The sequence below is a fragment of the Nipponia nippon genome, unplaced genomic scaffold, assembly GCF_047370975.1.
Source record: "Nipponia nippon isolate SJK-2023a ecotype South Korea unplaced genomic scaffold, ASM4737097v1 scaffold_1, whole genome shotgun sequence".
NCBI classification, from domain to species: Eukaryota; Metazoa; Chordata; class Aves; order Pelecaniformes; family Threskiornithidae; genus Nipponia; species Nipponia nippon.
Window position 1 is genome coordinate 74528985 of NW_028262290.1, and position 72089 is coordinate 74601073.

Genomic DNA, 72089 nt, shown 5'->3' on the forward strand with positions numbered 1-72089 from the left:
GTTAAAAAGAAGACTCTGGTAAGACAAGCGGAAGATTATAATTGCCTGCAATTCAGCAGAGCTTCCACATGGTCACTACTTCGTAATGCAGTCATAGCTAGGCTCATAAACTGGCTGAGCTAATGCCAGCATATGCAGTCAATATTATAAAAATCCAGAGTGTCTGCAAAATCGAAATTATAAAATCAAATTAGGAGAGACTTTGCGCATAGTGATGATGTCAGCTGAGCACCTAGGTGTTGAAATTTTGCAACTTCACAAAAAGATACAGATAATAGAAGCAAATCAGGGTTGGAATTTGGGTCTTGAAGATGACAGTCTCACTCGAAACTCTAAATGATTAAGAGAGAATGAGACCCTGAGGTTGTAATTTGCTGTTTTTCAACTAGATATAGAGTTACTCCTGCTTATAGCTGAGGACTAGGCTTGGGACTCACAGATCATAATATCAGTTCCGCAAACTGCTCTCGGTTAAACCACAGGAAAAAAAATGTAAAATACTATAGACATATTCTAGAGTAACATGTAGTATAATTTCACAGGTAAAAATAATTCCAGCCATTGCTGTCACGTGTAGAAGTTGCTGACAAGTTATAAGAAATTGACTTTGCTTTGAATGAGCACAGTTTAACTCATTACAATTAAAAATGGAGACTTGGCAGAGCATACTTCGACTATTTGTGTAAACCTGAGTTCTTTAAATATAATTATATATTTAATATGTAACTTCCATACACATCAGAAGAGCCATATTGGTCTATGAATGTTAGCCAAGGTGAAATAGCCCAGTCTTATCATTAATTAATCTTGTTATTTAATAAATAACACTAGTGATGGAGTTACAGAGATCATAACAAAAAAATCACAACATGGAAACAGCAAGGGAATGATGATCCTTCTCTCTTTCTCATAGTGTACTGTCTATGAAAGGCTAATGTAATTTCAGTCCATAGTTTATGGAATTGCAACAGTGGTGGGAATATACATAAGACAGAAAAGAAAGATTTGAAGAGAATAACAATTCTCCCCTGCCTTCAAAGCTATTTCTCTTGGGAACGATCTCTGAATATGATTTGGCTTCTCAAAGAGAATTCTCTGCATATTATTTTCACCTGTTTCATTTTCTGTAAAGCGATATCCAGTAGCAAAACCAGGAAAAGTTAGTGCTGGAAAATAAAATAAATATTCTGATAGCATTTGAAATTAAATGTTACCAGGATTGCTCATAGTCAGTAAAGGTCAGTGAATAATTCATTTAGAGAGTAAGAAATAATGGCATGCCTCTTAAAAATGTTTTTATTAAAGAGAATGTAAAAGCTCTGGAAAATTTTGCTGACGTATGCTGTCAGGGATTAACTTTATTGTATTTAACTGTGGTCTTGGCAGACGGAAGAAAATTCTTAAGTCTGTCAAGCCAAATGACCTATGTGCCTGCTTGATTCTCCTCTCTTACCAACCTCTTCTGTTGTTCCACTTTTCTCTAAAAGCATGTCCTGATGATTATAAAATGTTCCATGAAAAGTTGGGATTTATGGCCCACAGTGTTCAAAGATGAGGTGTAACAGACAGATACACAGTGTCACCCGACACTGCAGGTACAGACAGGTTCTTTTGGGGATCCTTGGCAGAATATTAGCAGGGGTCAGGAGCAGCCAGTACTGGTAACACACAGAGAAATGTTGCTGGCTTAAAAGTACAAGTTCATTTTACTCGGGGAAAGACAGGAGAGGAAAGCATACCTTTACCACGAGGCTGTCTTAAGTAGACATCTGCAGAAGCTCTTTTCCTTCATGTGCTGAATAGCAGAGCAAATGTGGAATGTAAGAGTTGGATTATCGGATTTTGATGGAATTCCCAAAGTCAACCCTGCTATTTTACTTTCAGAGCTGAAAGTGAATGACGTGGCATTTCAAATGTCATTAAGTTTGTAAGCTAATGAAGATCAACTTCTTTAAATAAGAGAAAGAAACGCAAGGTTAGAAAGTGTTGAATCAATGAAAAAAACTCCTGTATTTGCACATGGAAAAGTTGCAGTGTTTAATTGAGCAGCCCAGTAGAAAATGATGTAATTGGCTCAACAGGCCTTGTACTTCAGGATTCAGTAATATGCTATAAATTGGAAGGGACTTGTGAAAGTCAAAGGGGTAAGTGACTGATTAGGTGAAGCTGCATCAATACTACGGGTAAAAATAGGAAAATATACTCTTTATACCGCTGGTGATTATGAATTTGTTGACTTTTTTCCTGTGGATGAGTCCAGGAGGCAGACATACACTGAAATGAGGAGATAATAATTTTCTGAGGTCTCTGAAAGAGTCAGAAAGGTCAAGACTTCCTTTAATTTTTGCCCTGACATTATTGAAAGTTTTCACAGAAACTTATGTATGTTTTCAAGAGTTGTGTGACCTTTCTTGAATCAATGCCAGATAAGTAGCAATAAAATAGATCATTAGTGTCACCTGCCTTAGTCTCTTAAGATTTTATTTTTCTCAAAGCACCTTTTTGTTGTCACTGGGGGTGACAACAAGCGCTTAATAACATTGGAATAATCATTACACAAGATCTTTGCAAAACAGATACCTCTAAAAATTCTGTTCCATCCTCTTATTATTATGGGAAGCAGTCCCTCAATCCTGTCTAACATCCCTCCCAAAAACATGTCTTCATCTTGTCTACTCATGTCTGTGAGCCACCTGCATGTACATCTATGTAGAAAATATTGGTCATAATGGTCATCATTACCAATTGTTCTTCTGTTTTCCATTTCCAAAGACTTCATTTTGAACTGTCTTCTCTTTCTGTTTACATTGCATGCAAAAATTTTGCTTGGTAATACTAAAGTGAACAGTGAATACAGGTGTCATATGATTAGAGTTGTTCCACATGGTGGCTGGAATCTATTCAGTTTAGTGACCTTAAATGGTTTTTTGAGTGGGTTTTTTTTGTCAGGCTACCTAATTAGAGTTCTGGATTAGCATAAGAAACGCCCTTCAGGGTGAGAGCTGAGGGCCTTTTAGTCCTGTATTTTGTCTATGACTTTGGCCACTATCAATGTATCTACATTTTGAACTACTGTGCCTGAAGCTGGGTAGGTTACAGAGGTGATGATTGCTAGATTCTGGGCAGTTTTAAGCAGTATTACACTCTATTGAGTTGCATTACCTCATATTGTTCTGTACCGTGGACAGATTTGGCATTGTCTGTAGACATTTAGGCAGCTGGTGGGTCTAAGTTTGACAGCTGCTTAGGTTCTCAGAATACATATAGATAAAATGGCCTTTACTTTCTTTAAATTAAAGAGAAGGAAGTGATTAAATGGCTGTGAAAATGCTGTTAGAAACCTATCTTCAAGAAGTTTTGATGCTTCTGCAGCCTTTCTAGTTTTGAAGCTGTAGGTTTTGAAAGTCTTTTATGGTGTCCTAACACTTTTTTAACCATATGTTTAAGGAATATGGACTTGGAAGGAAAAATTCGTATTGTTACCCAAGTATTCTACCTTTTACAGTGAATTCAGATCTTTCTGTATTTTGTCTCACGGTCCTTTGCATATGAAGCAATGGCGGGGGGAACCAAAATTAAACAATATGCTGAAACTTGAAATAACCTTGTTGAAATTATAGAATGAGTTGCACACTGCATCTGAAAAGACATGATCACAGAAAAACAGACAGGTCAACGTGTTGCTTGCTGCAGGAAATTGAGAGGCAAAGGAAAAATGTATATGCATGTAAGAGAAATAAAGGGAGGTAGATTAAGAAGCTGGCAGAGTCAGCAGAGAAAGAAGCCAAGAAAAACAGATGCCAGATCTAAATACCAATTCTGTAAGGACTGAATCACTTATTCAGCAGCCATACATTGACTGCCTATAATAATTGACATGGGTACAATGCTGTTGTCTGCTTGGGGAAGAGTTTTTGCATAGTCAGATTGAAATCATTCAGAGAGGTCAAAAATGGCTGTGAAATCAACTGTCTATTTTTTGTTCATACAGATACTATAATGATCCAGATGTCTGCCCTTCAACAAATCACTGAGCAGCTCTCAGGGCTATAAACACAGCTTTCAAAACACATTTGACAACTTAGATTACACATTGCTGTCTGATAGTCTGTAATGTATGTATGTGTCCAAATATATTTTTAAATGTATTTGCAATGTCTATTATCATCATCTCTTTGAAAACTTATGCTATAATGATAAAAGATATAAAAGACTGTAAAAATATGGGTTAGAATAATCACTGTTGTGTCACTTAATCCTATACAGTTTGCACTTAATTGAAAAAGGTATCATTGTATGACATGGCATTGGTTCAAGTTATCTCTAACATTTGACTTTGTTAACTTTTGTAAAAGCCTAGCATGTAGGATGAAGGGACCTCGAGAGTCACCGAGTTCATTCCTCTGCTCCAACACAGGATGAATTGTACAAAAAGCTTTCTGGTAACTGTTTGTCTAATCTGCTTTTAAAAGCCTCTAATGAAAGAGATTCTCTAGTCACATTCAGTAAATCAGTGCTCAAAGAAAAAGAACACTCTGTAGAAAAAGGGCTTTGAGCTATCAATCAAAGTTGTGCAGGTAAATAATGACTTAGAAGAGCCTTCAGCATATAGTGCACACTCTGTTCATTGAACCATTTCTAGTCTAGCTGTACATGTAGATAGATATAGAAATAAAAGATAAATTTAGAGCAGTCAATGGATAGATGCTATTAAGCTATAGTATTGCACAAAGTAGAAAGTAGAAAAAAATTGTGTTGATTATAATTTTCCTGGATGATGTTTTTTGAAGCAAGATTTTTTTCTCTTTTGAGTTTGACATACTGAGTAATTTTAAGAAATGTTCCAATATTTTAGGATTATTTTATGTAAAATCTTGTGTGTTTTTTAAGATAGAAGAGCAAATTATTATGGCTTCTTTTTCAGGTGGTGAACTTCATTGATTTTTATTGATATGATTTTATTGTATGTTGGTATTACAACTGATTTGGGTTCTTCGCCAGTTAGAAGTAAGCAAGCTAGTAAGCAACTCTGAGTTTCCATAATATATACAGTTGGGTGCTGTCAGTGAAGATGATGTAGCTTTATACAGGTACACACGTAGGCAATGTATGATGCAGGGCTATAGGTATTAATTTCGTATTAAACAAAAATATACACTCATTCTGATCTTAGAATTAGGATGGATTCCACACTGATGGAAACAAGCCATGCCTGCCACTCCAACACTGAATTTTGAAAGCTGGGTTTATTCTGGAACCGGTGCTTTACTGTTGTTGCCAGAATGAGTCAGTACTTTCAAAGTTATCATAAAACAGTATCTTAATGCCATAATAATTTTCTAACCTTAAAGCAGGAAATAAGTATGATATCTTATAAATGAGTGGTAAATGTTTGCTCTTAAACAATGGTCTGTTTAATAAATGGTAAGCCATAAAGTAAAATGTCAAATAAAATGGAAGCTTCTGCCTATTATTGATTAATAAATTTTCCTTGGTGCTCTCCGTAAGAGTAAAGGTAAGGTACTGACCATTATTCTAATTTAGCTACTTTGGTTGTGTATATGAGAAAACTTATTCTTGCATTTTTATGTTAATGTGTTGATCTCTTCTGTTTTATACCATTGTGAAGGTGTTGCAGAATGTTACTAGATAGTTAAGTTTCAGCTGAGATGTGGATTAAATTCAGTGCAGGATTAAGTGATTCTAATGCATAGTTTCTAAAGTACATTAGGAATGCATAAGAGAAAGGACTATATTAATGTAAATCACCATTATTATTAATAGAAAACAATCTTTATAAAGAAATAAAAATAAAGAAGTGATATACAGCCAATGATAAACTGCAAGATAGCCAAACTGGATACTAAAGTCAAATTTACCACCCTGGAAAACAACCAAAGACAGTTCATGATCTTATTCAACGGAAAGCTTTGTGTTACTTCATCTCATAAAGGTATAGGAAAAATATACAGAGGAAAACTTTCTATGTGAGCAATTAAATTGAGAGATTGGTAGATTTGCACAGTTATACAAAGTGAGTTTTAAAATGAAGGAATTAGTATCGCTTCTCTGTACATAAAAATGGAAGATTATGACTGTGTCTACATGAACAGTTTAACTGGATTTCCATTGCTCAGCAAAGTCTCAGTCCATCTTGTATGCACATAAAAAATTTTCTAGAATCTATTCCAGACCAAAGTCTTGTCAGAATAGCCAGCTTGATGTATATGACTAGCAAGAGATTAAGTGTTGGCCAAGGATATATCCTCTAAACAAGTCAAGTGCAGCAGAATGGTCGCTGTTGGGAGATAAAAATATGGAGATAAAACTTTTATCTTAAAATGGAGATTTTTTTTTAATTTTATTTTTAAAACTTTACCTGTAGAATTTTTCAGGGGTCAGCAAATCTTTAAAATATGTCTCTACTTTTTGGTATCTTTGTAGACATTGGAAAGTTTATCCTCTCAGTTCCCTGTCTAAAACTGATTCTAAATAATGCAGGGAACAGGATTAAAAAGAGAATTTGAATCCAAGAAAAACTGTTCACAAATGAAAGCTGATACCTGACTGGAAAAATATTGCAAATTTTCAGTTTACAGGTAGAAGAAAAAAAGCAGAACAGAAACTGATTTCAGCACAACTGTAAAACCCAATGCATATAGGACAGAATCTGTGAGAAGCTGAGAGTGGTAGGAATAACAGAGGTGGAAAGCTTTGTCAGAAGAGACAGACAGAAGGAAATATGGTCGTTATAGAGCTTTTGGGTAATACATCAAAAATGCAATAGATAAATAAATAAATCTCCCTTATGAAACCAATAGGAATAGAAAGAAAGGTTGCAGGTTATTAAAAGTCTTAAGGATTCCTGGAGTAGTTATATAGACTATATGAAGTTAATAGAGTCAAACAGCTTTGAAGATTCATTTACAGTTTCACTTGGAGACATCAGCAGGTGACAGCAGTTAGAGAACTTAGTGCAGTTTTAACACCTGTAGTGGCTCAAGCCAAAGGCTGAGCTGTGTACTGTATCCAACAGCATCCAGAAGCGAATGGCTTGGTAAAAGGAAGAGCAGGACAAGGTTATAATATGATACTTCTACCTAATGCCAATTTCAACCTCCAGCTATTTTTACTTTAGAAATCTCCTGACTCTACATGGTTCTATACATTTTTAGCCCACAAAAAATTCCTCTTCTATAAACCTTTTCAGTCTCCCATTCAACCTATATGAACTCCTAAGATCCACATCAGTTTTGGCAAGGTCTTTTGCACCTACTCTTCTTTGTCTCGAAATGTGTTCATACTGGCTTAATTAGACACCTCTTGTTTCCTGCACTAGAAAAGAGAGTGAACAATTTCCGTCCAGCTTACTTTATGCCACTTGTAGTTTTATTTTCCTCTGTCATACCTCCTCTCAGTTTTCTCTTTTCCACAAGGAAAAGCGATAAGTGACTTTATAGTTCAGTATACAGAAATCATACAAAGTTATATATTTTAACGAGATAAAAATATATTTAGAAAGTGTTAAAGTTTTCTAGTATGTGGGCAAACGTTAAGTACAATTAATTGCATGGTGTGATTATCAATTTAGCACACACCAAAATAACTGGAGAGACATGGAATATCTTCATAGACATTTAACTAGATCAATATATATATGTTGATTTTATTGGTAGTTTGTAGAGTTTTATGTCATAATTTTTGTTCCTTTTATCATGCAGAACTGAGCAAGTGATGACGAGTGCTTTCTTTTTATCTCTGTCTTCCTTTGTGTGTTATACAGTTTAACTAGTGCTGCAGAACTGGGTTAAATACAGAGGCAGTTGACTGTTGAGCTAATCAACTTTCTCATCAGATAAACTAGAATATTTTGGGTTTCGTTTTTCTTCTGTTCCAAACCATTGGTAATAAGTTTATTGTTATCAGCATTTTCCTTATCTTCTGTTTTTTTCCCTTCACTGCAGAACTGCCAAACCTTTTTTTTTTTTTTCCTATTTTATACAGTTTGAACTCCTTCCTTTTATACATTTTCACCCTTGTCTGTATAAGGCCGCTTTAGTGATTTCCCCCATGCTATTTAACACCGTCATTATCACTTCTCAGATTGACTCTGAAGAAAAGTTGAACCTCATGTTATAGCAATATGGGAAGCAGTTCACGATGCTTGCCATTTGTAACTACAAAATCAGCTTCAGAACAGATTCTAAGAGGAGACTTTGGCACTGAAAAGCCTCCTACCAGCTAAAAAAATCTGTCCTATAATTGTTGAAGTCCGTTGCCTAACTGAGGAAAAACTGTGGCTCAAGTATATAACCATTCGAAGCCCTGAGAATTTTTGTTTTCAAGACTAAATTCTAAGTGTAACCAGTTCCCTGTTTCTTCTAAATGCCTTTTCTTGGCTAGTGATATTTTGGGGGTTTAGCAACTTTGTCACTGTATTATTTGAAAGACTTGAAATATCATTCTTCTTTCTCATATCTTTCCTTTTCTCATAATGGCTAATGAAGGGATTGTATTACATTGACAAGATTCCCTCATTGATAAAAAGCTCCAGCCTCTGAATGGCTTTGGATCTCCCTGCTCTCCAAATCTTAGTTCCTGAGAGGCTTCTAGGCAGCTTTAATATTGCTACTCTCTCATTTTTAAAAGGCAGCGTTCTAAGGAAAAATAGTCTTAATTTCTCTCTCTGACCTAACACTGTCTGTCTGTCTTCTCACCCCAGCTCCCCATGCTAAACAGCCTTAGTCATTTCCATCTGGGGACAAATATTTCTAGTCAAGAGACACATCAAAACTTCTTATTCCCTGTTCCTTTTCTTCCTTCCCACAAGAGACATAAAGAACTGCAATGAAAAATAAATGCATGAATAAATAAACATTCAGAGGACAGAACAACAGATCACCCTAAAGGAAAGGAATGCAGAGAAGGAAATTGAAAAGAACCATCATCCTTATCAGCAGTCAGTGACAGTCAGAGATCAGGGAAACACAAGCTCCTTTGAGGTAGTCAACCCAGTATGTGGCAAGGATTTCTGGATAAACATTGTTAGTTTGCTTCTGTGATTGTTGCTTACCAAGGCTGAGTTTCATAGATGACCAGTTTGTTGACCAGCCTTTATTATATACCTTCTGCCATTTAACCTTCTACATTTTAACACCAGCAACTCTTTTGAGAAGTTTTATAGAGACATTGTAGCAGGATGAAGAGGAATGCTTTTTTTCAAAAGTTGTTGTAACTGAATGTAAGGAAACAAGAAGGCAGAATCTGAGAGACCTTCTATTTGTGTGGCTTAGAGCCGAGTGGTCCAAAACTCTTACATTGACAAAGGAATAGGTTGCATGTTTTGTTGCTGACAGGATAGGGATTAGATTAATCTGAGATTGCACTTGAATGCAAATTCCTGGACTGCTTAAACAATGCCTACATTTTGGGTTTCGCTCTAACCTAGAATGAACCAGGCAGGAAGACATAGTTTAGGAATTATCTCACATATGACTTTGAGTCACTTGCTTCTGAGATCCAACCCTGCACTTAGGAACATTTACCGAAAACCTTAGATACAATCAGAAAGGCTTTGTTGAAATTAAAGAAAAGTCAGTCACACGTTATCCCATGCATTCTGCAATTGAGAATATGTGAGAAGACTGTCAATGTGCAGGGTTTTTTATAATTACTTTTTCCCTCCTCTTTTCCAGAACAACAAGGAGAGCTGTGATGCATTTGTCCCAGCTGGCAACCAAACTCCCACTCAGCCACTCTCTGGGTCCCCCTCCTTAGTGGGAAGAAGAGGAAGAACAGGAATGAGAAACCTTTTGGATCAAGATGGAGACAGGGAGATCACTTACCAATTACCATTGTGGGCAAAACAGACTTGATTTGGCAGAAATTAATTCACTGGCAATCAAAATAAATAAGTAATTACTGATTTGGGTATTGGAAAGAAAAGAGCAATAAACCAAACATTTACACACTTAAGGAAAACACCTTTCCTTCCCTTTTTCCCATGCTCAACTTCACTCCAAATTCCTCTCCTTCCTCCTTGTTATCACTGTAGGTTACATTCAGTCCCTTCAACAAGGCAACGCACCATGCAAGGTTGTTAGTACATAGTGGTTTCCCTCTGCCGCTCCTTACTTCTCACTTTTTTCCTCTGCTCAGGTGTGGGCTCTCCACGAGCTGCAGTCCCTTCAGGGATATACCTGTTCTTCCATGGAGCACCTCGTCCTCCTCTGACCTTGATGTTCCCTTCATTGTTTCTTACTCTTTTGTTCCCTCTTCCTTTTTCTCCCCAGCATTGTCTGACCTTTCTTAAATATGTTTTTCCAGAGGCACCATACACAGGCTGATGGGTTCAGCTTTGGCCAGCAGTGGATCTGTTGCAGAGCTGGCTGGAACTGGCTGTGTCCAACACAGGGCAGTCCCCAACCACTTTCTACAGAGGCCACGGCTGCAGCCCCAAACTAACAAAACCTTGTCATGTACACCCACTCTGAGAGCAAAGGAAGCAATGTCTCCTTATGTAATAAGAAGATGCTCTTTATAGAAGAGAGATAAGGAAAAAAGTATACCCTGGGAGTGTACTGTCCTACTTTGTCCTTACTATAAGCAGCAGCAATTCCAGTTCTCCCACTTCTCCTTTCCTCCCTCTCTCAGAATTGACCTGTATTTTTAAAAGTAAATGGAGCTTGTTTGTTCTTAGTTTTAGTGAGTACTATGTTGGTGACACTTTAAATAATCTGATCTTTTACAATGCAGAAAGAGTGTTTTAGTAAATTCTAATAAGGCCTCTTCAAGCTGGCCATCCAAAAGTAGACTATGATTTAAAGCTTTGCTTTTTTTTCTTTTTAATGTCAGTCCTCTGTAATCTAGGCAAACAAATGCTATTACTGCATGACTTTACATGCAATTTCAACAGACAGTAGGTCCTTTGTACCAGTGCAGCAAAGTACCTGAGTTTGTGTCGAGCTAGCTTAACTCATTCAGTTATTTTCTTTTAAAAGTGAGTATGACTTACAGTTTGTGAATACTTAGAATTCCAACCTGGTACTTCAGTGATAAAAGTCAACAGGATGTAGCTGATACAGGAACCAGCTATTTTTAGGCAAAACTCCTGAAGTGGGATTTAATTCTAAGTCTTCTCTGCATTTTTATTTCTGAAGCTGCTTGCCAGGCTTGAATGATACATGATTAATAATTGAGCACATCATATTTATACATTTCTTTACAATAGATGCATGAAGAGAAAACAGAAAATGAAGGGGGCAGGGGAGGAAAAGGATTAGCGGCCTGGGATACAAAAAGACAAAAATGTGCTTCCATGGAAGTTCCTGCAAGAAAAACAAGAGCTGATAGTGATGATAACTTATCTGCCAATCTACCAGTATTTAATCTTTATGTATTAATTTCTACATTCCTCTATTTTCACACATGGCCCATTCTCTCTTGCTCAAGTGAATCAGTGGCAAGATTGTTGTAACTGCATTAGGACTAAAGCTAGACTGCTTATGTCTGCTAAAATATGTGCTGTGTAGTGAGGACAGAAATCAGTTTAAAAGTCAATATAATGTATGTTTTTCCTAGATAGGGTACTGTGTTGTTAGCAGTATGGCCCAATGTCTTTGGCTGAGTTGACACTTCTGTTTTCTTGGCACATGGTAATTATTTGCTTGTATTTCCAATCAGAGCAAAATAATACTATCAATCAACTTCATTAAAGCATCTTACGAATTTAAAAATCAAAAGTCTCAATTACAGTACCTTAAAATGCTAGTGTTAATGCTCTACTTGTGATATATTGAAGTAACAACCACATCTATCTTTCTTCCCACTAAGAATTGCTGGCAGTAAATTGTTTTTAATTATTTTAAGTTCACAAACCACCAAAGTCTTCCTTTTGAAGCTTGAAAAGTACTGCAGAGAAGACTACGAAAAAAGTCTTGGTTTTCACAGTTCTCTTCAAAAGACACCTCTTGGATTTTAGGAGTTATAGTGTAAAAAACTTGAAAATCTTGAAATGAGACTTTATTGTTGGGGAAATTTAAAAGGGCATACTACAGCTTTACAGTCTTAGCCATGGTCATGGTCCTATCCATGTTCTCAGTCAGAAAAATCTCTGAAATCTCTGCACTGTTCATTTCTGCAGCATGTAATGGGGTCCACATAGTTCAGTATTTAGTGTTCAGTGGTAGCCCCATCTATATGCTTCTCAGAGACAGGCAAAAGAAATCTCATGGAATAATGTGTTCATGGAATAATATGCCTAAAGGTAATTTTATTCCTCACTGCCAGTAGATGTTTGTTACCCTCAGTCCTGAAACATGAAGGTTTATATTCAGACAATCATAGAATCTTAGAATCATAGAATTGTTTAGGTTGGAAAAGAGCTTTAAGATTGAGTCCAACCATTAACCTAGCACTGCCAAGTCCACCACTAAGACATGTCCCTAAGTACCACATCTACACGTCTCTTAAATACCTTCAGGGATGGTCACTTCCCTGGGCAGCCTGTTCCAATGTTTGATAACACTTGCAGTGAAGAAATTTTTCCTAATATCCAATCTAAACCTCCCCTGGTGCAACTTGAGGCCATTTCCTCTTGTCCTGTCACTTGTTACTTGGGAAAAGAGACTGATCCCCACCTTGCTACAACCTCCTTTCGGGTAGCTGTAGAGAGCAATAAGGTCTTCCCTCAGCTTCCTCTTCTCCAAACTAAACAACCCCAGCTCCCTCGCCCACTCCTCATAAGACTTGTGCTCTAGACCCTTCACCAGCTTCGTTGCTCTTCTTTGGACACACTCAAGTACCTCAATGTCCTTCTTGTAGTGAGGGGCCCAAAACTGAACACAGGATTCGAGGTGCAGCCTCACCAGTGCTGAGTTCAGGGGGACAATCGCTTCCCTAGTCCTGCTGGCCACACAACCACACAAGCCTTTTAAAAACCTCTTCTACTAGATCTGTAGATGTTATTATTATCTTTACAAGTGTCCAGTTTCACTTGGAATTTTGCTATCTGTCTTATTCATATTCATATAGTATTCATATAGTTACTTCTTAGGATACAGTGGCTTCAGCCACCACAGCTCCATTTTGAGGTAGGGCTCTATCTCACTGCCACATTCTGGTACTGGTGCTGTCAGTGATAACGAGTCCAAACCTGCATGTAATATTCCTCAGCAGCATACAGCAGAAACACGTGTCATGTCATTTTATTATTTTCAGAGTTTGTTATGTATTTTGTGTCATATATGGCATAATATATTTTCTGCTTGTTTATCCATTAACCATTACAATGGTGATTTCATTGAAAAAAACCATTCCTATGTTAGGTTCAGATTTGTTAAGACCTTGCCTATGTAATGAACCTTTGAAACCTATACCCATGCTAAGTGCCACTGGAAGAGCTCTCTACAGTAGCTGGAACCTGGACAGAGCAAAGGAGTTGCTGACATATTCATCTTGCCTCTCCAGTGTTGTGTTCTTCCATCAGCATAGCTTATAGCTTCACCTACACTAGGTGCTTTGTATGCTGGTTCATCAGCAGATCTTGTGCCAGCTTCCTGAATGACATGACTTTGAAATCCCACCAGACGGTTGTTTTTTTTGTTTGTTTTGTTTTGTTTTTTGGATGGCCAGAGGTAGCCGTGACTGTTTTAAAACATTTCTGCCACTCTACCTGTTTGTTACCACTCTACAGCTAGGAAGTCAAAGACCTCAAAGCTGACCTGGTGAAACAGATTGTGCAAGTGCTCCTCATCCACTTCAGCAATGTTATATGGCTTAATAGCTTAAATTGCTGAAACAGAATACAGAATACAATACAGAAATCTATGATAAAATGAGGACAAATAAGATATTTTAGAATTTAACAATGGGAATGTTTCAAGTAGAGCCTCCATTTTGGCACATGTGATGCCAAATCTTTCTGAACACTGTCTCAAATGTGACTTGTATAGAACAAATGTATCTTACAGAATAACGTGATGTCTTTCTTCTCCGAAGGAAATGTTTAGCCTAATTTTATTTGTCCAGTGAAAATACTTGAAGGTCCACATACTTCTATACAACTGCTTGTGTTTTTTTGTGTGCTACATATTTCTGAGGACTACCAAAAGCCTAGTCTGATGAAGCAGGAAAAGTGGCTAATGAAAAAAAAAAATAAAAAATCACTGCATGTATATATTTCCAGGGTAGATGTTGATATTACTGCTGGCAGCTACTGATCAGTAGGAAAAGTGTGAAGAAAACACAAGTCATCCATCTGCTTCAACCATCTGCTGAGAAAAAGAACTGTGTTACCACTAGCAGGTCTCTATAATTCTGTGTGTTCTGGGTACATCTTCATGACAAATGTCCTAGATACTTATATTGTTTAATTTATAGTTAACCATACTAAATAGCATTTAATTTACTACATTACAAGCAGCTCTAAAGTTGTTATTTTTTGAAACAAATTAATAATAGAGTGTAAATTCCCAGATGTCTCCTTAAAGTTCATGACTTTAAAAGTAACTTTTGAAGTTCAGTGACTCTTTAATGCATCCAATGTTTGTTTTAGTATTAGATATACTTGATAATTTATCTTTATTGTTTTGAGTGAGAATTTTAGCACAGTGCTACTTTTTCCTTCTCTTTATTTGCTTATATTCTATTTACATGTTAACATACCTTTCAAAAGTGAAAGCAATAAAGTTGGGCTGTAAACTCCAGGTGAAACAGTATTCTCCAAGTCCATCTGTGGAGGTTATTGCTGAGGAGAGCAGTTTTCTTGAACTTCCACATTAGAAGTGTCAATCACAAACACAGAAAGTGAGGGAGACTCCTGAGGAATTCTGTTCAATATTCTTTATTTTTCAGTATTCTGTATTTTAATTGTCCTATGGGTTAGGAGCCTTAGAAAGGGAACAACTTTTCTAGTTAGACAAATCCCATCCAGAGGCAGGAGCAGCCTATATCTAGCAGCTCCTTCTGTGACGTGTGATGAGATCTCCAGTACATACCAGGCATTCAGCATTTGTAGAATCCAAACAATGCCAAATACCCTGCCCATGTGCACAGTGCCACTGTGTAAACTCAGTAGGTCCTGTGCTTTGCACAGGATTGTCAGCATTATTACATACATTATTTCTGCTGCTGCATGTGCATAATAAGGTCTTTCAGAATTTATTCCCTTGCTGGGTCCAAGAAGTATACCAGAAAGGTTAAAGACAAAGATCAGATCACCATCACCAGAATCACTCCAACAGCTTTCTCCTGACCGCCTCCTTTCCCCAGTATTTCACATACCTGATTAGAATGAATTCCAGGCCAGGAGGTTTTTGCTTGTTTTTTTTTCCATTAATGCAAGTAGCTCTTGACACATACACAGCTTTAGAATGCTATTGGGTCACTTTTTAAGCATTTTCTGTTATCTTGAGTGCTAGAAACTATTTTTTTTAAAAAGAACAATCTACAATACTTATGAAATTATGTAAACATTCCCTTACTTATTAAAATAAAATTAGCTAAGCCATGTAATAAGATTTTTCTTCTCTAAAACTAAAAATAGTAAAAAAAAAATCCTTTTTTAAGTATAGAAAATTATTGTTGTGTAATATATTTTTCATCTTCTGAGTGCCCTCACTGATAATCAAGTGTAGGGCAGTGATGGTGGAGGGGAGGGAGCTGACAGCCTCTTTGGGGTTGCCATTGTGAAGCTGCAAAACATAGACAAAACCCTTCCCTGTTCAAAGCCCTAATTACAAAACCTTCTTTCAGATCAGTTGAAAGAGTCGCAGTTTTGGAAGAAAAACCTTTGCATTTTGCTAGAGAAATTGCATTTAATTTCATTGAGTGTTTCACCTTATTGCAGAGTTGAACTATCAACGTCATTTTTTAGAGCAGTGATTTGGTTTGGTAGTCCCTGTAAAGATCATTTATTGTTGGCTGTTGTAGGGAAACAGAAAGAATCATGCCTTCTGTTTTCTGTCTCTTACACAGGAATCCAATTACTAGGTGAAACAACTAGGATTCCCCATCTTTTTTGTCAGTGCTTAGCCCCATTAAGGCGATGCCACATATGGACGAAAGTAATATATCTCATGCCTGATTCACCAAAGAAAAAGACATTGAGGTGGCTTAGTAAATATGTTGACATTTATTTTTCATAAAGTGTGAATTCCCCCTTTTCTGTTATGGTGACTAAGCAACATTTTTTAATCCTGAACCAGTGTTTGTTAACATTCAAAAACTGAAGTGTAGTGCAGGAGATAAGAAAATTTGGCACCTATTTTTTTAAGAAGTGTAGATTTGAAGGGTCTGTTAAATCATTTGACATTGGAAACAATCAGCAGCAATTAACATAATCTTCTATCAGAAGTAACAAAAGAAGTCATCATTGCTTTCCTTCTCAATTTTATATACAAGGATTTCATATATAATATGTATAACTTTGTTTAAAAATCTAAATCCCGTATACTTTAAAAGGTCATAGTTATACAAGTCTTTTTAATAAGGAATGTTTGAGACTTTGCTTCTTCAAAGATTTAAATGAAATAGTTTATTTTAAGCAGCTAGTTGTTAAACCCAATCTTCTCTCTTGTTTTTCAAGTTCATGGTATATAAAAACAGAAAAAGAATTAATAGTCTATTATGTACATTTTGGCTTCCTTATGAGCTGTCACTGTAAATAGTCTCATATGCACATAAGACCTCTTTCTGTGCTGTAATGTTAATGTAAAGGAGCATTTCAATAAGTGAAAATTTCATTTGCTCCCATCTGAAGGCCCTCTGTACTGTCAGCACAACATAGGTGGAATTTTAATCCAGAGTATTTATAGCTGTACAGATAAGAGCGGGTTACAATAAAACTTTAAAAGAAAATCCCACCAAAAGCCTTTTTTTTGATTAAAGTGTTTGTAATATTTTGAAACTTTTGAGAGATTACTAGTTTGTCGTATTCTTCCAGACTTGTTTACGGCTTTAATAGTTGCCATTCCTCATAACATTTATAACTGTATGGAAAAATATTCTGAATTGCAAGTATTTATCATTTCAAAACTCAAACCAATCTGTCACTGGTAGTTACAGGGAAAATTACTCTATTTGTGAAACTTTCAGAAGAGTCCTGTCCTTAGCTGTAGGATGACAATTAACTGAGAACACTCAGAGCTGGGAAGTCAAGCTGAAACAAACACTTTCTCTGTTGCTCCTTCCCTGTAAACCTACAAGTTGGGATATTTTGAGGTGATAGGACACTGTAAACATTTAGATTGTTGTTAAATGAAAAGATTCTTTTTTTTCCCCCAGCTTCTTTCATAACAAAGATGACACTATTTTGTCCTCTGTCACCTTGTAAGAAGTGAGTAGTAAGAAATACAGTATTGTCTTGCTTTTTAGATTGAAGCTTTGGCAAAAAAAGAATAGCACAAAAAGGAGAAAATGAAATAAGACTGCAATTACACTTGACTCTCAAGAAAGCACACTTCTCTTTCTTTGCAAGTAACTCTACCAATTGATTGTGATTCATTATTACAGACAAATTTAACTTTCTTCTTTGCTATTGTCTTCCTGTATTGTTTAGATGAAGAGCACTAGGAAAACTATGTATAAACTTTCAACTATGTGAATGTATGTGCAAACTTTATGACTGTGAAGTCAAATAAATCAATATCTAGGAAGCTCAGAACAAAAGACTGAAGCCATTTATGGTGACTTGCATTAAGCAATTTATTTTGTGCTTAGCATTGTTCAGTTAAGCTAATCATGGAAGATTAACCTTTAAAAATTTATATTGCAAAGTACGTTGATCCCATTCTTGGTTCTTAATGCTTTTAGCTCTGTAAACAACATTTGACATTTACCAATAGTAATGTCATGGACAAATGTTCCCCCATCCTGCAAATAAGAAAGCTTTAAATTGTTTTCCTTTTTTTGAGGAAGGAGTTGAAGATTGGCAGCAGTGCAGTCTTTTTTTTTTTTTTTTTTAATGCTGAATTAAATGATGACATCACTGTAGAGATCATTAGAATTCAAATGTTTAACACTGTAGAATATTAGGCAAGCATTCAGATTTTTTCGCAGTGGCCACTGTTTCCTCATTTTATTTGAATGAAGCAAAAATACTTTAAAGAATGACTGTGAGAAAAACTGGTTCTAGAGTGTGTTCTGATCCTAAATCAGAGTGGCACTGAATTACATGTATAGGTATGAAACTCCAAGCAGTCCTATTGCTTTTGCTGTGGTGCCTCATATGTTTATAACTACTTCTGATGTTTGCCTTTGGGTAGTGCTGTGATATAAATATTCAATATTGAGAATGAAAAAGAAATAACAATAATGCATGATAGATTCAGTGTCTACCATTCAAATTTTCTAGCACCTTTCTTAACAGGAGTTCTGAGGAACAAACAGTCAATCTTAAATTAGTCTGTCAAGCTTTTTTGAATCTATGGTCTGAGCACCCTTCCTGCTCCATAAATTCGTTTGAAGAATCTACAAAAAGCAATTAAGAAAGGAAAGTTCAAACATGTTATGCAGGAACTTGCATGCATGAAGTTCCAGAGATTAGAAGAATATTGGTAACCATTGAAAAGAAGGAGAATTTATGGGACAGGCTCTGTAGCAGTACTAATCCTTGACAGTAGTACAAAAGTGCTACAGATCTTTTTTTCATATAATACAAAAGCTGTCACTGTCATTTAATGGAGTTGGAATATGTTTCTTTTAGCTTCACAAGACATAACATCTCAAAGTGTGTGAGCTGTGTTTAGATGGCATATACCTTGAAATACAAAAGTGCTTCATACTCACCCATGTTTACTCTTCTATTAAAAAACAAAAACTATTGGAACAATCTGAAGAAAGTCACATATGCAATGAGGCCTTGGGGACACCAAGTGAGAAGCACAAGTCATGTAAATGACCACCTCCAAACTAGACTATTTATGTAGAAAGGTTAAGGGTTATTGGGTTTGAGAGATTTTGCCACTGCTAGATGTAAGTTGCCTTTTTAGATACTTAACTCAATGGAGTTTTTAAGGATATAATTAAGCCAGTTTTTTTCTCTATTAGCGTTAAATCCGAACTAGAACCGGGCCAGTGCAGGAAATGGCAGTAGTTCCATTCCTACACCAAATATTATTTCATAAATAAATTCTTAGGAAAAAGGGGCGCTACTGCAGCTTAACTTCCATTTCGAGGATTTCTTGGAGCTTCAGGCAGATTCCTGATTTGAAGAACGGCTGTTAAGACACAGCGTAGAATTTAGAAATGCAATGCTTGCTCCTGTTAGGTGACATTGCTTCTGCATCCACACAGCTGGGCAGAAACTGTGAAGCTAGGCTCTGGATCTACAACCAGAAGGGCTGGAACAGCCTCATCTGAAGCATTTGGGTTTATTATCTTGGCAAGGGGGAAAGGAGAACATCTACTGTATCTCCTTAGTATCTCATGCAAGACTTAAAGGCTTTTGAAAAGTTCTGTAGATTTCTTTTGTCCATTTTTTGCTAACACTGTTGAAGAACAATAGCAGATAACAACATGGCACTTTCCTTGGTAATGTCTTCTGAGTTGTTGTATCACACTAGTCCGTGTGGTCTAGAATTCTGATTTTAATTTCAGCTGGTTCTTTAATCTTACTTGCTAGTACATGGTGATTTACATCTAAGCAGCTAACAGCATAAAGCAAAACACAGTATCAGTTTAACATAGTAATCAGAGGCTAACTTTAACAATGTGAGGTTAAACTGCTTCTGAAAAATGCCATATGTCACTGCAGGTTGTCTATACGACTATGTGCATACACAGAATATTCATACAAGATATATGTATACAGTGAACATATGAAACACATGTGACGTTAAACATTTGGTTCCTGTTAAGACCAATGGAAACTGAGGTTTCCAAACTCCACACGGGAGATTATTACAGCATCCAGTCATAGATATCTTTTTCATGGGGAAAATGTAGCCTTTCCTCCAGAGCTCTGAAAGTTTGGTTCCATAGGTGTGTTCAGAAAAACAGACTTCAAAAATATCTGGCTCTTTTTTCATTTACTTCCTCTTCAATCCACAATATTGGTTTTGATTCAGAACACTTTAACGAGACTGTTTCTATTTTCTTTGTCAGTAGGCTGATAAACTCTTATTACTAGGCAGCAAAACCTTTTCAATACGCAATATACCTAGTGGGTCATTAATTTTATGTTGAAATAAAAGAACTTTTTCCCTTTTTCTCCTGACAGTTATTCCTGATTTGTCTGTATTAGACCAAACTTATACTCTCTTTATTACTGCTAAGACTTTTCTAAAACCAAAGAAAGACTGACGACTATTCCCAGTCAAGCTTATAGTACAAAATGTATGGTTAAGGGAAATAAGATTTGCAGAAATATGTTATCCTCTTCCAAAGCATTAGTGTCTTACCCTTTGATTCTATGCTACTATTTGTTCTTTCTCCTTTGAAATTAATGAGGGAAGACTTCAGACTTATGGGCATTTTGAAATAAAATGTTAGACCTGTAGGCCACGGATTGGTGAGATATTAAACATACTTTTTTACTTCCTTCTACATTACTTACAAAATGAGGAGAAATCACACAGCTGACCACACTGCAGCCACTTAATGCTGCTGTAAATAGATCATAATAAGCATGTGGTATACATGATTGTTTGTGCGGGTAAATGAAAGGGTGTGGATTGTTCAGTATCAATGGAAGGAGGGGAAAAGAAAAAAACTTCCTGATTGCAGCTGCAAATGGTAGCAATTTTTCCTTCCCGCATTAGCAAATATAATTCATGTAATGCATATTACTTCATTCAACAGCAAAATTCTCACGTTCAGTTCACAGACATAAAGTATTTTAATTAAGAATATCAATGAGTAATGACAATCCACTTCCAGAAAAAGCAAATAAAGATGCTTCTTTGGCCATGTAGGAGTTGTGATGCGAATATTGTTTATCAATCAGTGTAATAAATTCACTTTCCTAAAACACTTTACCAAAAGAATATCCTTTAAGCCATGTTCTGTTTTATTTGTCTGTTTTCCCCTTCTAACCTTCCTTTACATGCAGTATTTGACTGCAAACCTGCATTTTACAGTCTTTAGTGATCAAATCACTTCATCCTCTATAAACATCACAAATTAAAAGAGCTTTCAGCAACTGAATTCCAACACAACATACACAAAACTAAAATAATTCATTTCTTTAGAGACCATAACAAATTTTAATGTGCATTTACAGAGTAAACAGAGGGCTGAAAGGGGCCAAACCAGTGGAAGTGAAGGTATGTATTACAAAATTCACACAGTACTGAATTACAAACTAAAAAGTGATGTATTGTCAAAAAAAGAAAATAAAGATGTCTATTGGTGGCACGACATATAGATAATATTAAAAACTGTCTTGCATGAGGACCAAAGTATGTCTACTCTGAATTTATATCACACAGACTGTAAGCAATTTACAGAATTTAAGTTAGTTTTGCATATACAGGAGTTGCAAAATTAGAGAAAACACACTGAAATATAGAACGCACACAAAAAAAAAAAAGATGTATATATATAAACCTCCACACAGTCATCAGGGGTTGGCCTAAGTCAGTAATTGCCACCATTGAACAAGAAACAGACAAAAAAAGACAGGAAAAAGCCCCACAGGGGAAAAAGAATAATAAAAAAAGCCCAAACAACTCAAAATAAAAACATCCTCCTTTGTTTTCCAGAAACAATGTCCTCTAGTCTGCTTAACTGCTTTGTAAAATTTCTTTTCTCCTCCCTATTCCTCATGCAAAAAAAAAAAAAAAAAAAAGGGCTTTTTGATAAAGTTTGTGGGTCGATGTCAAATCACTATGTTTTGTTTCATTATTTGGCCTCTGTTTGCTTCCAGGCTGGAATGGTTCTTTCAGCGTAGGAAACCAAATGTCATCCATAGTTAATTCTGTAATACTGATGACTCGCAGGCCAACCCCTGAGAAGTCAAGGATGAGGCTTCTCCTTGCCAAAAGAAAAGGAAACTAGGTCTTGCTGTTACAAAACATTTGATTACATCACACCAGTTCTCTTCAAATAAAAGATCAGTGATACGTCAAAGAAAATAAGATATATCAAGAAAACGTGGTATCCTCTTCTTTTTATAATATTTATTTATTTATATTATTTATTTAATATTTTTGTTTGTACTTCCTGAAGAAGGTGCTCCTTGTGTAGAGATTTAGAGTACATTGGGTGCAGAGTGGTGGTTGGAGGTTAGGGTCAACTTTGCTGTCCGCTCCGTGGATTTTACAGGCGATTTGCTCTTTGCTTTAAGAAGAGAAAGTGATATTGGAAAAAGTCAGCACTTTTAGATTAAAGCAAAGCACCCTTCACAAAGCCACAAACAAGAAGCAGGACAGAAAGTCCATGGCTTGTAGCTATCCTCGCACCTGCGGAAGAAGTTATAAGATATTCGCTCATCTTGCAGATTTCCAATGCTCCTTATAAGGCTGTTTTAAACACATACATTTATATATTTAATTAGCTCGCCAGGTTGGCTCTGGTGCCCATGAATGTCTTGGCATGCACTGCAAATAACAACACATACAAAGTATTTCAGTCCCAGGGAGGTTTTTTTTTTTGTTTGTTTTGCTTTGCTTTTGTTTCTCATCTGTCTTTTTAAACAATGTTAGCCAGTGAAACCATATACCAAGAGGAACAAACCCAAACACCTTCCACCTCGGAGTGTTCTTTACAAAATGATTTCCAGCATCACATCATTGACTGCTAACAAAAAAGTCATCTAGTGGTTAAAGAGTGTTTTCTTGTAAAACAGAGGAGATACTGGCAAATGGCTGTGCTATTTACAAGGGGGAAACAGAATGCTAAAAGGTTTGGTGTATTTATTTTTGAGAAATTACATTTTCCCAGATTTTTTTTCTTTTTAAAAAACTATGAAAACAATGGTACATATAATTATTTCTAAAAACATGACTTTATATTTTAAGTACGTTATCAGAATAAAAACATTCAGAACTAGACTAATTAGACCAAAATGTTTGCACACCAAGGACATGAGTATTTAGATGTCTTACATACCAAGTCTCAGTGTTTGATAACTCCCTATATCATAAAGAATTACATTCAGAATTTGAAACATATCACTTGAGGTGAAAATCATAAATTTAATTTGGTTACACTATAAATAAAAGTTCACATTATAACAGGTTAATGCGTGATTAATAGATTTTATAGCTGTGTTGTATACTTGAAAAGGATTAATATTATTGATGGTTACAGGCATCAATTCTATAACAAAGTAATAATGGTGTTATACGCAGTCCACAATAATGCTGGACTTTCAATAAGCGGTTATTTTAAAAAAATATATTAATTATGTATAAGCTATTTTTGTAACAAATTTAATATTAAACTTAATGCTGGATTCCATTGCAGCCCCAAAACGCACATTTATCTTCTCATCAAGAATATACACAATGAAGGCAAAAAGAACTCAAGGCAAATGCTCACTTTTTAAAGTTTTCAGTTTATCAGTAAAACTTTTCGCTGTACCTGCTATGTTTATAAGTGTAGCAAGAAGTATTTCTGTTCCTGTCTTCCATAAATTTTTCCCTTCAAAAAAGGGGGTTAAACTAAACCCCAGATCTCTGAACACTGCTTCCTTTTGTAAATACATAGTGTGAGACGTTGCATACATAGTAGTTGCCATAAAAGACTCTTAGTCCTGTCGCATACACAAGAGCCTCTAAGTAACAGTGATATTTCAATTATCCATGTGTGAACTCAATTTCTAAATTAATATTAACTTTTAAATGGAAACATGTCTCAAAGACATTACTAAGATTTTCAGAGAAGGCCAAGGGAATTCTGAGCTTAGTTCCTACTGAACATAGACAGGAGTGGGAAGCCTACTTTTCTCTTTCCCATCTGAGAATGCTAGCCTACCTGTACTACACTGCAGTAGTTTGCTGGGCTCCTCAAAACACTTGCTCTGTATTAGGAACAAGCAAACACCCAAGCAAATTTGCTGTAACTTCTTCCTGTGGGTTGTTCTCATACAGGTAGTATTTACAAGCTTGCGCCCAAGGGTCAAGTTCAGTTTCTGGTTTTGGTTTTATTGCAGCATGGCTTTCTTCTCTCTTTTATATAAGATGCAAAATTTGTCATTTGACAGATTTTTATAAAGGCTTTTCTATCCCTAACTAGGTTAGCATAAATTAGTTAGAACCTTTGTTAGTGTTAGATCATTTCATTGAGTTATTTTCACTCATTTTATTCCATTTTTTTTTTTTTTTTTGATTGAACTAGAGAAATACACTGCTCAAGAAAATTCTAAAGTAGTTTTTGGAGATACATTTCCTCTGCACAAAATAGGTACAATGCAAATAAGGGTAAATACTTAGAAAAGTCTCATGGATAATTTTTAAAAGAGCTTTTTTGACGATTAATGGCATTATTATTTGAGAATTTGAAAGCTGTAATGTGTGGAAGAGAAACAGTATGATACAAAATACATTTGACTTAAACTGTTTCACAGTGAAGAAAGCAGCACCATAATATTTGCAGGCAAAGCATTCTTTGAGTTTTGTTTTGCTTTTTTCAATATGACAATCTGTAGGTCCCGGAATTAGGGGTCATATATTGCATACACATGATAATATTTTTATTTATAATGTTCAGGCTCTGTATAAATCATGACCTTCCTCCAATTCATATCAAATGTTCTACATGCATGTTCTTCTGTAAACAGCAAGTTTGTTTTTCTTTATCTCACAAGGGATCTAGGTTAGAGTACATGCAGTAAGTACAAGCTAAAGCAATACTGAACACATGAGAAAAAATTAGGGGAAATACAACTAAAACAATTTCAGCTTCTAGGTGAAGAAAGAGGCTGTTAGGATTGTTGCAAATCACTGTCATAAACAGTCCTCTCTGCATGGTTTCAAGAACTGATTAGCATATCCTAATGTCATATCAGGTCTGTACTTATTGGCTCAATAGTTTCCAAAATGCTGTCTAACCCAAACCGACACATTTTCAGTAATATATCACCCCTAATAAAATTGACTTGCAATATACAGTGACATATATGACTATTAGGTGCACTCTCATCTTTTCAGTGATTTTTTATGAAATACAGTTCGAGTTTAAATATACTCAGGTTTCTTTTTTTTCTGGAGATGTGTAAAAGAACTGTATTTGTTCTCTCATGAACCCAAGTATTTCTTTAGATTTTGGAAGGGTGAAAGCTGCAAATGTAGAATAATAACATAGAAAACCAAAAGCAGCCTTTTTAGATTTTTTCCTTTTTCTATTCTGTGATATTTGTTCATATTCTATTATTTTGGTTTCCATCTTGATAAAAGATAAGTGACCAGAAATAGTCAGAAATTTCCATTTTGACTGCAAATCTAAAAGTCATAGGGAGTTTAAATCAGAGGTTTAGTTTCACTATTTTTAGACTTAAGTCAGAGGTGAAGTACAGATCAGAATCCAAATGTCTCGAAAATACAGAATATCCAAATTCAGAGTTTCCATGCAGATGTGTTTTTGGCATACGGTTCTGACCAGGACTTAAACAGTATCACTGGAACTGTGAGCACAGTAATATAAGTAAAAACCTGTTGATCTAGCTGTGGATTTGCTAAATCGATTACTCATTTCCCCAACATTTCTAACATTATTTTCTAATTAACATAATGAGAGCTAAAATAAATTTTATTGCAGGTCAAGAACACTGGGCAAAGCTGGACTACAAGTATGTTATCCTCAACAACAGTAACCTGGAAGAAGAATGGTAGTATGTACACATAAATTATTTCTACGTTATTAGTTAAACTCTACTTGATGTGTGGGACAGGGATTCTCATGTTTTGACCTATCAGCTCCTGGGATGCAATTAAATTCTTCCTGTGACATGTAAATGCCAATGTCTTGTCTTTTGTTTCCTGTCACCGATATACATCCCAAAGAGCAAATGTCCATGAAATACTTAGCCTTCTGCTGTAAACAAATGCTTTATTACCAAAGGTATGGGATCATGAGATAAGTTTCTATGCAACAGCACGAAAGACTAGGTAATGCCATTAAACTCTTTGAAACTGTGATTTATTCAAATATATGGTTTACTTAAATGCTTGGAAAGCAGAGAGAAAACAATAGTGATAAATAATTGTGATCTTAGTGTTTAACATAATAAAATAATCTCTGTCACAAATGCTGAGCCATGTTTCATGACTCATGGTGCATGGATCAAATAGCTAAGCATTAATTTTGTTCTGTTAATGAGATTAATTTTAGAGCATCTAAGTATAAAATAAAGCCAGCAGAAGTTATAAATTGTTAGTAAACCCTAAATGATCAAAAAACTCACTGAATGCCTGCATGACTATAATCCCTTGCTTTCACTAAGGTATTGATTAGATAAAATTTGTGTAAAAACACATGGGATTTGGGGACACAAGCAAAGAAAAGCAAATGTTGGTTTCATAATTTTGCCCATTTATTTTTCACAACTGGACAAAACACTGATTTGTAAACTAAGCAGCTGCTTCAGGCCCTACAGTTTTATCACCCCCTATTTGTAAGAGTACCTTACACGGTTAACCACCTTGGGTCTCAAGCAGTTTGCATCTGCAAGAGTTGAAGTTTAGCAAGTTTGGCACTCCTTGTGCTTGCTAAGGTTTGGGAGGTCTCTGGGATGTAATAGCCTCCTGCCCTCTGAGCCTCAATACCTGTCAGAGCCTCTGAAAACTGGATTCTTACAGTTAAGCTTACAATGAGTATTGTATCATCATATAAATAACAGAACAAATCTGTGAATTCAACAGCAATGCTTTAATATTTTACTAAACATATAAGTTTAGTGAGGGTATCCTTGAGTTTTATTTAATTAGTAAGCCACTGGTCACAAGGGAAGACTAACGCCTGAGCAGAATTCTGGTTTTGTGCTGACCAGTACAGGAGAAATATAGCCAGTCACACAAAAGTTCATCCTAGATTCTCTGTATGTATTACATGATGCCAAACTATCCCTACATATATATGGGGATATATATTCAGCTTGTGCTGAATATGAGTTAATTTTGTTGTACTACTGGTTTCTGAAATCACAAAGATGTTGAAACCTTGGAAGTTTCATTTTTCAGGAATTTGTGCTGATATTTTCCACCTTTAAGTGCCTGATTTGCTGTTTTGCAACACTCGACTTTGCTTTATAGTGTTAGAATTGAAACAGCTTTCTTGTCAGCCCCAGTTGAAACCACATGAAATCATAATTTTGCATTATTTCCATGTAAAGTAAGTAAAAGTTCATGAAACACCTGCCTTAATTTTACTGGGGATATTAACAAACCATAAGATTTTTTGGAAGATGTTTGCCGTTTTGCATCCATAAAGATAGGTGAAACCAAGTATGGTTGATTTTATTTGAAGTTTTATTTGAATACATCTCACACAGGTTTTAAATAAATAGAATCTTCCTCTCTGGCCTGCCAATTGCTATCATTTTTATTGCTCTGAATTTCAGAAATCACAGTTACCTATAGCACTCCTATACTGCTGGAATATATATATCCACACTCAGGAAAAAAACTTCCCTTCCACAAACATAAAGTCCCTCTTTCTCTCCTCAGGTGAATTACTTCTCATGTGTATTTCAAGGTTCAATCACTGTGTCTGATTTTGGGGAACTGAATGACAAAAGATGAGCAGTCAGCATTGTATTCAAACCTCCTAATGTTGATACTTTTGCTTAGGTTTCCAGTCCATCTTTCTCCATTGGCTGTACAGTAGTCAGCCTAAAATAGTGTGAATCACTCATCACTGTCTTGGGCAAACATACCACATGGGGCAAATGAATTCATCTTACACACCAGAAGAAAAGTTCTGAATTTCTGATTTTTTTTGCATTTTGGAAGAAAACTACTGCTTCCAAATTGATGGAAATTTAGAATAGGCTATGTATTGAATTTCCATGAAGTCTACTTAGGCTTTGCACCCAGTGTGTAGCTCTATTCATCTGCTGTGTGTTCCTTTTCTGCCAGTGATGCCCAGAAGAGCAGGTGAGGAAGAAGGATGGGATCCTAGATGGATGGTTATTCCCTAGCTTTCACTAGGTAAGGTGCCCAGGCGAACAGAGGTGTTCAGTCCTGTCATGGGGCAAAAGAAAGTGACAGCTTTCCAACCCCGAGTAGAAGAGAGAATTCTGCCAGAGCTTTGAGCCACAATAACTCCTGGAGCTCTTTCTGGGCTAAGGTAAGTCATATCCTTTAACTTGCTGCCAGCTACACCTAAAGCCATGTTCTAATGCAAACTTAAGATGGAAGTACTTGGGTGAGGAAAAACTTGAGGAGACTTCAAATATAGGTAGCATGTAGTAAAATGATACTTGGCTTCAGGCAGTGGTCCAGAACAAGCCATAGCAAATCTATGAAAGGAAAATAGATAGCAGTATGAAGGGAGAAAGAAAGAAGAGTGGGACTTTGAATGACTTCTGCAATTTCATAATACCAAGATGGACAGAAGTAGAATTATGGGTACACTGGTGTGAACAAACACAGAATTTTACATTCAGGCCACTTTCAACATCATCCCTTACATCAGCTCATACCTGGGAAAAATTTAAATCTTGTTCTTCCTCTGCAACATATCTGATAGCCATGTTTTTCTTTTTAATTCTTCAAACAGTGCTCTTATTCATCTCATTCTTTAACCCCTTGACTAGAACCAGGCTTCCTAATTGGGGCATCATGCACTATGAAGAAGCCAAAATGATCTCTAATGTCATTCTCAAAGACAAAAATGAGATCATCAAAATGATCTGACCATTTCATCCTCTTACCTTGAACAGGCAGGAGGGAGGGGTGAGATGCCTAAACATATAACTGAAATGGGAAATGCATCAACATTTATAGATTTTCTTACTGTTCTGATTAAAATAGCCAAAAATCACTGCTGAGTTTGAACACAGTTTTTCAGGACGATGAACTGGACAGTGTAGTTGGCTTAGTCCACATCTAGTGTAATTTTTGCTCTCTCCTATGTGCTTTATCCTGTAATTCACAACTTCCATTCTCATCAGTGCATTTCCTTCTGTTTTAATATGTAGCTGTGTTAAAATTGTGTTAATAAGTAGTTTAGGACTGGATAATATTTTACATACTAGCATGATTAGGAAATCCTCATACAGTTTTGCATTGGCTTCATGAATGCCATTCATTTTTGTAACAGTGATCCTAAGTTTTGTTCAAATGCTTATGCTTCTTGGAAATTTATTTAGGCTGTTTTGGTCTGAAAGTGAGTCTAGTTATCTGGACAGACTATGTCATCAAAAATTCAGCTTCTGAAATTTTAATTTCCCTAGCATTTTCATGTGATACTCTCATAAGCAAGTTTAGAGTAGTAAAGTAGCAGTAAGCTACATACTCATTCAGTGAAATGAAGTGTAGATGAATTGTCTCTGCAGGTGATATGTGGGGTAGAGCTTGTCAGAATCAAAATGATTTTTGAACACAACAAATGATTTTGGCACACAGCTTTCAGCTTTAGATATACCCAGAAGCATATTCCTCCTTCTAGCAGCTTAAAATTTTTTAGTGCTCAGCTACCTCAAATTTAATGTGTTCAGTCAAGGACTTAGAGAGTTCTTGATGTGTCTGAATTGCTTAGTGGCTGTACAACTATGACTACATCCATCACTATATATTTATTATATCGTGGAAGCTTTTTTGTCTTGATACTCAAACTTCCCTGACTGAGTTTCTTTTCTTAGGAGAATGACATTCTGCCTACATGGGGCTCTGTGTCACAAATGTTAAAGGAATCAGCTATTTATAGCAGATAGCCTAATTCTCTTCCTCCCTAGAGTTGGTGTTTGAGCCTGCAAAGTGTTAAAGGTTTTTTGTTTGTGTTTTTTTGTTTTTTTTTTCCTTTATATTGACTATCTCTTCACATGTATAAGTAATGCATTGACTTCAGCTGTTTCTATTTCAGTTAGAGAGTACTTTTTGGGGAAAGGGTTGCTAAGAGAGGTGTTTGCAAATAGTCTGTGAAACACCAGTGTTAGCTATTTAAAAAAAACTAGTGTGAGAAGCAGTCCAATATCCAGTGCCCATTGCAACAGTTAAAAGCTGAAGGGGATGGGGCAAGCTCAAGCAAATGCAGGCCCTAAATTAGTTAATTGGCATTGTTTGAAAAACACTGGCAGCATGCTTTATGACTGCTCTTATCAGCACTGGGCACCTTTCTCTCTCATCCTATCCCTGAAAACCATGGATATAAAATGTCTTAGACATTTTTTTAATGTGTGACAGGAAAATATATAAACTAGTGCATTTCTATTTATTTGTGTGAAATGGCTGATTCCAAAGCAAATGCATTTTTTTTGTGACTGTCCTGTGGTAACCCATCCTCATCCATTTACTTGCATGTAGTTATGCCCCATCCTGAATGAAAGCAGGAACTTAGGCTGTTAATAAAACATTCTTCTTGAATTGACTCTTTTGTTAGTAATTGGCTTCTGCTGTTGTAACTAAACATGGCTCCAGCACAAATTGCTCAGCATTTTTGTAATATGTATAAATGTGTGTATATTTGATATATGCCACATTGTAATTAAACTGTTAACAGAGCCATTTCTGAAAGATACCATAAAGTCGCAACAAGAGTTTTATTTGAAGAAAAATAGAATTGAACTCATCTTTTTCCTCCTGTGCTTTTTGCATCCTGTTCATCCTTTCATCTATCAGAAAAAAATCTTAAGTGAGATGATACTTAATATTACTCTATCATCTTCAACAGCACTGTCATACCAAGAAAAACATATATTCAAAGAGGGTTATTATAACATAGACAGGAGTAAAATTATAATTCTTTGTAAATATTTCAGCATGAGATATTCAATCCCTTTTCTCGCTTTTCACACCTGACATTGCTTAGGCTTATGTTTGACATACAGTCAACCTGATCTCCTTCTATTTATATCATTTATATAAGAGCTATTTTCATAGAACTCAACTAAGTTCCCATTTATCTGTACCAATCTGACTGGATGAGTCTGTTTTCTTCTGTCTGATTCCTAGATGGTAAGTGTTTTGAGGCAGGGACCATTCTTCTGATCCTTTGTTTGCCTGGTGGATAATGCAGTTGTTATAGAGATTAGAACAATGCCTCTGACTAACAGAACATACCTCTGTCTAAGGGCTATGACTCATGAGCTCTTAATGGTTTTAGCTGGAGCAGTTCAAGATGATAGTGCCTCCATCTCTCTACCTCCCCCTCTTATGGAAATTAAATCCCCAATAGTAGGAGTGATACAAGCAAACCCCATGCCATCTCTTCATCTATCTCAATTTAACAACCCAATGTTTTAGCTTATCAGCTGCCATAGAGGCTTACTTTAATGCTGAACACTGTGAACTGGGAGAGCTGAGGAGCAGGCACCTATTTCCTTCTGCCATCCACGTTTGGGTCAATAACTTCTGATTGGGGCAAGACAGAGACTTTGGGTGGCAACATTTTAAACTGTAAGAGCTAAATCAGAGTTCACAAGTCAAAGCCTTCACCCTTGCTATTACTGTGACACAAATAAAAAAAATACAATAGTATCACCCCTACAACCACAGTGCACTAGTTCAAAAATGGTGGATTGTGAGAATGAAGCTTGAAGTATTTGTGCTGAATCATGTATTAATTCTATCTATCTCCTTCACATTCTATATTGTTGATTTTTTCTACTTTTATTTCAGATTTTTTTACCTTTCTTGTAACAGGTCTGAGATGTAGGATCAATCATAATCATGAAATGTCATTCATCGTTATTCAAAGATTCTTTAGGTATAAGATGGTCACTGATCAGTACATATTGTATGCATGTGAATAATTCAACAGAGCACAAAATAGGTAATCGACCTGTTATTTTGGCAGAGTTTCAGACAGCACAATGTTACGTAGCCATATGCTCAAACAGTATTATTTTACTAAAGGGCTTTGCACCATCTGAACATCTAGCTCTCTGTGAGACCTACTGCTAGTTCTTGGCTTCATAACTGATTTATTATTGCTCCTTGACAAAACATCTTTCCCTTTTAACTCTTTTTTCAGTTGCACAGATTGAACTGGAGGTGGACACACCATCTTCTGTAGTCATGTAGAAGTCACTTCTATAGTTATTATAGCCCTATGGCCCTGATTTGGCAGCCAAAAGCCTCAGTCAGTGTCACGGGAAACAGCAGCAACTGAGGGAATAACAGCAGTAGAAATAGGACTGGCAGCAGAAGTAGCATCCAGGTTTGCTATCTGTATTTTTGTTGCTGATGATGAACACACAGATCATATGTATGAAGCACAGGGAATGCAGTCTGTGGCAGTTAACTTTCACATTTTTATTCTTCTCAGCACATTAGGCAGCTTTGTTCCAAGACAGTAGCATTTGTCATCAGGTGGGGGAACAGACTTCGGTGAGGTGGATCAGACTGGAAGACCCATACACAGACAGGATAGCAAGTTGCAGTGCCAAAAAGTATGATGGCAACTTCCTTACGATAAGGTAAAATAAAGGTTTTGGGGCAGAGTCTTCTCTTCACAAGGCCAGTGGAAAGATCATCAGCTGCTCTTCAAATGTCAGTCAGCTTTATCATCAGCAAAGCAGTATTAATTGATTATTACTGTAGCTGTAAAGAAGGTTATGTGTCTGGAATATCTTTGAAGCTCATGAATTATTTAATCAAATAGAAAATCCCTGTCCAGAGAATAAGAAAATATTGAGAGCTTTGAGCTTTCTAGCTAGTCTGGCCTAAGGTTTCAAAGATAAACACTAGAAAAAAGTTGATCAAAGTTAAAGAAAAAACACACAAAAAACCTGAAGCAATAAAACCCACCATGAAGAATGCCCCCTCCCTGAATCTGAATGAGCTGAAAATAGCAGTTTTCAGGTATTTTCCTTCCCTTCATTCTGCTCCCAGACAGCTTTACTGTTCTAAATTTCTTTAGGTGGTACGAGCTGGGTAAAGCTTCTTATAATTCACTCTCATTTTATGAGTAGAAGAGAATTCATCTTCATCTTCATGCTTGAGCCAGATTTTTTGCTATTGTAAATGAATGGCATTTTTTTGGCTTCAGCAGAGTTTTACCCATTCCAAGCAGTAGATAATTCTACCCATTCTTTTTAATTTTAAGTGATGCAAAGGATTTTCATAATGAAGTAGGGCACTGTAGACGGGAAAATTCCTGCTTCTCATCTGAAACAAGCGAAAATGTCCTCTGCTTTGCTGCATATGTGTCAAGTAACAAATGGGTTGTGTTCTGAAGCAAGGAAATCCCATCAGTTATTTCAAGAGCAGGCCCTGTCACATATGCTGCAATCTCTGATGACCCAGTGCAAGCTGCCTGATTGTGTAGTAATGAAAAGCAATTTGAGTGAGCTGACAAACAACTCATAAACAGCTTCCCCCCGCCCCCCCCCCCGTTTTTCTTTTCTTCGTTCCTTTTCTTCTCTTTTTTTACTAACTGTGTGGCCCATCTGCAATCTTTCCAGTGGTTAATTACCAAATAAATTTATATCAGGCATGTAAAACGGAATGACTGTGATTCTGCTACTCAGGGAACTCCTGTGGGGTCCTCTACCAGATCTTTATATATCAGTTCTGTTCTAAAGATGAGGAGAGTCTGAAAGGTTCATTTTTAAATAGCTAAAAGAAAGGAAGAGAGACATATGCAGCAATTGCAGATGGACAGCAAAATATACTGGTAAGGTTACTAAAAGAATAGGAAAGATTTCAGTATACATGTGTGTAGATAAACAACAATGTAGATGGAGAAAGGGCAAAATGAGTTTCTTAAACTTTGTGCATTTAGTTCCTGCTGTGTCTGTCCTCACTGTTTCTGGATTGGCTTCATAGGAGGCGAATACATAATACAACATCCAAAGGCAGTTTTCCATGTTTTCATGCATCTAACCTGTACGTTATCTGAAAAAGCAACTGCTCAAGAGTAGTCCAGGCTATGTCTGAATAATAAAAATGGAAATCTGCCATGGAGTCCCCTTTCCTGTAGTAAGCCGTTTCTAATCTGCCATTACCTGCTTTCTCAAATTCCCTCTTACCCCTGCTTGTGATTAGCTAAGGTTATTTAACATTTCTTTCCAAGCACCATCACTTTTACAGGAATATGTTTACAGTGGAGATATCATATGTTTAAGGACAGAATCCACGATTATCTCAACAAATCTGAAAAGACCATGATTTTCTTCTATGATTCAGTATTAGTGCTTAACCATGGGCATAACTAAGGATGAAAATAATAGCTCTGATTTCAGAGAGGATATGTTTGAAACTGAGCATATGCAGTACTCAGTCTGGCATGGGCATGTGGGATGCTAAATCTTGTAGAACAACAAAAATGAACACACATTGTTTGGCAAGTGATTTCTCTTCTTAGTTCCTGAACCTGTGTTTTTGTAAAAGGAATAGAAATGAATTGAAAGGTGACAGTGGTGTAGTATCAGCAATTGCCAATGGCAGTGAGTGATGGTTACAAAAAGTGGACATCACTTTGCTTGTGACAGGAGTTAGAACTGCAGATCCACCGAAAACAGTTTGTTTATCACTGGGTTCAGTTGGACTAAGCACTAGGAACAAGATTTTAAATACTTGTATGCATTTGGTTCTGCCAGTAAGTATGCACATATAAGAAACTAAGATATGGGTTTTTTAAAAGAAGTGTAAGGCAGTAGTGAGTTCATTGTGCATTGGAAATCCTGGCCTAAAAAAAGGGGTTTAGCTGCTGTTAAGACCTTGCTTTGTCAATGAAGTTATTTGGAGCAGATTAGCACTTCTCAGAAAACGCTTACAGTTTCAAGGTCAACAACTAACTGGCTAATAGGGCTACATCAACTAACATAGTTAGAATTTATTCCATTATTTCAGAGAAGCTAAAAAAGTGGAATGGCTTAGTTTAAGGAAGAGAGAACCAAAGTGTAAGTTTCAAGTGAAAACAGAGAGTAAACAGAGGTGTAAAATGGGACAGTCCTTGCACCATCTTTTTGCAAGCATTTCTGACAATGGCTGAATAAGGTTCAGAACAAGAAGAACAAAACTCTCATTTGGCTTTTGCTTTAATGTAGTCCTAAGGAAACAGAGACTTGACATTTTGTTGTGCAACAATCACAGTAATGGTTAGTGCCTCCCAGCCTTATGGGTACTCACAGTTTCTAAAACAGGAACTGCAAAAGCCAAAGTCTTTTTCTTAGTGAAGAAAGCAGTAATGTTGGCTGTCGCCTTGGTGGAGGGTAGAGCAGACTTTTTGTCGCTTCACTTTAAGAGGAGATGTAAAATAAAAAAAAAAGAAACAACACAGAAGTTGGTTTATATTCCAGAAGATTCCAAATTGGACATAAAATTTGTGCTTAAAATAGGTTGATAATAAAAGATTCCTGGATTCTGTAGATAAAAATGGAGGCTGGAAGGAATGTCATCAGTTTATCAGTATCAACAGACTGAAGAAATATGTTTTCATCCTCTTCTTTTGCATTCACGCCTGATGATCAGCTTCTCAGTGTGGTTTATGATGGCAAGAATCAAGGTCATTCTGTCTTAGGCAAGGACCATTTTCTCCTTTGTGCTCCTTTTCAAGTCACTCACTGCAACTCTGTCATCATCACAGAAACAGTTTTGGCATGTAGTTAAGTCAATAGTTGAATTTGTTACTTCAAGAAAGAACAAAAAGTTGCTGGAAATGTGCAGAGTCTGTATGTAAGCAGTCAGAAAATGGACCTAATGTCACTGCTTCATTTGTAGCTATTCCCTCTTGAGTCCTCTGAGCCTTATCTTCTTGAGTATGAAAAGCAACTAATGGCTTTGAGTGCTTTAACAGACCATTGGCAGAACAGGAAGAGTTTGGGGGATACACACATTCGCAGGACATCTAATTCCGCAGCCCTTTGTGTTGCTATAAATGTTGAGCGACTTGAATGCAGGTAGAAAAGCTTGTCTAGATTTATATCCATGAAACAATAAGATTTGGTGCAGCCTGTAGATTATTTAGCTTCCTTTTGCCTGAATTCATTGCATCTCTTGGACCTCAGTTAATTGTAACATTGCTTAGAGTTACAAGGCTCTGTGATAACTCTGTACTTTTATCTTTGGACTAAGAAACATTGTTATGAATTATGCAGAAAAAAAAATGTCTGTCACTCCACCTACGTAGGACATTTCCTAGATATATGCAGATTTGTCTGTCAAATTACTCAGATTCCTGTTAAGCTGTGATAGCTTACTTCATTTGCTGCAGCCTGTGAATATGAAATGAAAGGGTCAAGCTGTGTTAGCTTTGACTTTTGCTTTCCTGACTTTTTTGACTTTGAGGTAAATGTTTAGTGCTTCTCAGTATATTATCTGAAGACTGTGAGAGATGTTCTCTTTAGCTTTCTTCCTATATTGAGTCTCCTTTACACTAACAATAACAAATATCTTTTTTACACTCACATAGCATTTTTCAGAGCAGCGCAAAATGCTGAATGGACCTCATATCACTTTAATTTGTCAGCCCTGGCTATATAGCTCCCTCATAGTTATCACGGATATTCTTACTCTGCTGTAAATGTATTTCGCAATAGTCCCTGAGCATGGCAGTAAAATTTATTGCTTGCCAGTAACTATGCACTGGCTCTCTAATATTGGAGAATATTTGATACAATTACCTATGGTTAATAGTACTTCTCTCTTCAAACAGTATTGCTGAAGTCAATGTATTACTCGCATGAACAAACACATCAAAATCACCCCCTATGCCTTTCTAATACAAACACATGGTTAATAATGACAAATTTGTATTCAACCGTGTTTCTGAGTTCTAGGCTGGATGGATACATTGCTTACACATAATCACACAGCAGTCTTGTGCACGCATATATAGTTAGCGTGATGCTGAAGAAAGGAAGAGTTTCTCATTTGACAGTACAACGAGATTGTGTTGATTTGATATCATAACAAGAAAGTCTATTACTGTCTATGACACTTCCTTTCTGCTTTTCTGAGGTCTCACAACTGATGTCAGTTGGACTCGATGATCTTAAGGGTCTTTTCCAACCTTGACGATTCTATGATTCTATGATTCTATGTCTCTCCTTCCTCGCCTGAAGCTGCTCCTCAAAGTTACATAGAGCTAAAAACCCCCACTGCCTTGTGCTCCCGTGGGTATTTCTGTTGGTTTAGAGTGACTGTAAAATGGAGTAAAAATCCAAATCACACCATAGCTGGAAAATCAGGCCCAGATTTTCTCAAGTAAAGGAAAGTAAATCTTGGTTCTCAAGAGTTAAACTGATGTTCATCAAAAATATCACCAGTAATTACTGTGTAGCAATTGACTGTTAAATTGAAATTCAGCCTAATATGGATTCTTGGTACTCTCTTTGTTTCTTCAGTAGATGAGTTTCACCTCTGATGAATACAGCATTAATCTGTGCTTCACCATAAAAAAAAAAATAATAAATTAAATTATATTTTAATCTGTTTAATTTTTAAATTATTTATGATTGGGATTGTCTGTACTTGATCCGCAGTAGTCTTTGTTCAAGGAAAAAATTAGAGATTAAGTTTTTCTATTTTTTTTTCAGGGACTTTTCCATGTAATAACCTACTAGCTCTCAAATAACAAATGTCCAGTAATCAGGCAAGACATTGCTTGGACTAAAGACACAAACAATATTATAGATTCAATTATATATCCAAAGTGATTTAGTGGATTAGCTGTTGTGTGCACACTTTGGCTGCAATGAAGTGTAGTCTTTAGCTATATATTTCATAAACTTGTGAGTATTCTAATTAATTTCACATAGAACTGAACAGAAACCAGAGTTTTCACTTTATGGACAAGTCTGCTACTTTGAAATGTATGAGTCCAATGGAAAATAAGCAGTATATACATTTCTCTGAAAGGAAAGCCATGGTAGAATGATGATTTAAAATCAATTGAAATATTTATTTTCTTCTAACAGCTTAAACATTTTTTGAAAGGGCTAAAAAATGAAAGTGGCTCCATTTCAGGGAAAGAGAACTGAATGTAACTTTTAAATAAATTTAAAAAAATGTATACAGAGGTAAAATGGTCATAGTATGTGCATCATCTTTTCTAATAGCAATAAGAATTTTCATATGAATAATCATATTGTTCCAATCTGTAATGAAATGTATTTTCCTTATCAAAATGTTTTTCTAATACTACGCCTATAAGATGAAAGTAATTTAATGATAGGTGTGCTATGAAATTTCTTGTATTCCCAGTTTTGGTTTTGATGACATGGCATTTGCTAGCAGAAAAATGATGCATCAGAACAAGCTAGGTTAGCTTCCATTATATATTTTAAGCTAGGTGGTGATCTCCTGCCTTACATTGGGCCCTCAGTGTAAACAGAAGTAACGCAGAAACCTTTAAACTTGTACACTTTGTTTTCCAGAGGATTTTTGGTCATTTACAATGTGTCAATTTTTTATCCTGTCCATCTCTCTATTGCCATTAAACAGTGGTCAACATCTGCACCTCCTGTATATTCATGTACCTTTACATAACTGTGAATTTTACTGTATTAATGTAGAAAATGAAGACTTATATCGTTTATAGGTTATGTATACAGTGCTGTACAAAATCTCCCAAACAAAATGTGTAGTATGCTAATTTCTACGTGACAGACAGTTGAGGCATTGCCATTTTAACGCTTGATTCAAAGCCAATCGTCAAGCAGCCAAAGATGACAAACCCACATTCTCTGACAAACCTATGGTCTTTCTAAAGCCTACACAATGGAGAAACAATCTGGTGTATCTAAGGTCTGCTTAGATTTAGAAGTCAAGTTCCTTATGAAAATAGAATTTATATTAAAAGTAGATTAATTTCACCAAATGTTAGAGATATAAAAGTTAGGTGACTGGTGTAAATTAACTTAGGAAGAAACAATTCTGGATGGGTGTTTTATTTAATTTATCATGCACAGCCATCTTAAAATGAGATGAGTCAGTCACTGACATGCCCCTCTCTCTCCACGCACACTACAGGGAAAGCTAAGCTTTGATTAGAGAGCTAGCCTGAGGTGGATAAAAACAGTAGATATAAAATCCACATATAGGAATTTAAGGCTTTTTGCTTCTTCTGCCCAGAAACTTATTCTTCAGCTTTTAGGAAGTAAGGAGATAGCAGGAGGAATAGAGCCAGAAAGAAAGAGGAATAAATGAGCACCACACTCTTCCTAGTCACAATTCCTGGTTACCTTGTTGAGTTAGCCTCCTTTTACATGCTGGTAAGCAATCAAAAGAAAGCTCAAAATGCTTTACCATACCTGATTGTGGACTTTGTTTGGGAATTTTGGCTGCTGCTTCAGGGCTGGAGGTGGCACGCACACGCTGATTGGCAGAGTTATGGATGCTACTTGGAACAGCTGCTGAGATGTTTTTGCGAGGTTTCATGTCTTGCAACCACATTGGAGATGCCTCAAAGGCTTGCATTCGCCGAGAGTGGCTGTTAGCATTGACTTTGAGAAATGCCTGGGCCTTGTATTCCTGAAGGTCTCCATAGTTGGCATCGGTCACCCTGCACTCATACAAGCCTTCATCCTTTTTCCTCACTTTTGAAATCTGCAGCTTGTGGGAGATGTCATTCCCTTGTACTTTCACTGTCTGCAAATTTGCCAGGAAAACAAACAAACAAACATGTTGTCAGGTATTATTCTTTCTCTGGGAAGGCTCTACCAATGTAGAGCCTGTTCAGAGAAGTCAAGTGCCAAATTAATCAGGGGTGTGATTGTGCTTACTGCAGGGAAATTGCATCAAGGATGAGTATGATTATTTGTATCTATAAGGACGTCTGACATCTTCTTTCCAAAACTGTTTAGATGGTTTGCTCTGAAATGCTAATTTGCCTCAGACAAACAACCCAAACAACCATGCTCATTCCAATTAATTGCTTAAGATCATGAACATTCTTAGTGAGCTTCCTTACATAAACCTCGTATCTGTGCACTTCACTGGTTAAACCTTTCCAGTTAGTTGGCTTTATTGAATAATTCAGTTTTTGAACTAGTACATTAACAATTTTGTTGGAGATGTTTGCCAATATTTGAACTTCTTTAATAACAATTTATTAGATTATGTTGTACTCTTCACTACATTGAAACTGCATATTTGACATTCAATTTGTCTCCTTCAGGCATGTCCAAACCTTTGGTATTTTTTGTTTATTAACCATAAGAAGACATCTTGTGTCGGGTAGTTCCTTTTGTCTCATATAACTGTGTACTTATTAGAAGTCATGTATCATTTCTGCAGCACATATTCAAGTAGCACATATTCAAGACAGTTTTAAAAGTTGTCAGCTAAAATAAGACTCCTGATTTGTTTTTAATTGCTTTTAATATCTGAGGGTAACATAATATATTTTTGTCTTACGTAATTAAAACACACATGAGTAAATTATGCAGAAATGTGTGATAGGTATTAAGATGCATTAGGAAAGGTAACAGATTCCTTTCTGTATGTTCATCACTTTAGAGAATTTGTATTTAATTAATTGTCTATTACTCTCTATCTGGATTAATATCTGTTGCCCCACAGGAAGCCAGTTAAAAGGGATGCAGTGGGACAGAAAACTTCAGCTTTGAAGAACTTCTGAACCTGGTTTACTTCCACCATTACATAAACACACTTGCAAATGTTGCTTTGTGTCATATCAATGACAGGCAATGAGGAAACATTAGGGTGATGAATATATGGTAGATCACAAAAATGGAGATTGGTTAGGTTGAAACTAGGCACGTTATTGGTGATTATACACCACATTGCTTCTGATAGCTTGGCATGCTGTAGTCACCAGTGTTGGCAAAACTCCTATTCTGCCTGCTTGATAAATTGAATAGCAATACTTGTGAATATATTATTGCTTTAAGGTACTGGATGGACTTTACAACCTGTTGTGTTGTATCCAGCTCTGAACTTATACTCGGCAAACTGAGTTGAAAGTATGGATTGCATACTTTCAGCCATAACATATGCAATATTAATTACACAGAAAGTGCTGGATAGTTATTTAAACCTTATTCAATAATAATATATCTCTACTGAACAGCTCATATTCAGCAAAAGGATTGAAGAAGTTTCAAATGAATGGAAAGAGGATCTGTAGGTCATATTCTGCCTTCATTTGCTCCTATGCAATATCTGCAAAGTTAACAGTGTTGCATAGCACTAATGAAAAACAGAATTTGTTTTGGGTTTTGCATTTGAAATTTAGAAATTGTTGCAGCCAGCATGTATGCATGTTTTCAATTTATGCCTGATTATCATTTCAAATCAATGGAACTGGTGTATTTCAGCACAGTTTAAAAACACATTTAGTATATTTTACCATTTCTTTAAAGAATTTACTAAATGCACTTAAAAGTTTGCTGTCCTCTTCATGAAGATACTTTCCAGTAGTACTAATGGAGACTCTGTGTGTGTCTTCGAGAAAGAAAAAAAGGAAGGCTACATTTGTAACAAGTGTATTTAGACTGTCAACCTAATGTTGACTTTTTTTTTTTATTGCAAATATAAAACTTTTTATGCAAGCTTATAAAACCACTGTATGAATACTCCATTGTGAATTAGTATCATACATAATGAGAGAAAAAGATTTTTAACTTGAAAGATGGGACAAGCTTTACAGCCTATACTGTGTCACAGATCTTAGGGATTACTATGGGGATTTTGAATGAGTCAGTATTGATAAGGAATAAATTGGCTGCTAGCACTATGTCTAGTGGAATAGTATACAAAGACCACATGTGGACCTCATTTGTAAGACAGTCTACAAATGTAACTGAAGATACGGTCCATGACACAAATCATTTATAGTGTATGGTGAGAAGTATCATAGGAAATGTAAGTATGGCTAGAATATGTATCATTTTAAATATAATGTACCTGAATTCTCCTTTATAAATGCCCTTCAGCTATACCTAGCTGCACTTTGACCTGATGTAATTACTTGGTTAGTTATCTGTAGGCATCAAAGAGCAGCACAGCAAAGGATTTAACAGAAATGATTCACCTCTATCTGTTGCTGTTTTAAGCTTTGCTGGTACTTAGAGCCTTGGCTGCAGCTAAAAAGCACTTCTGAAGGGATTGTGTCTTAGAAAGGGAAAACCCCTTTGGGCTCATAAGGAATACTCATTCTGCAGTATCTGCTAAGTATCTGTGTCTTTCCCCTGCAGTGAGCACCACACCATGACACCCCCACCATACATTTCTTGGGATGCTGAGGGAGGAGGGTCCGAACTCTTCCGAGGTCAGGGGCTGTGGCTGTGCCCGACTCAGGAAGGATATGGGTCTGCTGAGGATGCATCCTTTCCCTGGACAAGGGCTGGAGCAATGCTGCTCACAATTTTGTTGAGACAACATTCTGGTTTAATCTCCAAACGGCAGATCAGTAACTCTGGTGTCAGAACCCCACTTTCCTAAGACAGAGTCTCAGTGGCCAAGACTGGAGATCACTCCCAACAGAGAAGTCTTGTTCAAAGACTTTCTAAGCTTTTTTTCTGCCAGCGGATATGAACTTGGGAAAGCACCCATTTAAATAGTTGCACACCCCACTGAAGGAAAGTGCAGCTTCACGGCCAAATTTCACCCTTAACACCAGCTTTGGAGCACTAAGGCAGATGCAGCAGATGCCCAGGGTAAATGAAAACAAGAGGTAAAAGGATGGGCGCAGGCTGACTCCTTCACGGGGTGGAAACAGTCTGCCGGAAGGTCTACTGCCTGGGACTCGCTTGCCGATGCCTTCGTGCCCAGGGGTCCCCAGGGGTGTAGGCTGCGTGGGGCAGGGCTGTCCGGGCACCCTCTGCCGGGGCCGGCGAGGAAGGAGCCGCGGGCTGCCGGCCGCCTGCCCGCTTCATAGATGAGGAAGGAATGGGGGGGGGGGGGGGGGGGGGGGGAGCGGGGGGTGCGAAGAACAGCCTTGCCGCACCCGGCCGTGCCTGCTCCGAGGCGGCCGCCGGCAGCGCCCGGGGTGGGCTCTGGCTGGGGTAGGACCCGCCGCGCCGGCGGGGGCTGCCCGCGCTGTGCGGCGCCACTTACGCTGATCTTCGTGCCGTCGCTGTCCAGGTCCCGCTCGGGCAGGAGCTCCACCTGCAGGGAAAGCAGCGCGCCGTGGGTCGCCGGCCCCCGCGCCGCCGCCGCCGGCCCTCCGCTCCCCGCCGCCGAGCCCGTGGAGCGGCGCGCCGCGTGTGCCACCTGCGGGCCGCGGCGGGGAGAGCCGGCAGGGGCCGGGAGGCACCCCCAAAGCGTGGCAGAGGGGCATTGCCCTACGGACCCGCCGCCCCCCCACCCGCCCGACTCGCGTGGGCGTCTTTTCGGGGAGGCTGAACGCCGAGACCGGTGCGGAGGTGGCAGCGGAGGAGGGGAGGAGCGTCCCTGGGTGGCAGTGTAAGCGGACGTGGCCCCCTCCGTCCCTCTCGGAATTGCGTTGTTGTCTGATTTTTTTTTTTTTTTGCCTCTTTAGGGCATTGGTTCCCCCCTGCTCCCCGGCCCCCGCAAGCGTGTGCCCTCCTGTGGCAGCTGCATGCAAAGTTAGGGTTCCCAACTCGACTGCACCAGCTGTAAATTGAATGGCACGTGTAGGATCCTGCCATTTGGGAAATAAAAAATTCCCACAAGGAGCAGTCTCTGAACAGCTGCTTTCCAAAGGGAAAATGAGAGAGAGAAAAAAAAAGAAAAAAATTTAGAAATTTAGACTTTGGATATCTGTGTGGTTTTGTGAACGTCCCTAGCTGCATCCTGAGAGTGACAGGCACCAAAGGCACCATCCCTTGAGGCGGGCATTTTTCTCTGCGGGTTCCTGCACTGTTATTTCATGGTCAAAATTAAGTCCCTGGGGAGATTCAGAACCTCCCTCCCACTCCCGCCCCCCATGCCGTCTCTCCTTCCCTCCCTTCCTCTCCATCCCCCCCCCCCCCCCCTCCCCGTGGCGTTCCCAGACGCTTTGGGGACCCCATGGCAGAGGATCTGTACCTGAGTGCCTGTCACCTCAGCTGCAGCCTCTTGGTCTTCAGCTGCCCGTAGAAACCACCACTGGATTTCAAGGTACACCGATGCAGAGCCACTTTGGAAAGCACAAGACATCTCCACATTCTGCCCTTCAGTGGCCGTGACATTTCGGGGAAACTCAGTGAATTTTGCTGCAAAACAAATGCATAATGTGTTGAGATCTCCTGTTACCTACTCATTTTTTATTCTCCGCTTTTCGTGTTGCCTTTTTCCTTCTGGCTCTCTCTTTTTTTCTTTTTTAATTAATCTGTTTTTTTTCCTTATTCTCCTTCTTTTCTGATTTTCCAGTTTTCCTGCACATCATCTCCCCCAGTCTCTCTCACACCCAAGTATGCCTTTCCTCCCTTATGCACAAATTCACCTTCTTTACACTCTAAGCTCTGCTCATGGGAAATGCTATAGACCTCCCTGCTTGCTCCCAGGGGCTAGGAAAGTTTCATGTAATTAGGTCCAAATACCCTTGGGCAGAATGCAGTATTTCACCAAGACTCACTGAGGGATTTTGTGCAAGACCAGTTTGGAAGAGGGAAAAAAACGCAGCCTGATTTGTTGTATTTCATAGGGCTGAGCTGGAGACCTGTGAATTGTTAAACCTTCCACAGCTGGCTGGAGCGGCGGTTGGAATGGGTGCTCTTCTGAGGTGTGGGTTACCACCTGTCATCAAAATGCCCATTTTGAAGGCTTTACCTGAGTTCGTTACTCTTTCTGAGAACCTCTGCTTGCATAATCAGACCAAGAAGCAACACATCGTCTGTTTCTCAGCCCTGGCAGACACTTTCTAGAACTAACCTTTATCTTCGTATCCCAGTCCTTTAACAAACAGGATCTGACCATTTTAGTGTACCGCTGCTACGTTTAAAAACTAATCCTGATGGACATGGTCCAGGGCACCAGTATTTCTTTAAGTCTCAGTCTTTACTTCTTTCTCATCATTTCCTGTAACTCACTTTAAAATTGTGAAACACAATGAAATATGATAGTCAAGTGAGGAGGACTACAGACAAACTATGTAATAAATAAAACTTGTGTTTCAAGAAGAGGAAAATTTGGAAAGACCCTGCAATGTTGCTTTCTGTTATGCATTGTTACAGAGTGACTAGAGCATATTATGATGCGAAGGAAATACTGCTCGTTGTCTCCTCCCCTCTTTCTGTCTCTTTATCCAGTCTTTCTAGCTAACCTGGAATTGGTGGGATAATTTAGCAATACGCTCAGCCAGTGTTACTTATTTTTCCCCTTGCATTTGTGCTTGGCGACAGATACTTAGCAAAGCTACTAGCTTTATATTTCACGGTGTCCCTTCTTCTGGCCCCCCGACCCCCCCCCACCCCCAGTCAGCGATTGCTAGTCACCGAGTTAAACTGACAAAAGGACCGTGCATTTTGCGTATTCGGGGCTTGTAAGTTTGTTTTGTTTTTTTTCTTTGTTTGTTCGTTCCCTCCCCTCCTGGTCAGTGCGTGTGAGTGGTGTGGGGACGCGGAGGGGAATACTGCCAGCGTTCTCCCCGATCGCACCTCCAAGCGCGGCCCGGCAAAGGCTCGCAAAGCTGGCGGGGAGCTGCCGGCAGGGAACAGCGGGCAGGGAGCAGGGGACGGGGAGCGGCGGGCAAGGAGCAGAGGGCGGCGGGCAGGGAGCAGGGGACGGCGGGCGGGGGGTGGTGGGCGGGGGCAGCAGGCAGCGGGCAGCGCGGGGGGCGGGGGGCAGCAGGCAGCGGGCAGCGGGCAGCGGGCAGCGGGCAGCGGGCGCAGGGGGCGTCCCCGCGCGATCTGTCCATGGTGCTGACAGCGTCGCCGCAGCCTCGAGGTCCCAAACAACCGGTTCCTGCAGCGCCGGGGCTGCTTGAAATGCAAGGCGCGCCTTTCGGCGAGGAGGGAGGGTGTGGGGGGGAGGTCTTCAAAGAAGTCGATTTTGTCTTTTTCTGCCCTTTTTTGGTTTTTTTTTTCTTTTTGTTTGGGGGGGGGGCAGAAATACACATAGAATCGAAATGAAGGTCTGACTCTGAGGACTGCAGGATAACAGGAGAGGAAAGGGGACGCAGCACGAAAGGAGACTGCAATATTTTAAGGGAGGCAGTAGATTTAGCCATCCAGTACTTGGTCTGAATGCAATAATTACGCATGCACGGGTAGGTGTTTATTGTATCTATACATGCATATATACAAACATGCATAACCCAAACACATGTATGTCCATTCACAAACACCCCTTTACTCTTCTGCAAGGTGCCTGTTATTTCCCTCTTTGCAATCAAGTAAAGGAAGCCTGTTTTATTCCCACTTTGGGGAAACTTCTCACTTCTGTTCCTATTTACAGACAATTTTTAAGCTAAGTGTAAACCTGATGCTTGGTGTCCTCATGTCCTATCCATTGTGGTTGTTTTCCTTCTTTTTATTCTATTCTTCCTCATCCATCTTCCCCCCCCCCCCCCCCCCAAATCCTGTTCTCAGTCTGTTTTAGCCCAGAAAAACACACACATGTATTTGATAATAAGTGATCTTACCTTGGGTAGAAAGTCCTTGTTGAATATACATAACTGAAAAGAAAATGAATCCAACATAAGCTAGAAAGATCCCCATCATTCCAAGACGAAGAAGAAGTCACATCAGGGTAACAAAAGCCAAAGGTACCCTCAAAAAAGGAAGAACTGATAAATGAGTGTATGTATGTATCTCTAAATATATAAACAGAAAGAGATTTTAAAATGTTACAAAAAGGCTCTGTATTGTAGCCCTAGCTGCGACACTGGCAGCATTCTGCTACTCAGTGGAGTCTTTTTCTTTGGGAAGAGCGAGTATTGCAATACAGTGTGGTTCAGATAAGCTGTCTCAGGCGCTGTGTTGCTTGAAGTCCAGATTCAGACTAAAAAAAAAAAAAAATCATTGAAAAGTGGGTATCAGCTGCCTTCTGTGCCTTTTTTCAGCTACCTGGCAGCTTCGTCCAACGTCAGCTCTCACTGCTCAGGATGGCGTGATGACTGCCCTCCCTACACACTGATCCAGCTTGGGAAGAGGGGAGTGGGGGAAAGAAGGCGGGGGGGGGGGGCGGAGGGGGGGGGAGAGAAAGAAGTCTACTGTGCTTGTATTGCTTCAACTTTTCCCTCTAATGGCTGCGATAATGCCTTTAACCCTTCCCTCTCTCTCCCTGTTTTCTGTACCTCTCTATCTGTTCTGACTTTTACTGGCTGTGATGCTGGGGTAAAGCTGCGCTTTTTTTTTTTTTTTTTTTTTTTTTAGTGTACAGCTTGTGATGGTAGAGAGAGCAGGGAGCCTTTATTGTACTGATGTAATCTTCAGTCTTACATCCCAAAACATTCAGTGGCTAAGAGGGCAATGCAGTGGTTTGATTTTTGGTGAGTTAAGCTGTTTCTGTTTTCTCTTTTTTCTCTCCGTCTTACAGGGTCTGAGGGGAAAATAGTTACTCAGTAACCCTATTGCGCTCGCTATTGCCTGCTCCAAATAACTATGCTTCTAGCATCTTACATTACAATGTTGTTCATTTTGTTTTCAAAGACAGATAAAGAAGATGATACTTAGAGCGTGCTTAGGGTACATGTATTTATATAGATTTCTATCGAAAAAATATTTACCTAGCTAAAAATGGATTTTGATATCCTGCAGATTTCTGCCAGTAATATATATATTTTTGTACACTAGAAAAGGTGTTTACAGCATATTAAAGAATGCTTCCTCCTGCAGTGAATGTTTCCTTCTCTCTTCCCTGTTTTCTGCCTATGTACATTAATAATGTTTAGACAAGAGACTAACCTTGACTGTATTAGGTGTTCAAAACACCCTGAAAAACATCTGCACTGAGGGAAGTTCTCTGACTAAAATCATCGTGCTCCTTGTAGTAAGAAGACATCTAGAAAGTGCTTGTTGCACTAAGCAAACACTAAATACTTTCACAAGGCTGAGACAAAGACTAAATAGAATCTGAAAAGAGCACCTGATAATCACTCAGACTGCCAAATAGCTGAACTTAACTGCTAATCACAGACTAAAAAAAGATATAAACCGTACCAAATTAAAGATAATTTTATCCGCATGGGCAATACGTTTTTCTGTTGGATGAAGAACTGGACAGGTTCTATCATTCCTGACAATGGTAGTGCAGCAGTTCCACAGTGGTAGACAAGAGACAACTTTCACCCTACTGCACCACCCAAATTATTACATGCATACACGACATCTGACATAGCTGCAGATATATCTTTCACAGAACTAATGCCATCTGACTGGAGAACAATCTTTTTGTCTACATTTTAGCATTTATTTGTTTTGCAATTGACTTCCCATCATTATTTATGAAAATAAGGGATGCATTTCCCCATGGTAATGGGCTATTCCATTGATGTAATATCTTAAGCATAGCAATAATTCTGAGTTAAAAATGAGTACAATAAATCAAATATAATTTAAATGATTAAAATGATCCCCCAAATAGGAAAACAATTATGTTTCCTGAAAGATTTTCTATTACCAGAGTTTTAATTACTTTAGAGGAGGTTATGATGAATATATTCAAAACCAAAGAAAACCTGCAAAACAAAAGAAAAGCACAAGTTTTGAAAGGTGGTGGACCTAAATTATCTGAAGCAGCCAAGGACTGTGAGTGATTCAGTGATTAGACACTGTAGGGGTCTTTACAGGTTCAGATGGTGAATGTTTCAATAATTTCTATAAAAGAAATCAGATCCTTTTCAGATGGGCAGCCAAAATCCTAAGTCACTCCTGAAAATGAAGGCTGATTATAGGATTCACTTCAAACCCATGTACGTCATCAGTAATCAGTTGAAATTACAAATTAGAGACATATTATCAGCAGCCAAGTTAAATGTAAATTAGATAGGAGGAAAAAGAATCTAAACAGCATCACCTGGTTTAGAAGGAAAACAGAAAACAAAAATAGATCACTTTTTTCTCTTTTTTGCCTATTCCAATTCAAGGCACTTGATAGGTAAACTTAATTTTATCAATTTATAATTTAGAAACAAGAATAATTCTTGCAAATACCTTGTAGTCAATGGAACTAATGAAATCTTAAGCTACCATCACAGGGAGGTACAAAAGAATATATATGGTTATTAAAATATCAAAACAGAGGATGCATTTATTAGGAAATGAATCTAATTGAAAGAATGCTAAAACTTGGTTACATGTTTATTATTTTTACTTTATTCATGTGCTGCAACAAGACATATGATTCTGTCAAATATTACATGCAGAAAACAGAAATAACCCACCTCATGCTATCAATGTTAAATTTCACCCTCATGGATGGACTTGTCCACCATCAACCATGCTGTATGAACCTGGGCAGTGAATGTTTCTAGTTACCTTGTGTGAAATCTCTGCCTTTTGTGGTGTAGAAAGAGTTTTCATGTAGCCTAACTTATATGAGTAGTATCAGTTGTGCTTTATACAATGAATGATATGGTTTGTGTGAGGTTTTTACTGCCTCTTTTTCCCCTTTTCAATGATTCTAACAGATTAGTCATCACTGGACACTCTCCCAGGTCATAGACAGAACATCCATGCACAGGGGAATGACTTTTCAAACATGACAAAGAAATGTAATAATGGAAGACCCACTTATGCTGCCTTTGAGCTGAATTGTGTAGTTCATGCTGTCTCTTATTGCTATTTCAGCACATGTTCCAGATTAAGTGCTCCTTCAAAACCATAAATGGCCAGGCATGTTCACCACTCTGCCCAGCTTACAGACCCCAGGTCTATGCATCTGTTTTAGCTATTATGGAAAAAAGTGGCAATGAAGGTTACGATTCCAAGCTCAATAAAGGTCAGAAATGAAAGCTATTGTGCTGTCAGTCAGCAATAAGGTTGGAGTGCTTTGGACCCACAAAGACATGCACTGGTATGGGCTGCCTTGCCCTGCAGGAAGCTGGTCAGCTGATGACTTATCTCTCTGCATGAGACCATGACCTTGCTATCCAACAAGCTCAGTTAAAACTGAAAACTAAAAAAGTTACGTTTTGATATTTTGTTTGATACTATTTTTTTTTTATTGTTTGATATATTCAGCTTTTTTTCATTGTTATTGTTATTTCAAAGATTTTTTTTTACTATTTCAAGGAAATTTTGCATTTTCTGATGAAATTTCTGATTGATAAAAGTTAAAAAGGAGGTTGGTTTTCTTCATTGAGGACTGCTGTTTGGTTTTGTTAAGTACTCATAGGAGCCTCTTCCAGCATATCACTGTTGCCTCTTTGCAACAGTATCACTGTATCTTTGGTATAAGTAATTAAAATACATAGGAACTCTGTGAAGAAGCTTGATTTGTAATGGGGAAAACCAACCAACAAACCAACCACCCAACCAACCAACCAACCAACTTTTCAGTGTTTCTATACTTACAAGTTTTGCAGACCTAGTAGCAGCATAATTGAACAGTAATTTTTTTGATAATAATTCTGCAAAAACTTGTGGAGGGTTAACTTTCAAACGTGAAAGTACCAGTAGGACTTCTTACACAATTTTAAGGAGATACAAGGAGATACAACTCACACAAGTTTAAGGAGATAACACATGCACAGAATTACCAATGTCCAGACCAGTGAGAGCCTTCGCTATGTTCAGAAAATTTGTAATCTTTGAAGAACAGAGAAAAGTTAAACAAATCTATGTGTTTTAAGTATTTCTGGGACAAGAATTTCTCATATCTTTGTATGATGTCACCATGGGCTCCCAGAAACAGTAATACGACTGATAGCTATTTCACAATGAAAGTAATACCATAACATTAGTCATGACAGAGAATAAAGGTATGACCTTTCAAAACTAGTAGCAGTTGGGATACTTACCAGTCTGAAGAATATTTGCCAAATGATGCTTTTTGTTACTTCAATATGATTGCTTGTTCTGATTACTGTTCTGTATAAACACAAGCCATACGTTCCATTCCTGTAGTTTGTAAATGAATAATTTTGTGAAAGTAAGCATTTGGGCTGTAATGTTTCCATGTTAGCTATGTCTTTCAGGGTTTGCAGTGGTGGTGGTGGTTAGGTTTGGGGTTTTTTTCCCCACTTTTGTTCAAATGTATGTCAACTATCTATGAAACCGACAGTGGAAGAGGAGGGGATTATAATAGAAGTTAGAAATAAGTACTGTTTTACCTTTAAGATCTTTTATGTGAAATACCCTCACAGTCTTACTCTTTGGATCATGGACACGATATTTTATAGAGTTATCATTTGTGTTTGAACATTGTACCTTTGTGAAAGTTCCCGCACATTTGGCCATATTCAAAGGTCTAAAAAAAAAAAAAAAGGGTTGCATATACTCAATAACAGCTCATATCCCTTAGAAGCCTGTATTTGTTCATCATGCCTAAACTCCCCACAGCCTTGAATGCTGACTAAGTGCATATATGGCATCTTCACAGAGTGAACAGACATGCAAAGGGACTAGCTGCACAAAACCCCCTGTAATTAGAATCTGGAGAAACAGGAGAAAGGCAAGAGAAAAGAAAGATGTGACAAGGAGCTGAAGCACCAATGAAGGGTTTGAAACTTAGAAAATGTCATAATGACATTTGTCCATTATCTTAATTCATTCCTTTCTTTCGCATGCAATTATGAGCAAGCTCTACTTCAGGTGAACCCCTCTTATTTTGAACCTGGGCTCATACTTCCTCAGTAGACAAAACTGTCCTAGGACTTCCTGTCCTGCTCAGGCCCAGGAAGTAAAGGATGCTGTTGTACGTGGTACTTCTGCCTTGTTTCTTACAAGTATTGAAAGGGAAAGGATGCCTTCTGCTCAGGGCAGCTAAGTTCTGGCTTGGAGAAGCAGAGCCCGCCTCTGACTGCCAGAGTTCTTGAGTGATGTTGCACAGTCCCTTACATTAGATGTTTCACAGGTGGTCAGTAACGGTGTGCTTCTCATTTCTGAATGCCCACCTCAAGATCTTGAGGACTGAGATGAAGAAGCACTGAGCAGTCACAACTGCAATTAAAGTGAAAGGGTGCTGTGTTTGAAGGTGCAAATTATTATAAAATGTGACAAAAAAACAGAACCTGAGTTCTGGGTAGTTCAGCATTGACTGTTGCCTATGTGCCTCTGCTGCCTGTCTGTAAAGTGGGATATATTATCCTGGCACTTCGGAGAGGTTTTGTTAAGATAAATTAACCGTCATGAAACTCACAGAGCTTTGCGTGATAAGCACCATAGGGAAGACCACAAGGAAATGAATAATTCTGTCTTCAGCTCAAGGTTTGAGTGGTGTGCATGGGTGAGGCCTAAGGACGTGCACTGAACAATAAAAATAACCAAAATATCAAAGACCTGCTCATTACTTGAACTCCATTCTTCATGTACCCTGAATAAGGTGGAGAGAGGCTCTAGAAAAAAGCCCGTGTCATGGTGTATTTAAAGACTACATGATGTTGCATATAAAGGGAGGCAAGGCTAATTCTTGCTTCGCTGTCTCTTGAGTACTTGATTTTGCAATTTTAACACTGCTCTTTCAGTACAGCTTTTTACATATAGTGAACATTTTATAGCTCGCTCTCTACATTGTCTCTCTCTACCATTAGGCAGCTGGGAGAAAAACTCACACAACCTTAAAATGGGACTTTGGGCATCAATCCAAATGCCTTTTTCCTTGTTTTCTCTTTGGTTTTATCAGAGAAAAAAAAAAAAAAAAAAGGCTGTTTTAAGCACAGTCTGTACCCTAGGTTTATGGAAAACACGTGAAGCTCACCATTCTATGCAGAAACCTTTGATGCTGTATTACTCTTATGAACCTCCTCCCTTTTTTTGTCTTTTTTGTTTTTTTCCCAGTTAGTTCATACCCAGAATAATGTAAAAGTATCTTTACAGTATGATAAATTCATATTTCTGGCTTAAGTGAGTTTGAAATACTTGAGTTCCTAAATTGCTTAGGATCATAGAGTCAGAGCTTTTTAGCAAAACAAAAAAATTAAGATGCAGAAATTCTATTGTAGGATTTTATACTGTCTGATCTATGGATATTGACTGCAGCTTTTCTAAATTTAAGCTTCACTGAAATTTTGGTTTGATTTCCCCTTTTTTGCATCTTTGCATCTCTGAGGGTGTTGGTCCCAAATACAGTAATAGTTGAGGGTGTTTCTTGGAAGAAAAGCACACTGGAGAACAGGACATTGGCTGGGCTGTTTTGTCCATGCTGTTCAGTGCACAGTTAGCGAGGGTTGTGCTCATCAGGTTCAAAAAAATGGGAAGGGCTGGAGACAGCTATCAGGCTGCTCAGATAAAAGACTTCATTAATTTCTTTGAACCACACTAAGGCCAATCACACTCTGTCCATCAAAGTATTAATATTTTTTTGTGGAGATAGCCCCAAAATTTACTTGATTCCTTACAATCAGTCAGCTTGATAAAGGAAAAAAAGTATTCTCACAGTGCCCAAAGAGCATACTTAATATTCTTACTGGAACAGCAAAGGAATACTTCCTGGAGATTTTACCTTTTTCACTTTTTTGGTTTCTCTTTTTTCCCTGCCTTCACTGGCACATGCATATTGGGTGCAACTGCACACTGAAATAGCAGCAAAGAAAACAGAAGATGTGTTATGTGGTTTGTTTTTTTTTTTTAGTTTGAAGTCTTACAATGAATCATGAAGGTACAGAGTAGCCTCAGGGAAATACTGTTTTCTTGGAAGACAAGTTCCTTATTTAGCACTTGAAAATACTTTTTCTGTTGTTGCATGGTAGGTGTTATCGGTTCATTTGTTTTTGAAACAAAATCTACTCATTCAAATAAGTCTTTATGAACAACACTGTTTTGTGGTCATTTTTGTTAAATTGTAGTTTCTAGTTGTCAGTTAAACCTTATGGATGTGCACAAATTGTACAAATGTAACTGTCTTACAGACTTATGAATTTCTACCTACCATAGCAGTTGCATTTCAGAAAAATCCCAGTCCATATCAAAATCCAATGATGACATTGGTGTCTATAGTAAGTTGTTTATGGATTTTTGGTTTCTGTTTTTAATCTTTCCTATGCCTAGGCCTCTTGTGGACAGTTCTTTGGGGAAGGGTACAGTGAGGAACAGCTGAGGGTAGGGACAGTTGTTTGCAACTTTACCCAGCAAACTAAGAAACTGGAAACTGGGAAAGTCGGTGCAACTCACAGACAAGCCAGACTGTGGAAAGTGCCATTTGATCATTGTTTGTCTGTGGTCAGCTAGGACAAGATCGCTGGACACTATTTGTGATTATTCATCCACAAAAGCATGAGGCACTTACAAAACTTTTCATCTGCAGAATTGAATTCCTTTCAGCTGTTCCCTAAATGCCTTTATCCTTTTTTTTTTTTTTTTTAATTTTAAAAACAACAAAAAAACCAAAGAAAAGCATCCTTCACAAAACCATGTAGTGAAGTACACCTAGCCTGAAAACGAAGAGCTCTCTGATTTCATAAAACTGTAGTCTTTCATTATGCTGCTGATGAGAGCAAATATAAGAATTTCAAAATAGAGCAGGTTGTTTGTGTCAACAATGGATATTGGATATCCCTTTGAGGTAAGCCAATGACAATGCAAAATGCCTAATATAATGCCCTTTCAACACATTGGAAAGCTTCATAGAGGAGATGTTGAAAAACACTGGGATAGCTTCAGCTATTTGCATACAAAATTATGCACTTTTTCAGTAAATAAATCCACTTACATAATTTTAGCTACAGCTATTTCTTTTGTTCTAATTTTTATGTAGTTCAGTGAAACAGCTATCATAGCAGTTTCAGCTTGTGAAAGGAACTATTTCTTGGGAGAGAAAAAGCAAGACTATCAGCATTTGTCTTTGGGCATTATTTCAGTGCCTTTTTCAGTAATTATTTATCAGATATTCACTTTCTACAACATTCAAAATGGATTTCAAATGGCAAAAAGCCTGTAATTTTGATTATTTGAACTTACTTTAAAGGGACATATACCTTAAGAAGTAAATAAACTTTTGATTGGCTAAGTAAAAGTATTCATCATCTTCTGCACAGGAAAAGCCTTCAGGACTATTCATGATTCTGCATTTTGACAACACAATTATTAACTAGAAGCTTAAAGACAGAAGTGGATCCATGTTGAAGTGTGAATATGCCTGTGATTAAATGTTAGGATTTGTTGATTGGGAATGATTGATAGGTTGCTTTGGTTTTCAGAATGATTTATCAGTGAGATTTCATTTGAGAATGATTTATCAGTGAGATTTAATTTAATTTAATTTGATTTTTGGTTTGGTTGGGTTTTTTGAGGGGTTTTGTTTTAGGACTATAATTTGGAATATTGTTGCACAAAATAAGCCATAAAATAAAACAAAGTGAACTTTTATTGGGCTAAACTATTAAAATAGCTTCCTGTCTCAGGGACACTCTTAGTATATCCTCATTTTCAGTTTGACACAAAGCTGATTTAAATCAATGGGAGTCTTTTGTTTAACTTCACTGCCTAGGATTCAGTTTCTCTGGCTGATAAAGAAAAATGTTGACCATATAAAAATCCCATCTGCCTCACACACTTGGACATTGCCAATGGGCTTCTCAGAATCAAAGTTTTTTAAATTATTCTCAGAAAAATCATTCTTATATAAAAATATCATTTCTGGATTGGTTAGTCAATATACCAATGTTTGACACTTGTGAGGGCAGAATGTCCCATGTTTTTGGACTATGATGAAAAAATTTTTAGGATGTACAAGGCTTGATCCCATCCAATTGAACTGGAGCAAAATCTTCAGTATCTTTTTAGTCACCGCCTGTTTTTCTTCATTTATTCTTAAGCATTCCTGCTCTTTTAGGGTAACACAGTGTTAGGTATCTAAGAGATACCATTTGTAGATAAGTAGTTTTTCCAGTGCTCCTTTCCTCACCTTGATTACTAGCTTGTGATCTTGACAGGTTAAGAAAAAAATGACCTGAAATAAAACTTCTGAATCTCTGTAGTTTCTTATGTCTTTTCTGTTCTTTTTATTATTCTCTTTCATTATTTTTTTTTTTTTTAAATTTCATTCTGAATAACGGGGGAAATTCTGGGATACAGGAAATACGAAAAGCCGCACACCAACCCTAACACTGTAGAGCAAGCATGACTGTAAGTGCCCTTCTTTGAAACACTTGTAAAGAATATAATACAGAAGCTGGGAGAGGGGACCTGTGAGAGGAGACTGAATTCAGACACAGCATGCTGTGTAACCAAACAAAAGAGTGTTGCCTTTCATTGTTTAATATTCCTAGCAGTGAGGTGGTACCACTTAGGATGTTGAAAAGTAACACATCGTGGGGCATATAATTAAGTGAAGCCTGAAGAATAATTATGCAAGTACAGCTCAGCATAATGAGGAACCAGGGCTGGGTTTTTTTAATATCATATTTTGACATTAAGTACAAAATGGAAATATGACGGTAATGCGTCTATTGGAAATGGAAGGAACCTGCAGATACAAGCATTTAAAAGAAAAAGACTGTTTTTTTCTTCTGTGGAATAGTACCACTCTACATTTTATTTAACTAAAATAAAGTTTTATTTATTACGGGCTTGATATAATTTCAGAAGAAGAATGTGAGAATTTCCATTGATCTAAATGGACACTGGCTCCATCCCTCTGTTGAAATATTTATATTATTCTCTGTAGTCATACAAATAAAATGTCACAATTACTCTGGAAACTTCAATGCATACCAGTTAAAGACAAGTTTCTGGGCTGTTCAGAAGATATTGTAAACTGAGGATTTCAGCATGAGCCTGTTCATGAGGAACAGCTCTAGGGTTGCCACAACAGCAGGTTTTTGCTGCTGCTGCAGAAGATTACAACAGAGTTTAATTAATACAGCATTTGGAAAAGTGGAAAGATGTCTGTCTAAGATAATTCTCTAATTCTGGGATCTAGCTTGAGTGGCAGTGGGTTTTTCTCTCACTACGTGAGGTGTATTTTAAAAGGACAACCAGAAAGTATTTGAGCTTTATCCTTGTTGCTGCCATTGCACTCTAGGTACAGGGGTTATGAAAGTAACATCTCTATGCCATGCTTTGCTGGTGCTAGTTGGATCTTTAACACTGCTCCAAAATAGGAGAGCAATACAGCTGCTTGTGCTAAAGGTGTCTACTGCTATTATTAGGTTCCCTAGGCTATCCCAGGTGTTGGTATGGTGTTGGCAGATGCACAACAGAACTTAGAGTGATCCTGCACCTGTTTGAGAGTGCAGCTAGAGATGAGTCAGGATATCCTAAGGTGCCATTTAGGCACTAGGTGCCTGTGCTTAGGCAACCAATGCCCTCATAAGGTTTCCATAGTTTCCTCCATTCTTCTACAAAATAAGAGTCCAAGAAAAAGATAACATCATCTGTACTCATATAATCGTTTAATGGGATGACAAAACATAAGATGGAATATGGATATAGAAATCTATGAAAAATCAAAAGAAAACCTGATGGAAAATAACATTTTCTGAGAATGTTGTTGATTCACTCCTTAAATCTATGATATTAAGCTTTAGCAACAGAGAAAAGTTTTGGGGAAAGGATTCTTCTGATACTGACATCAAGGGATTCTGCCTTCAGTCTCTTTAGATTAAAAAAAATATACATTTATTTTCCTCAGGGAGATTTTGGTAAGGTTTTGGTAGAAATATTTATCTCTTTAAACTGTAAAAGCTTCACCTCTTGGTGTCAGGAGAGATGTCAAGTCATTGATGTTTCACCTTGAATTCAAGTGGTGTCTTGCACTCCTAATAGTCTGATTCTATAATTTCAGATTAGTATTGTGTTAATAGTTAGAGAAACAATTTTGAGTTTGAGAAAAAAACAGGACTTTTAGTTCACATCTCTGTAGAGGCACATTCAGCATTTGGAAACTCCCATCTACAGAAGGCTTTTGTATTTAATTGTTTTCACTGATATCCACTAGAGGTAAATATGGTCACTGGTGGCTGGTTTGTATTATTACAACGTTATGCTGAGAAAACCTGAATTATCAGCACAGTACCTAAAGGAGAAAGAAATAAAACAAAATGTCTTTTGCATCTACGTATAGAACATACCCATTTGATTGAAGATAATTTAAAATATCATTTAAAATTTCATTTAAAATTTTGCTTGGAAGACAAACACAGGGATAAGGTGACCAGAGCACAAAATCACTTAGATGTCTACAAGTAGAAATGTATGTCACTTACTGTAGAAAAGAAGTTGGCTGACCCTGCCGTTCATGTCTGACAACCTGACCCATAAACATTAGGAAGAAGCTACCTGCCAAGAATGCTCAATTTACATTGCCTGCCACATCTTTACAGCTGGAAGAGAAGATGCCTGAAAGCTTTTTTTTTTTTTTCTTTTTTTTTTTTTCCTTAGTAGCAAGGGAAGTGTGTGCCTTCTCTTGAATCTGAAGTAGGACAGTGAGTCATTCTAATTCTTTATACTGTAAAGTTGGAGGTATTGTGGAGGACACTGCTCTGTACTATAAAACCAAAGGGAGCATTTCAGGTGTAATTCTCTCCAGTGCTGGTGTAAGTATTGTGATGGTAGTTACTGCATAATGTGCAGCGCTGCTACACCACTTGACCTCTGGGAAGCATTTAGTAAATTGTAACAGTCTGTGAAAGCACAAAGTAAAGAAAGATGGACTTTTCTTCTGAACACACTGGTCTGATTCCTATAGGTACCTCAAAAAGTGATAAGGAAATTAAAAGTTGCCCAAGAGCAGCAACACTTCTTGCCCTTAGTGCAAGAAGATGGCTCCATCCTTGGCCTTGAAAAGTGCAAAGTGATGCATGCAGAGCGATGCCTTCTCCCAGCAGTCCACAGGAGCGGTGAGCTGGCAGAGAGCAAGGTGACTTTCACACCATGCCTACCAGGGGCTTTTCTGAAAGCGTACAGATTTCTCTGTCTGTCACTGTCCCAAAACACATGCTGGCTCCACCCATTAGTTGCGTGGCTTTCTCTGTTCCAAAAAGAGTAGAGCTAGACTCAATCAGTTAAAGAGAACTGCCAACAAATAAAATAAAGGGCCAGCCTTTCCCCCTGTGTGTTACTTTCATACATTGATCTGGAATGTCCACGAAGTATTGGGAAACACCAACCCACAATATGAAATTCTTTCCCTCAGTGAGCTATCTAGGTGTCAAAATGAAGTTTCTTAAACTTTTTACTAAAAGCTACAGCTCAGTCTGCTGGTTATATCCTATCAGGCATGGATTTGGAGGAGCTCAGCTCTGATCCTTGTTCTGGCATTGACTTTCTCTGCCTCATTGGGAACACTGCATATAATTAGAAGTCTTTTATCCAAGTTTAAGTTAAGGGTGATAAATCTTTCTAAAGAGCACTGGAATTCACAGATGAAAGCTGATGTATTGGTCCTAAGTTAAACTTGTCAATGGCTACTTGCTGAAACTGCCCACTTGCTGTAGCACAGTGTCATTATTTCATGTGCCCAGTTCCTCTGAGGGTGATGTTGTAATGCCAGGGCCTGACTGAGCTTTCCTGGTGTGGTACTGCCCTTCATGGAACTGCCATATATCAGAGAAACAATGTGAAAAGACTGTAAGTCAAGTTCTCTGCCCTGTTAGCCTCAGTGAGTTGCTCCAGTTTGTATCTTGTAGAGTCTTAGTATTAAAAATGCACAGGGATTGGCAATTACCAGCAGGATTTAAAAAATATTTTTATCAGGGCTTTTTCTCTTCCATACTTTGGAAGGATAATGAACAGGAAAATGGATTCCCCAAAAAAGCAAAGCTAACCTTTTCAGCTATTAAATATGCCTTGTTTTGGAGTCTCTTTGAATCTGGGGTGCAGGTGCAACTTTTTCTCCAGCTGCTTTTACATAGTTAGTTATAAAAATCTGTCAAGGCTTTTCACAAAGCAAATTATTTGAAAATGAGTTTTTTTTTACTTATTTTTATTTATTTATTCTTAGAGCAACAGCCATGTAAGACCTTTTTAAAGGTAAACAGCAGGAGCAAGTCCAGGCAGCAAATGTAGCACACCAAGTCTTTTCTTATAATTTCTTTCCCTCCTTCCCCCTCTGCCCCCCTCTCCACTGCAAATAAAGGACTGAAGAAAGGAAGAAAAGGCTTACACAGCAACATTTGCATCCCTGCCTTTAGTTAGTCACACTTTCCTAGCTTGAGGTGGTATGCATTATTGAAGAGTATCCAGCACTCCCCAGTAACTATGTGCCACTCAAATAACTACCTACTATACCACTCTGTAGTCCTGGGCAGTGTTTATAACAATCTGCATGCAGCCAGGTTTCATTTTTCATCCTTACTTTCATTTTTCAGGAAACAAATTATTTAGCAAATCTCTCAAATATAGAGGGGTCAATCAGAATGAAGTAACAGATTATATTAATTGATGAACCAACACAGTAGCATTGTGATAGACTAATATTCAAATGTGGCTGCCTGCTTTCAGCCTTCTAAGTCCATGCTCAGGCTAAGGACCTGTACAACAGCTGGTACAGTGAGATTTTGAGTGTGTAACCTCAGGTGTCCAGCTTAAAATATTGGGTTCATGTTGCATAAAAGTATAGTTAGTTATTATCTAGAAGTTAATTAACCAGTATAAATTAATTTAGGAAGATCTTCCTTTTATTGCAACCTGACACAAGGCATCTGCAACAATATTTAGTAAATTACAACTCGAGCAATTCCCCATTAACTGCATAATTTCTCTCATACATTCTGCTTCCCTAAGTTGTCCCACTAAACATTTTACTGCTTATAAGTTAGGATGATTATAATGGGCTGAACAGTGTCTGAGATTTAAAAAGAAAGCTTTTGGGGGTGATGTATAGTTGCTTCTCCTTTTTATGACTACCTGATAAAGGTCAGCCATTTATAATTTTCTTGAATTGTGGTTCATTTAACTGATATCTACCTGTATGGTTTTGGTGTATGGCTACTAGTCTCAGCTACTGGCAAGATTTAGTTGTTCCAAGGTTATGTAGTAGAACCTTTCTAATCATATGAGCTGGATATTCCTAAGCCATTTGGAGACTGATATTTTAGCAACCTCCTTGGACTTCAGCAAGGAATTTAAGGTGAAATGGTCAACATTTCACCATATGGTGAAAAGGCATCTGGTGTATCTCCACAGGATATTTAAAAAAAATACATATATTTTAAAAAAACTTTTAACATTTTCCAGTTTTCTTTCAGAAATAAATTCACTCTTTTTTTAATATTAAAATAACTGAACCATTTTTGTGTGTACATGTGCATATTTATACATGGGGAGAAAGTAGGCATGGCTATTTCTGCTGCGCATTCAGGTGTATTGAGCGATATCAGTGAAGCTTTCACTATACCATCTGCTTCCAGATACATAATGCCCTGTGACTACATGTGAACACTATGTGTTCATGTTAGTTAGGAACTGTAAAAGTCATCATTCATATGTTATTCCTATATATGGTGTATGTCAGAGAAATTGCTGCCTGTAACAGGAGATGGACATGAACTGGGGTGCCAGAAGGGTCGAAGCATTCAAAAAGCTTGCCTAACATATTCACTGTTTCGGGTTACACACAGCAATCAATATCTTTATTTGTACATTGGGGTTAAAGCACTCATCCTTTAATGTGCAAGATTCAGGATAATTTCCCTTCTGAACCCAAGGGTTTCAAATGCACAGCCCTACCCTGCAAGGAGATTGTCCTAAACAGTACTGTAGGCTATTTTGGATAAATATATTTGTTGCAGTCCTCAATTATGAAACTTTTTGCTGTAAGATATTGTTCAGGGAAAAAAAAAAGGTTCAGAAATTAATTAGACAGATTTATTTCATTAATGTCCATTGGTGACTATTAAAGGCACTAGCCTGGATGCAGCTTCTGGCTTAAAAAAGAAAAAAAAAATTAAAAAGAGGTGTGGGTAGGGGAAACCTTAAGCTTCTTGTTGCTGCAAGGCAGAAAGTGATGTTAGTCCATATTTCATCTGTTTCTTACACTCTTTCTTTAAGCAACCTCTACTAACTATTGTCAGACATGATACTGAGTGACATTTGGTCTGTTCCAGCATAGCCCCCATTATGTTCTTAATGACATATCTCTGCACTCTTTTATACCACAGGACCCAACTTCAATCTTGGACAGGGTAGACTGGGCTGTGGGAATAAAGTGCCTTGGAGCATGAGGGAAGCTCCTTCCTCAGGGACCCCCATCTCCCTCTTACAGAAGTTGGAACTAGTATTATGCATGAGGCAAGGCTACAAAGGTTACCTCATGGTGAGGTCATTGAAAAGCTGGTTTCTATTTCTGTTGCTGACACTGCTGCAGAATTTTTGCCTGATGCTAGGCAAGCTGCTTAAAACACATTTTTCAGAGTGCTGACTAATGACCTTTCCCATTTCTCTAAGACCTGCCTTTGATGCTTCGTGGTAGGAGTTCCCCATATGGAAAGGTAGCCACTGCTGATGGACTGGTGTGGAGGCTGCAGACTTTGAGAGCTGTGATTCGAGCAGGGTGGAGCAGGCAGAGTGCTGAGTCTGAGTTATCACAGACAGCAGGCTCCCCACATCAGTGGTTCTTAATCTTGGTGCTTTAGCTACCCACTGTAAAATGAGGATAATATTACAGTCATACTTTATAGGCAGTTGTAAAAGTAAAAGCATTGCTGTTCATGAAATATAGTCATGGGCACCACAGAGAAGTCTAAACAAATGGCTTCAAAGGAGAGTTTGAATAATGCAGTGCAAACAAGACCTAAGGCCACACTTTACAAAAAAGAAGATAAAAAAATTTTTGAACACCTCATTATTTTCCTGAATGCAATCCATCCTTGTTTTGAGCAAGGCAGGGGTCATGTGTAAGTATCTGACAAGTAATAAAAACCCAAGACTGAATTAACACTGCCGAGGTGACTTTTTCTGCATGTCTGTCATTTGCTTTTATTTTCCAGCACTGAGGGTGTTTTTTAAGATGGCATATGTGTGCAATATGCATACAAGCTAATATGAAAATGAGGTCAGCTGTGCTCATAAAACTCTCAATAACTTAAGAAAAATTCAGTGACCTTATTTATTTATTTTTTTCTTGCTGATTCTATCCAAAGACAAGGTAATTTGTAATTTGAGGCCCAAGCTGCTAACAGCTGATTTTAGGAACAACAAATGATATGGTGGCTGCCGGAGGTGGTAGGACCCCCGAGTCGCCTCGTGTCACCAGCCATCTGTCAAAGATTTTTGAGGGGGGCACTCCATTAGTTTCAGTGCCACCATCAAAGTCAAGGGAATGTTCTCCTGATATTTTCTATAGATTGCCTGATATTTTCTAGATAAGCACTTCTGTAGCCTCAAAATGTGTTTCTAAAGAGAAATTAGGATACCCACAGCAAAACAATTATGCTTTTTTATCCAAAGAACAGTACCATACAAAAATGGAAGCTTCAGGCAGATGAATCAGAAACATGGAAAGAGACCTCAGAGAGAAAAGTGTGATGTAGCTTGCACATAGGATTTAGAACAAATTTCTCAGGTATGTCAGTTTGCTGGGTACATTTTTTTTTTCAAAATTGAATTGTGTGAACGCTATTCATGGTTTTTTTTAATGTGTCTAGCACATATTCAAACATAGAAGATTCTATATTACCCTAAAATAGGCAGCCAGTTAGGAGTGTAAGAAATAATCTTTAGATTTTGAAAGCTGACTTTTAAAACTTTTACTGGACTTTTGTTCTAGTGTGAACTAACAGGTTACCACAGATAAACCACTGAAGTTCCCTTGTGTATCATGTTGTACATTGACTATCTGTACAATGGGAGTAGCAAAGCAAGATCCCTACTAAAAGAAAGACAAGGAAAGGAAGGAACGAAAATCATTGAATAGTTGTTAGCCACATATTTCTTCCACTATTCATTGTGAAAACATATCTAAATTTTGTGGATGATTCTAGCCTTTGCTTCTGTGTCTTTTTTTAATCTTCATGCTTTCTAAGTCCTGATCCCTGTAAAACCTCCCTAATATTTTAAAACAGAAATGAATAATCTTTTTTATTTTATACCTTTGGGGAGAAACAGATTGATTCTTTTTGGGGGTAAGGGGTAGGGCATATTGGATTTACATGTGTGAAGAACTGATGGAAGAAAGCTCAACTGAAAAAAATTAATTTTGTTAATGCTGAAAGCAATAAAGGGTCATTTCTCAGCCAAACACCTGTGAAAATTCTGTATCCTATATTCACAAACCTCCTCCTGCAGCACAGCAAATTTATTGATTCCAGTGAGAAGACATTATTGCTGGAATCTTATGGTCACAGTGTGAGAGCTTATGTCTGGCAGTTAGATCTGATCCCATGGAGGCCTCCAAAGACCAGCAGATTGGCCTTAAACTGGAAAAAGCCTGAATTCCAGATGCTGGACTTACATCTTCACAGAAGTAGTATAAGGCAAATTAACTGATTCTGATTAAGGATACATATACATTTCTTCCTAAGGCTTGTTTTCAGCTGTCTATAACTTTTTTGTATGCTTTATTTTTCTTTTGAGCTTGAAATTTGACATACAAGTTGTTAAGACAGAAACTCACAGTTTAGATACTGAGCAACTGTATCTCTTTTCTGACCAAAGAGAGAGAAAGAAAAGCCATTGCCTTGTGTAGCTTTCTTATCCGATCTCATTTCATAATACATCTAGTGGTACTGGTTAGAAATGAAGAAGCTGGAAGAACGAAGTCTGCGGGTCTCAGCTGTGGATCATCAGTCTGGGAAAAATTTGTTGTGCTTTTTCGTGTTAAGGAGAGTTTAAAAGCAGACTATATACACATACCTTGAGTTTTTTGCTACGTTGAGCTACTGGTTTGCCACTGTTCTTGATAACATGGTGCATCAAAGCTCTTTTAAGGCACGGAGTTATAAAGTCCAGGCTCTCAGTTCAAAAAGGACAAGAGCCAGTGTGAACTACATTGAGACACCAGATTTGAAGAACTACAAGAACATGTATGGAGACTTGCATTGCACAGACAGTGAGAACAGTCTCAGAAATAGTTTCAGGTGGCATACACAGCATCCATACCCTTTATTTCCCTTTAGCTGGCTATGGTATTAACCATGCAGGAATAACCAGGGAACACTAGTAGACAGTCCTAACTCCAATAAAAGAGTCTGTGTTATGGCACTGTGATTTTGCTTGGTAAGGATTCTAAGAAGGAATTGCAGATTACAGGTAGGTAGGTAAGTAGGTAGATAGTTATTTAAACAATCTGTGCTACTGCCTAAAAAAAAAAGCTTCAGAAACTCATGTCATTAAGTATACTGGAAAAGTGTCAGTCCTCTTGATAACGAAGGTATACTTAAGAAACTTCACAAGTATGCATTCACAATGATGTGGATGCTTCAAAAAGAGACTGTTGAAGTGATGGGGGGTAACATTAGTGCAAATTTTAGGCTGTTTTAAATATTTAACTTGAAATCTTACATGCACAGAATGCACACATTCCCCATTTCTCAGAGAGAGACACCTTTTTCTCATTGACTGACGGAGGACTTGAGTTCCCCACTTTAGGTCTTCTGAATGACACCGACATTCAAGACCAAAATAACTGGGATAAATATTCTCTGTTGTCTTGTAATGATTGCCTGATTGGTTTTTCTTTGTTTTGTTTTGTTTTGTTTTTTTCTTTTTCTGTGTGTGAGTCAAAAGATGAATTTTTTAACTGCCTACTGTGCAAATTCAACTAGGGATCTGTTCTTCCTCTCTGTTACATCATCATCAGTAATAAATATTCTACAGCGGAATTCATCTGACAGGTTTGCTTGTGATGTACGAGCCAGAGTGAAATCCTGTGCAATCTTTCAGAGCTGTCTTGTTTTTGCACTGTTAACAGTACAAAACGTTTGTTTTAGTCAGTAAAGTAAGCAGATACACATCAAGTGCATATAGGGATTAGATCAGTTGGGTAAGAATACAGTATTTTTAATAATCATTTTTCAAGCTGCAACTGCACTTTAAAGCTTTGAATGTGGTGACACAGCTAGTTTGACAGCATCACCACTTTAAGCCTTTTAACATCACTGCAGTATACATTAACACACCCAGCTTTGCCATAAAGGAGAAGATCACATTCAAACCCTGAAGTAATAAGCTAAGTGCTCCAACAAACATTGTCAGCAGCTAACCACCCTCTGCCTCATGTAAGCATTTCTAGCCACTGAACTTCAACCCACCTTCTCCATAATTAAGAAAGAAATACATTACAAAAGAGGGAGAGATTTACATGCCAATGGTGCTCTTGAAATTATATTTAGAGTACAAATTTGACATTGTAACCATGTGATATACAGAAAAAGAAAACAAATGCTCTGGAATTTCAGAAGCATGCCATGTTTCAGCATATTTTCTCATAACACTAGTACATAACATGGCATGCTTTAATTTATTTTTCTTAGCCTTAGATTTTCCAGGTTTATTTTTCAGAGTGAAGAGTAGACATTTGTTCCTGCCTGACATAAGCAGATGTTCATGTGTGTGCTTATGTATGGCACCTTTGTTATTATCAGTTTGTTCAGAAAAAACGAGCCTTGTATGCATTTGTAACTTAATTATGTTTTGAATGTAATAAGTCACTGAAAAACATAATTCCAGTCAATATATTTTCAAGAATTCATCAAGAGCACAAGCCCTTTAGGTGTCTGTCCACTAAACATCCAGTTCATACTTGTTTATGGATGATGGTGTAGGATTCACATAGAGCAACATAAACTTTACAGAGAGGCATTTTTGTAATAAAAAACTACTTGCTAATAAAGTAGTGTGAATTTTATTTCAGAGGGGACTGAATCTTTATGTATGCTTAAAATCACAGAATCTGCTTACAGGGTGCCAAGAATATATCCATTGGAATCAGTCCTGTTACTAGAACTAATGCACTGCTGGTGAAATACAAACTGGGCATATGGTGATTATGCAGAGCTGTAATGAAGGACCAGAAAGAGTGTAGTACTTCTGTGCTGTCACTGCTTAAACCCTTCTCAATTCTGAATACAGCAAGAATGCTCACCCATTTAGGTCAATATATGTGACAAAATGTGCAATACTAACCAAAGTCTATGTAGTCTTTTACAATGGAACACTGGGACTCCGTAGGCACCAACAAATTAGCTATTTTTGTTCCTGAAATCTGAGGCACCTGGTTTGTATCGTAGGTTCCCGCATCATTTCCTTTTATATTTTATTAGTCCAGAATTATTCTTAATTTTATGGTACTTGACTTTTTGGGTTCACAAGAGCCTACCTGAGGAGTCATGGAGAGAAAAACTAGAAAGATTCCTGACGATTGCTAAGTCCAGCTATTATCTCCAAGGAGGATCGTGCTGTGTTGTATCTAATTATGTTTCTCCAGCCTATTCTGGACTGCTGTTCTACCCAGGAATGGCATTTTACAGCCTTCTCAGGCAATTTATTCTACTTCCCATCCTTCATTATGAAAACTATATGGGTGTATATATATATATGCTGGTTTTGGCTGGGATAGAGTTAATCTTCTTTATAGCAGCTAGTATGCGGCTATGTTTTGAATTTGTGCTGGAAATAGTGTTGATAATACAGATGTTTTTGTTATTGCTGAGCAGTGCTTACACAGAGGCAAAGCCTTTTCTGTGTCTCATACGACCACACCAGCGAGTAGGCTGGGGGTGCACAAGAAGCTGGGAGGGGGGACAGCTGGGACAGCTGACCCCCACTGACCAAAGGGCTATTCCATACCATATGACATCATGTTCAGCATATAAAGCTCAGGGAAGAGGAAGTAAGAGGGGGACGTTCGGAGTGATGGCGTTTGTCTTCCCAAGTCACTGTTACATGTGATGGAGCCCTGCTATCCTGGAGATGGCTGAACACCTGCCTGCTGAAGGGAAGTAGTGAATGGATTCCTTGCTTTGCTTTGTTTGTGTGCACGTATTTTGCTTTATTCATTAAAATGTCTTTATCTCAAACCACGAGTTTTCTCATTTTTACTCTTCTGATTCTCTCTCCCATCCTATTGGAGGGGTGCGATTGAGCAGCTGTGTGGTGCTTAGTTGCCGGATGGGGTTAAGCCACTACAATTTATTACTAACATATACATATATATAAAAATTCTAACCTAACTTCCTTTCTTTAAATGAGCTGTGTTATGCTTTGTTCTATCCCCAGTGGCATGAAGAAAGCATTTACTCCATCCTCTTTGTCAGTGGAAAGTACCAGCGTTCCATGTCTACCCCGTCATGTTTTTCCATCCTGTCTAATACAAGCCCATCAGTGACTGTTTGCTTAGACTACTTATCTGCCCTTGTGCTCTTCTCTTATTTATGCACAGCTCTTTTTGTTCTTGGAAGGTCATACTTTATAACTCTACAAATGGGATTCTTTCTAACATGGCCTGAATACTGCCTAAGAAAATTCTTTGAACTGACCTCCTCAAAACTAATTTTTGTTTTTATTTTAAAAGAATTTATAACCTTGTAGCACAGCAAATACAATGTTGCCATTACTAGTAACAGACAGCAGGCTGTGCATTAACCTCACAGCACATGCTTCAGTGCTTCTTGGACTATATTTCGGCTTTTCTGGGCCTTTCTGGAGCCATGTTTTAGCTTGCATAACTAAAAATAATTATCTAATGACCAGGGGACTGTTACCTCCTATGTTTAAGCTTTTGTACAATTTTATGGTATATATGTGTTACAAACACACACAAGCATACATTTATATATATAGAGATGTGTAACTAACAGGTTGTAATAATAAGTAGTTATTCTGTGTAAATGAGCTATCCATGATCCGGAAATAAAATGCTGCATAGAGAAGTATGGGCATGAATTAGTAAGAGAGGCACAGGACGGTATGGGAAAGTCAGGGCTGTAAACAGCTAAGTTAGAGTGATTACTACTCATCAAAGAAAGGTAACCTTGGGAGCCAGCTAAAGTGACTTCGGGGTAACTAAGGAAATAAAATGAACAAGTATCCAATACCATATATAGCAAATTTGGATGTAAAGTGGAGTTGTAGACCATTGAAGAAAGAGCATAGTGTAGAACATATTAGTAAGCACATAAAAATTACCCCAAGTGGACCCTATAATGAGGAAGAAGAAATCATCAGTGTCAATGTCATACTCCTCCCAGCACAGGACATGGGACACTTGGCAGCTTGCCCCAGCTGAAGCCATTGATTGACTGAGAAGCCAAAGGGGTAGTGGAAGAGCATAATGGCAAAGAAAGGCAGTAGCCACCAGAAGGTTTGTGTGTGCGTGTCATTCTAACTATATTTAACTTGAACTATAAGTATTAGGATCACTCTAGGGACACTAATACCGATTCTCTGGTTAGTCTGTTAAGATTTAATTAGACTAACAGTATCATTCTTGACCATGTTCCTTTTGCCCATAAGATTTTGAGTCTAATAAACTAGTAAAAATTAAAGCACCCTCTGTAACTTGATGCACCAAATTGATAACAAAATACATATAAGGCTAGGTATTTCCAACTTGTAAGCAGTTTTAAAATTTAATCAAAATGGTAAAATAAATATACTTCTCACCAATATTTTTATATTAGTATTCTTTAGTTAACAAAAGCAAGCAATGTTTATTGGCTACTTAAAGAAAGCTAATGAAAGTAAGTGAAGTTTTTTGGTTATGAATAACTCTTTCAGTCAAAGGCCTGAGCCGCTTGTTCAGAAGCCGCAAATTGAAATTTAAAGATCAAATCACTGTAAGTATGCAAAATATTTTGTGTTCGTGTATATAAAGTATTTTATTTCATGGTTCATTATAAATCAAGGCTGTGCCCACACTTGCTAATTGCAGTGTTCTCTTGTTGGGTCTGTTTGTAAAGGATGCTGATTACTTTAGTACATACAGGATCTACATTAATTTATTTATTGAAGATAGAGCTGAGCAAAATTACCAGTTATCTTTTTGCAAATATTTGGTATATTCCACAGGTGTTTTTAACTTTGAGATTGCTGTTTCTTATTTATCTTTGGGGTTTGGAAGCCTCCCTTATTGAAGCAAAAAGGCATCAGATGAGCAGTATCACACTCAATTGAATGATTATTTTTTGTGTGTTTTGTCAGTGGGGGAACCATAAGACTGCTTTTTAGCTCTGCTGCTAAGGAGCCTGGAAAAGGAAGAAGATGATAGTGCCAGACTGGGTGACCAGTAATTAAGTTTTCCTTTCTTGCTGTGTATTGTATTGAATACTAGAGTAGATCTTTCCCTAGTAAATACTCACATAGAGCTACAGTTAACCATCCTAATCTTTTTACAACATCTGATGATTTCACTTGTACTGCTTTATGAGACATACTCCTGTAAGAATTAAATAACTGCAGGAAATTTTGAGAGAGAAGAGTGTCATGAACATGGAAAAAAGCACCCTTGCCAAATTTACTTATATATGTACATGGTCTCAAAAGACTGTGATTGTGTATATGGCAGATAGAGGCTCACTCTGTTGATTTTTCTGCTGCTACACTGAGTAGAATTGTTCCCACTGATCCAAATACTGAGGCAATGTGATTACTTGATCCCTGCAACATGATATTTGCTAGTTCAAAGCTATACTTTTTTTGTTGGGCTGAATGTGCACTGAGATACAAGCTTTTGACACCATACAAAAAAAAAAAGCTATGCTAATTTTCATGTACTAAACACAAAGAAACTAATCTTTTTAACTTCAGAAGTCCTCAGCATAGACATTATGTCAAAACTACAAATGATCCTTTTATAATCACTGAAAACAGAGGATATAATTTAAAATTTGCTTTAAGATGAAATACATCTTTGACTCCATTGAACATGGACTGATTTTTATTGACTCTAAAGGAAGCTTAATGTGAGTAGTTCAGATATAGATGTCTGATCGAATATTCCTACATTATTCAGATAGCCCGTTACACTCAAAATATTGCATTGCCAAAACAGAAACACACCTTACATGCAAAGCTAAGAATTTGTTGTTAGTCTAATTGAAATCTTAAAAGCCTAATCAAGTAATTATTAGTACAGATCTAATTAGTATGTGAAAAAAAAAAGAAAGAAAGTAAAGAAAAGAAACTATTGCAGAAAAAGGCTTAACAACAATAAATAAGAACAATACAGTTTAAATTGTTATATGTACACTTTGTAGTACCTAGCCCTTTTCTCTGCTGTTATGCTCACCCACCCAGAGCCCTCTGAGTCCTAAGGTGAGTGGCTTCAGTCTGGCTGGAGGAGGAAGAGGGGATTTAGAGGGAGCTGACAGTGTCCCAGACTCTTTACCAGGAAGACAGTGATGCTGTTGATGGTGTTTCTGTCTCTTTTTTGACAGAAAAAGTCTGAAATTGATCACAATGGCATCTTTTTCCTACCTGTGCTCCCCTCCACTGCATCCCTTGTCCTCCCTTTCAAGGTCTCTGCTGTCATACCAGGTCTGTGTTTCTCATTATTATTCTGCAGTTTTGAATATTCTAGTTTACACAGAATAGCTATTTGTTACTACTGTGTATATAAAAATTATGGTTACACCGTAAAAAGATAAGAAATAAAATAAATTAGGCATAGCTACCTGGTCCTTGGAGAAATTGCTGTTGTAGCTAAATAATACCAAAATAAAGCTCCAGGCAGGCAAAAAAAATGGGTTTGGACAAAGCATGCCTGAGGGGCCTCAGTCCTGAGGACTTCCAGTGTCAGTGGCTTACTCCTAGCTACGGCAGTACTGCTCTACAGGGCTACAGGGCTGCAAGTCCCTTCCAGCAATGCCCATGGTAGCAATGGCAGGAGGACTAGGAGTGTTAGCAGTAGGACAGCATTTGGCTACTTGGGTCTCTTAGATTAGTGACATCTAGAATAATGAGGATATTGAACTTCTATCTGGGATTTTCAGAAATGGATTTGCCTACTGTATAAATATTGAGTACGTTGCAATGAGACGTTGCACTACAAGAAGTTGATGATTTCTATTTTCTTCTCTAGTTGCTGAGCTTCTCATTGCACAGATTGCACAGTATTAACTCCATTCATCCGTGCCACCTTGCAGACGAGACCACATGACCATTGCCAATAGCTTGAACATGAAGGAACTTCTTACCTGTGAAAGTGTGATGAAAAGAT

The 72089-nt window shown here is 37.7% G+C and overlaps 1 protein-coding gene across 5 annotated transcripts; it reads right to left on the bottom strand.

Moving 5' to 3' along the window:
• Nucleotides 1-16839: 16839 nt before the first annotated feature.
• VSTM2A (V-set and transmembrane domain containing 2A) lies at nt 16840-47036 on the bottom strand. 5 transcript variants are annotated; one of them, XM_087759900.1, is made up of 5 exons: nt 46537-47035; nt 44001-44167; nt 43068-43118; nt 39299-39635; nt 16840-22278 (listed from the first exon to the last, which is right to left on the bottom strand). In XM_087759900.1, the coding sequence occupies exons 1-5, from the start codon at nt 46613-46615 to the stop codon at nt 22190-22192; spliced, it is 723 nt and encodes a 240-aa protein (XP_087616026.1). In that variant the 5' UTR covers nt 46616-47035; the 3' UTR covers nt 16840-22189. The 5 variants fall into 5 exon arrangements, with proteins under 5 accessions (XP_087616026.1, XP_087616035.1, XP_087616059.1 ...); XM_087759909.1 differs by having other exon boundaries at nt 16840-22400; XM_087759933.1 differs by lacking the exon at nt 16840-22278 and adding an exon at nt 22404-22538.
• Nucleotides 47037-72089: the final 25053 nt, after the last annotated feature.

Coding starts and splice junctions, on each gene's coding strand:
- VSTM2A (XM_087759900.1), bottom strand. CDS start 46,615: ATGATGGGGATCTTTCTAGCTTATGTTGGATTCATTTTCTTTTCAGTT. Junction 44,168..46,536: donor ACAAGGACTTTCTACCCAAG/GTAAGATCACTT, acceptor TTTGTTTTGCAG/CAAAATTCACTGAGTTTCCC. Junction 39,636..43,067: donor GCGACGGCACGAAGATCAGC/GTAAGTGGCGCC, acceptor GCAAATTTGCAG/ACAGTGAAAGTACAAGGGAA.